The sequence below is a fragment of the Leptodactylus fuscus genome, chromosome 1, assembly GCF_031893055.1.
Source record: "Leptodactylus fuscus isolate aLepFus1 chromosome 1, aLepFus1.hap2, whole genome shotgun sequence".
NCBI lineage: Eukaryota > Metazoa > Chordata > Amphibia > Anura > Leptodactylidae > Leptodactylus > Leptodactylus fuscus.
Window position 1 is genome coordinate 358,824,981 of NC_134265.1, and position 72,089 is coordinate 358,897,069.

The following is a 72,089-nucleotide window of genomic DNA, read 5'->3' on the forward strand; positions in this document are numbered from 1 at the left end:
ATGGAAGACCACAGGGACAGTTCTTGTTAAGCCCAGAAGTGGCAGGCCAAGAAAAATATCAGAAAGGCAGAGAAGAAGAATGGTGAGAACAGTCAAGGACAATCCACAGACCACCTCCAAAGAGCTGCAGCATCATCTTGCTGCAGGTGGTGTCACTGTGTGTTATGGTCAGCAGGGTTTATTAAAAAAATAAACAAATAAAACCCTACGGAGCCCTCTGGGCCATTACTGCAACCAACCTGGTGTGAATACAGACTAACAGTTCCTGTCACTGCCAGCTAAATTAAATGACCAGGTGTGCTCTGTTGCAATTCACAGAGCCCTGTGCAGTCAGAGCAGCCGCACAAATAAACAAACTGGCTAGCCTGAACTCCAGGACTAGCCAGAGACCAAGTAACCCTGTGTGCAGTTCCACCCAACCACCCAGGCAACTATTGCCAAGCCCACTCCCAGTCACCCTGTCTGAGAAGGAACGCTAGCTGACCCTACTGAGTTACACCACACACATACAAGGCAGCATGCTGCCTGACTAACAGTGGCATTGCTATCTAGGGCAATGTTTACAGGCTGAAACACGCACGCACGCACGCACGCACGCACGCACGCACGCACGCACGCACGCACGCACGCACGCACGCACGCACGCACGCACGCCATTTCAGGTTTCAAATGTGATCATAGAGTGCCAGGTGTCCAGACCAGCCCCCTTATATAGGCAAGGGGCGGTCACCAGCAAATAGCCCAGCTGCCCAATCCGAGCGTCTATTGGTTGACTCCTATGTCAATCAACCAGTCGACTACGCCCGGCTGTTGCAAGGCAGGTTAACCCTTGCAACCCTGGATTGTGCAGAGGAACAGACAGCGACGCCCAGATCATGGCCGCAGTCTCTGCACAATCCTAACACTGTGCATCGGTCAACAATACAGCGCACTTTGCACAAGGAGAAGCTGTATGGGAGAGTGATGAGAAAATCCATGTCCATGCTCGGCGACCATGAAACTGAACTTGAATTGTTTTGTAAAGAGGAATGGTCCAAAATCCCTTCATCCAGGATCCAGGAACTGATTAAAAGCTACAGCATACCTCCCAACCGTCCCGATTTCCGCGGGACAGTCACGATTTGGGTGACATGTCCCGCGGTCCCGGTTGGAGGGAGGTATGTCCCGATTTCAACTCAGACCTGCGTCCAGAGGACGCAGATCTGAGTTGAACACATATGCGGCTGAAGGAAGGAGCTGACACAGGTCAGCTCCTCGCTTCGCCGCTGCCCGCGTCTCTCCCTGACACATGCGGCTGAAGCTGCTCGCGTGCTCGCTTCGCCGCTGCGTCAGCATCTCGCTTCGCTGCTGCCGCCGGCTCCTGGCTTCAGCCGCATGTGTCAGCGAGAGAGACACGCAGCGGCGAAGCGAGCACGCGAGCAGCTTCAGCCGCATGTGTCAGGGAGAGAAATCTGGGGGCAGAGATGGAGGAACATGAATCTGGGGGCAGAGATGGAGGGACATGAATCTGGGTGCAGAGATGTGGGGATATGAATCTGGGGGCAGAGATGTGGGGATATGAATCTGGGGGCAGAGATGGAGGGACATGAATCTGGGGGCAGAGATGGAGGGACATGAATCTGGGGGCAGAGATGGAGAGGACATGAATCTGGGGGCAGATGAAGGGTGTATATGAAACTGGGGGAGAGATAGAGGGGGGACATATAATTTACGGGTGACTGTAGGAGGATTATACTGTGTGCGGGCACATGAAAAATTAACGAGTGGGTGGAGTCAACACAAAAGTGGGCAGGGCTAAATTTGCCGCGGCGCGCGTAGCGCGCCGCACATTTTGTCCCTCTTTCGGTTCTTCAAAAGTTGGGAGGTATGCGACTAGAGGCAAAAGGAGGAGCTACTAAATATTACTGGCACTTTTCTGTTGAGGTGCCCAGACTTTTGCACCCGTCACATTTTGGTTTAATGCATATTGCACATTTTCTGTTAGTACAATAAACCTCATTTCAATCCTGAAATATTACTGTGTCCATCATTTATTAGATATATCAAACTGACATGGCAAACACCAAAATATTTAGAACTAAAAATTATTAAGATTAATAGGGGGGCACAAACTTTTTCATAGGACTGTAGATAGTAATGTCAGTGATGGGGAATGATATACTCACTGTATACAGTATATAGATAGTAATGTCAGTGATGGGGAATGATATACTCACTGTATACAGTATATAGATAGTAATGTCAGTGATGGGGAATGATATACTCACTGTATACAGTATATAGATAGTAATGTCAGTGATGGGGAATGATATACTCACTGTATACAGTATATAGATAGTAATGTCAGTGATGGGGAATGATATACTCACTGTATACAGTATATAGAAAGCAGTGTCAGTGATGGGGAATGATATACTCACTATTCACAGTATATTCGTAAAAACTTCCAAATGTCAAACTCATTATTTTTACCAGTGTACATATGAGCAGAAATGAGTCCAGGTATAATGACGTCTCCTTCCTTGTAATATTCATATTCATATAAGGGCTGAAGTCCTGGGATCTGGCACTGAGAATGATTCCTTGTATCAGATATTACAGGTAATAAGAATATCAGCAGATACGAGGCAGTAAGAGCAGGAGATGGAGTCATTACACAGACAAGGTCTTGTCATTCAGCACAGCAGCCCCAGCTCTGCAGCAGCTCAGCACAGGCGAGGCTCAGCCGGCAGTCTGCAGCTCCTTATATCCAGGGCCGGGGACTCATTTACACTCACACACTGCACAACAACAAGGAGGATATTAATACATAGAAGAACTAAATCTACAAAGTCTATAATTTTCTTTAAATTTATCGATGTTACATTTCAGAAAGTGTGCTGAGGATTTAACACTTTCCAGACTTTTATCTGCATTATATGAGACAATCTCATAGTCTGGCTGTGTAATTCACATACTGGACAGGGTTTACTTGGGATTAGGGGGCCAATTCATTTAGAACCAGATTAGATCAGGGAATTCCAAAAGTTACAGGTTTGACCTGAACCCAAAACTATTAGGGCTTGTTACTAGAGATGAGCGAATCGAAGGTAATTCAATCTGAATATCAGGAAATCTTCAATTCGCCAAGAAGCCAGATTTCCTCACGCTTCAATGTATTGAATCACATCTTTTCCTAAATTGGCTGCTGCACATGTTAGGATAATGGGCAAGGAACTCTGGTAACGCGGGATCACCCACAATGCCATGCATGCAGCTAATCAGCAATCAGCTGACCCTGTGATGTCACAGCCCTATAAAAACTCTCCGACATTTTGGATTCAGTCATTTCACATCGTACTTAGTGCAGGGAGAGATGTGGCAGCGCTAGGGAACGTGGTAGAAAACACCAATAGAAGTTCACGGAATGAGCATTAGAAATGTAGGGAAGGGATAGGGAGGAATTTACACAAGAGTACTGAAGCAGAACTGGGTTCATTTGGGGCGGTTGCAGCATCGGTAATAGCAACAATTGCAACACAATGCAGCAATGTCCTGTCCCTCCGAGTCACTTGTGCAAATGGCCCAATGCATGCTCATTTGCTTGCACAGTGACAGATGAATTGTTACCTTTCGGAAGACTACTGGCTCTCCACCATTTTAAAACCTCGCTACTGCTCAAAAATTGGAGCATTTTTTTTTTACACCCGCTGAAACGGAGGGAGCACAAGCAGAACTACTTTAGAGACATCCTATGCCTCTCTGTGCCATTGTACATCCTCTCGCAGACACTTTGCACTGTCATAGCAGCTGTGGTGAGGGATGTGGTCAGGAGCAGCTCTATCAGCAGCAGCCTTAGCCTAGAGTCACTGATGAGTAGCTTTTATCACCCACATAGTGAAGAAAACAGACACAGAGCAGAACCTGAACCAGCAGGTGGTGTCATACTTTGATTGCACCTTGCCACCCATCATCAAAGATTCACAGGACTATTTAGCAGTCAAAGTGGATTTGTAGCTGCAACTGGCCGAGTTTGCCCTGGAAAAGCTGTCCTGCCCAGCCAATAGTGTGGCATCAGACCAGGTGTTTAGTGCAGCAGGGGCAATAGTTACCCCAAGTGAAACCCGCCTGTCCACCCAAAATGTGGAGAGATTGACCACTGTCAAGATAAAGCAGGTGTGGATCAACCAGGATTTCCACCCACCAATGTCTGTTTCATGAGATTAAATCATCCATGCTGGTTTACCCAAACCTTGACAAAAGGGACCTTTTTTTTTTTCTTCTGGCTACCTGCCTACTATTCTGATGCTGCCACCCACCTAATGCCACACATTTGATACCAAGTGCTCCTTCATTCACCCAACATCATCAGAGGGTACTGTTTGTACCCCACTCTGTTACTAGGTCATTCTATGGTCTTCTAAGGCTCCTGCCACCTCCACATTATGTCACCTTGCCACTCTGTGGCCTCCTCATGCTGTTGTCACCGCCACACTCTGTCACCGGGCCACTCTATGGCATCCTCATGCTGCTGTCACCTCCACACTCTGTCACCGGGTTACTTTATGGCTTCCAAAGACTGCTGTCACCTCCACACTCTGTCACTGGGTCACTCTATGGCCTCCAAAGACTGGTGCCACCTTCACATTATGTCACCTTGCCACTCTATGGCCTCCTAGGACTGCTGCTACCTCCATATTATGTCATCGGGCACTGTATGGGTTCCTAAAGCTGCTGCTACCTCCACATTATGTCACCAGGCACTATATGGCCTCCTAAAGCTGCTACTACCAGGCTCGGACTGGCCCACCGGTGTACCGGGGAATCCTCCGGTGGGCCCCCGGGCCCTGACTTAAAGTTTTGATTTTTACCAATGCAGATGCATTGGTCGGGGCCCGATCGGGATGGCCAGGGGCCCCAACTGGGCACCTGGCCAATGCATCTGCCTCCACACACAGGGGCCCCCATTAGCTGATGCTGAAGAAGTACACATCGGAGGACAACGTGTCTTTCTTCAGCATCAGCTAATGGCCTCTCCCTTCACTTACCTGCAGCTGCTATGCTTCTCTCCTGTGAGGTTTCCCCTGCTGCCCGCACGCACTTCCTCTCTTCCCCTTCCCCCACCTCCTCACACGGAGTCCTCTTACATCGCAGCGTGTGGGGAGGACAGGAAAAAGGGATTATGTAATTGCATCACACATGCGGTGGACAGGGTTAGCTGTGTATTACAATCAGACGCATACGTAATTGAAACTTGTGCCATAGTTCCAGTCATTTTTGTTATTGGCAAAATACAGGTTTAATATAGATTCATGCAGATTATTTCGTGCAGTCTCTTGAACTTATTTACAGTGCACTTCTGTTTCATAGGTGGGATCTTACATTATACGGATCCACCTTGGATCCGAGGTGCTTTTTGAATACGAACTCGTTCGAATACGAATCATGCTGATCATATACATGTCAAGAGCAATTTTCATTGTTTATATTGGTCTTGTTCAACAATATATGCAGTTTCAATATGCGGTATTGATTTTTTGATTTGAGTTTTTATTTATAATTTTTTTATTTTGAGTAAACCATGCGGTTAAATGCGTTTTCCATCATGCGATTACCCGGAGAATATACCATTCGTGTTGCTTGGCCACGTTCTGTTAACGGCTGCAGTATTCGTGCTTCTCGTTCCTCTATATTTTAACTTGATTATGTGTTTTATGTGTTTGTTTGTTCACTCAATTATTGTTTATTTGTTACATCTGTGATTTTGTGATTTAAAGGGGGTTGGGTGTAACATACGATCAGGCTATGACTAAGGCACGCATGTGTCGAAACGCGTCAGACGACGTCACTTCTCTGTGGTGCGCTCAGGGGTAGGGAGTGATGTTCACTGATTGTATGGACATAAAAAACTTTTTTAACGTTTTCTAAATAAAGCATTTGAATTTTAAGCACGTGGATGCCGGATTCTTCATTTCTTCACTATGTCACTATGACACCATCTCCACTCTGTCAGGGTGGCTCTACTACACTTGAGTTAGTTGGTCAGTTTTGGCCCCATAACTGGCTAAATAAGTAAAGCGTGCAGTGGTTCTGAGAGCGAAGCCTGTCATGCGCATGTCATAATGACCCAGTGTATTGTTTCACTACCACAGCAGATTCCCTATGTGTGTTACTGCAAAGCAAAGTGCTCTACACCACTATACAGGCTCTCTGCAGCCAGGAATTAGCTGTTTTTTAATAGTATTCACTGCAAATTAATTATGATAAAATTAAATCTGTTTTGGTAATCCATCGAAGTGGCCGAATATTAAGAGAGGTGAGTAAAAATACTTATATAATACTCATACTCACCTCTCCTGGGCATCTGGTGGTGGGCATCTTGTGGTCTCCCAATTGAGCCAATCTTGAGATTTCAGGATCGTTTTTAAAATCCAATTTTTGTTCATTTTCCATTCGAACCTGATCCCAATTCCGATCCCAATGCAAGTCAATGGAATTTTTTTAATAATCGAAGATCGGTGTTAGGGAATAGCCAGATGATAATTCCCCAGAAGCTGCTGGTGAACCCTGGAGGAAGGGGCACAAGGGACAGTGAGGCCTAAGCTGAAGCCCCCCACTTTCCCTTCCTATTGCCAGACCCTATCCCAGGTAATAGGCAACAACCACGAAGACAATCCCTCCCTGAATACGTGAAACACAAAATGCAGACAAGACGAACAACAACAAAGGGAGGTCAGCTAGCCAGGGTTCGGTAACAGTAGAGCGATGCAGTGCCAAATCAGAGTCCAAAAGAATAATCAGTAGGGAAGCAGAGCTCAAGGATAAGAATACAAGTAATATAACAGCAAGAAAAACCAGAAAGCTAGAGGCAATAACCGGCACCAGTGTGACTGTGAGCCAAGACTAAATAGGGGAGGAAGAACCCGCCCTGAACCTGATAGGAAGGAAAGCTGTCAATCACAGGCAAGACAAAATCAAACACTTAATGGACAGAGGCAACGTAGGCAGAAGACGGGTGTGGTGCAAATACAATCACAGAACTAGAGCTGAGTTCACACAGTGCGACTAAAAACTTTAAGCAGATTATCAAACTGCACCCGCCTCCTGCGCCGCAGCACACGAGCAGAGGGTGGCACAGAGGCCTGAACAGGCAGAGATGTTACAATTGGATTTTAAAAATGATCCTATTTACTACACAGCATGGAGTCTAAAAATTGAACACTTTAATTGTTAGACTCCACGCTATGCCCGCACTACAAGAAAATGGCCGCTTACAGTCAAAGCCATTTTCTTGTAGCACGGGCATGCGCAGTCGGCTCTGCCCAGGCCCAATGCCTGGCAGAGTGAATTCAGAGCCGGAAGACGCCGCGGGGAAGCTGCGCAGAGAAGACTCCTAAAGGTAGGAGAAGAACCAGCGTTGATTGGCCGACTGTATAGCATTCGGCCAATCAATGCTGGTTCTACATCGGATTTTTCCATTCGAATAGCGAGTGGTACTCAATTGAGTACAAGTATTTCAAATACCGTAGTATTCTATCGAATACCTACTCGCTCATCTCTAGTTGTTAGTGTTTCCATTTATTTTTACAAATTGTTAATGTTAAATGATGGTCAATAAAGCTGTGGCCAACCCCACGTTTTGCCCACACCACGGTCTAATAGGTCTATTGATGGTATTTGAGATATAGAAATAAATGTGTATATATAACTATAACCTTATGGTTTTGGTGGAAGTCCACTAAATTAAATGTCACCTGCTTAACCCAGGAAGAACTGTGGTGCCTCCTGCAAAACACTAAAATAGAGAAATCGCCCGGTCCAGATGGAATACACCCCGAGTTCTGAGGGAATTAAGCATGGTCATAGATAGACCCTTGTATCTAATATTTAAGAATTCAGTAATGACTGGGTCTGTTCCACAGGATTGGCGAATAGCAAATGTGGTGCCAATTTTCAAAAAGGGGTGTAAAAGGGAACCTGGAAACTATAGGCCAGTAAGTCTGACTTCTGTGGTGGGAAAGATATTTGAGGGCTTTCTAAGATATGCTATCCTGGAGTATCTCAATGTAAATAATCTTATAACACCAAATCAGCATGGGTTTATGAGGAATCGGTCCTGTCAGACTAATCTGATCAGCTTCTATGAGGAGGTAAGTTCAAGACTGGACATGGGTAATGCAGTAGACGTGGTGTATCTGGACATGGGTAATGCAGTAGATGTGGTGTATCTGGACATGGGTAATGCAGTAGATGTGGTGTATCTGGACATGGGTAATGCAGTAGATGTGGTGTATCTGGACATGGGTGATGCAGTAGATGTGGTGTATCTGGACATGGGTAATGCAGTAGATGTGGTGTACCTGGCTATGGGTAATGCAGTAGATGTGGTGTATCTGGATATGGGTAATGCAGTAGATGTGGTGTATCTGGATATGGGTAATGCAGTAGACGTGGTGTATCTGGACATGGGTAATGCAGTAGACGTGGTGTATCTGGACATGGGTAATGCAGTAGACGTGGTGTATCTGGACATGGGTAATGCAGTAGACGTGGTGTATCTGGACATGGGTAATGCAGTAGACGTGGTGTATCTGGACATGGGTAATGCAGTAGACGTGGTGTATCTGGACATGGGTAATGCAGTAGACGTGGTGTATCTGGACATGGGTAATGCAGTAGACGTGGTGTATCTGGACATGGGTAATGCAGTAGACGTGGTGTATCTGGACATGGGTAATGCAGTAGACGTGGTGTATCTGGACATGGGTAATGCAGTAGACGTGGTGTATCTGGATATGGGTAATGCAGTAGATGTGGTGTACCTGGACTTTTCAAAGGCTTTTGATACAGTTCCACATAAACAGTTGGTATGCAAAATGAGAATGTTGGGACTAGGGGAAAACATCTGCATTTGGGTTAGCAACTGGCTCACTGATAGGAAACAGAGGGGACTTGTTAATCGTAAATATTCAGACTGGGTCACAGTCACCAGTGGGGGGCCACAGGGTTCAGTATTGGGTCCTCACTTGTTTAATATCTTTATTAATGACCTGGTAGAGGGTTTACAAAGCAGGGTGTCCATATTTACAGATGATACTAAACTTTGTAGGGTAATTAATAATGAGGAGGATAGTAGAATATTACAGGGGGATCTAAGGAAACTGGAACCATGGGCGGAGACTTGGCAAATGAAGTTTAATGTTGACAAATGTAAGGTAATGCACTTTGGTTGGCATAATAACATGTATGACTATGTACTTAATAGTAAATTACTGGGTAAGACTGCCAATGAGAAAGACTTAGGGATTTTGGTGGACAGCAAGCTTACCTTTAGTGACCAGTGTCAGGCAGCTGCTGCCAAGGCAAATACAATTATGGGATGCATCAAAAGAGGTCTAGATTGTCAGGACAAAAAGTGCAAAGACGGGGAACCAAAATGATTAGGGGAATGGGTGGACTGGAGGACAACGATAGATTAACAGACTTGGGGTTATTCAGTTTAGAGAAAAGACGTCTACGGGGAGATCTAATAGCAATGTACAAATACATGAAGGGACAATAAAAAGAACTTTCTAAGGATATTTTTACTCCTAGGTCAGTGACAGTGACAAGAGGACATCCTCTACGTCTGGAGGAGAGAAGGTTTCACCAGAAACATAGAAGGGGATTCTTCACAGTAAGAACAGCGAGGCTCTGGAAGTCTCTGCCCCAGGAAGTGGTGATGGCGGATTCACTGAACAAGTTCAAAGTGGGCCTGGATGTCTTTCTTAAAGAGAAAAATATAACCGGTTATGGACTGTATATTTTAAGGACACGTTGATCCAGAGTTTTTATACTGACTGCCAGATTTGGAGTCGGGAAGGAATTTTTTTCCCCTGAAATAGGGCGATTGTCATGAGCCTAAGGGTTTTTTTTTTAACCCCTTAACGCTAAATCACGTACATGTACGTCAGGGAATGCGGTTAGTTCCCGCATTCCCACGTACCTGTACGTGATAGAGATCTCACGGGCTCAGAAGCAGAGCCCGTGCGATCTCCATGGGAGGCCGGCTGTATCTGACAATCAACACTGTTTAACCCTTAAGGTGCCATGATCCATAGTGATCATGGCACCCTAGGGGTTTGGCCGGCTATAAAGCATGCTGCGGCTGTATAAGGAGTCTGTGTTAGCTGTAATTTAAAGCTACACGCTGCTCCTTAATGCCTCCCCCCCATCGGAGTGAGCTCCGATGGGGGGAGGGTTAACCCCTTGGATGCCGGGACGAGAGGAAGCTAATCTATGCATCTGCATAGCTAGCTTCCTCTATAGACTTGCAATACACGTGTATTGCAAGTCTATAGTTAGTATAGAACCAGCGATCCTCTCTGATCGCTGGTTCTAGTGTGCTTGCAGCACAAATAAAAAAATGTAAAAAAGGTTTTTTTAAAAAAAAATAAAGTGTGTAAAACAAACAAAAAAACAAACATAGTTACATTTCTTGTAAATCTGTAAAATTGCTGTAATCGCTGTAAGCCTTGTAATGTCCAAAATAAATTAAAATACAATCAAAAGATGATGCCGATATAAAGCAGAGATATGGGAGATAATATTTATTACTGTATTTGGGTGGTATAACTATCTGCCTGAAAAGCAGAGAATTTCACATTTTGAAAATTGCTATTTTTTTCCAAATTTCCATCAAATTTCCTATTTTTTTTAATAAGTAAATACAAAAATATTGATTAGTGTTTACCACTAACATGAAGCATATTGTGTTACGAGAAAACAGTCTCAAAATCACTTGTGTAAGTTAAAGCGTCTCAAAGTTATTGCCATTTAAAGTGACACATGTCAATTTTGAAAAAAATAGGCCTGGTCCTTAACATACTTTTGGGCTGTGTCCTTAAGGGGGTTATTTCCCCTGGATCAACACTGTAGGGATTGTAGGGTTATAGGTTGGACTTGATGGACTCATGTCTTTATCCAACCTCATCTACTATGTAACTATGTAAGTCCTACCTACCTGTGTAAGAAGTTAGTACCTGGTTTGGACAGTAAGATGAGACTGAGCCAGAACCATAGTTAGGATGGGCTAAACCAGCTGAAGACCTGAACCTCCAGAATCAGAAAGATGTTGTGGTAGAATTTGGTTATGAATAGAGATAAGCTAATCAATTCTAAAGAAGTGGAATTCGATACACATTTCAGGAAATATTTGATTTGCCATGAATCCGTATTTCCATACGCTTTGATGCATTGAATTGCATTTTTTTCATAAAATTGCTGCTGCAAATGTTAGAGAAAGTGGCAAGGAACTCTGGGAACTGGGGGTTCACCAATAATGTCATGCATGCAGCTAATTAGCAGCCAGCCCTGTGATGTAACAGCCCTATAAACAATATTGGCCATTTTAGTTAGTCCATGTTGTTCTTATTGCAGAGAAAGACATCAGCAGGTGTTTAGGGAAAGTGATAGAAAAACGGATAGAAGATCAGGAAAGGAGGATTACAAATGTAGGAAAAGTATAGGGAGGAAATAAAGAAGAATTTTGGGTGGTTGCAACATCAATAACCAAAAGAATCTTAATACACATTGCAGATCTCACTGCCGCTAAACTGCTGCTCATTACTGATACCTGTGTGTTAAAGGTGGAACACAACAAGCCTTTTACAGTGCAGTACAGCAAAAAAAACAGTGAATTATCATCCACTAATATCTGCACTAATCTGTTCTCATCCCTTTTTCAAGGCATTTATTGCATGGGGCTTATTCACTGTTCTTTCAAAACATATCATTACAGGTCTTTATTACTACTGTGCCAAAGAAAATGGAATTCTTATCCAGTTATCTCTGCAGTCATCTGTTCTAGCACTTACATAAAGGTGTTTATTAGTTGTGAAACAAATTAGGGACTTTTTTTTAAAATGTAGATTGTGAGCCCCACATACAGCTAACAATGTACATTTTTCCCCTATCAGTATGTCTTTTTGGAATATGGGTTGGAAATCCATGCAAACATGGGGAGAACATACAAACTCCTTGCAGATGGTTTTTTACCCTTGGCGGGATAAGAATACCAGGACTCCAGCGCTGCAAGGCTACAGTGCTAACCACTGAGCCACCGTGTGGCCCCCAAATTAGGGACATTTTCGCTATTTTGTTCCCAGTATAAAATTGCAGGCCATTTCTCAATAAAGTTTTGGCAAAAAATCAATAATTCTTAGCCACTAATCTCCACAGTTACATGTTATTCTCTCGCTTATATAAAGGTGTTTATTAGAGAAGAGCGAACAGTAAAATATTTGATGTTTGTTATTCGTTTCGAATAGCCGCTCAATTTTCGACTATTTGATCGAATATCGAACCCCATTATAGTATATGGGAGAAAATGCTTCGCTACAGGGGATCTCACCATTTGAATCAGGAGGGTCACCAAGTCCACTATCACACCCCAGGAAATGATGCCAACACCCTGGAAAGCAACTGGGACAGCAGGGGAAGAATGTCTGGAGGCATCAAGTACCTTTATTATTATTATTTTTATTTATTTTTTTTTATGTAGATTGTGAGCCCCACATAGAGCTCACAATGTACATTTTTCCCTATCAGTATGTCTTTGGAATATGGGATGGAAATCCATGCAAACACCGGGAGAACATACAAACTCCTTGCAGATGGTTTTATGCCCTTGGTGGGATTTGAACACCAGGACTCCAGCGCTGCAAGGCTGCAGCGCTAACCACTGAGCCACCGTGTGGCCCCCAAGTACCTTTATTATGTCGGGATCCCTGTCAGCTTGCGATATGCTGGAGCTGACTTTTTCGCATAGGAATGCATTGACCAGCGTTGATTGGCCAGTGTACGGGATTTGGCCAATCAACGCTGGTTCTGCCTGAGGAGGCGGAGCCTAAATAGGTCCACAGCAGTTTCCATTCTGGTCCAATTTTAGACTCCGCCTCCTCAGGCAGAACCAGCGTTGATTGGCCAAATCCTGTACACTGGCCAATCAACGCTGGTCAATGCATTTCTATAGCTAGATATAGCAGAGCTGGCCGTGCGGTTAGCCTGGCTACTCCGGACAGATGAAAGAGCTCTGCACTACACCCAACCATCCCTCCAGCTACTCCTCCTGTACTAACACAACTAGCTCAGCTTTGTAGTACTTACACGCTGATCTGGGCTATTCCTTAGTAATACTAACACGCTCAGCTGGCCTATTACACTAAGGAATAGGCAAGCTGAGCTAGTCGTGTTAGTACAGGAGGAGTAGCTGGAGGGATGGTTGGGTGTAGTGCAGAGCTCTTTCATCTCCGGTGTCTGGAGCAGTCGGGCTAACTGCACGGACTCTGCTATGTCTCACTAAGGAAATGCATTGACCAGCGTTGATTGGCCAGTGTACGGGCATTCGGCCAATCAACGCTGGCCAATGCATTCCTATGGGAAAAAGTCAGCTTGCGCATATCACAAGCTGACAGGGATCCCGACAAGATAGAGCCCCAAAGAGCTGAGTGAGTGACATTCCCCCAAAAATGAAAGGTTATCCCTAGCTAACCCTGCCTGTAGATCTGTCCCTGTCTCACAGTCATATAGTTCACAGTCTCAAATTAGTCGAATGGTAAATCCACCATTCGTCTAAATTGGAGGTTATCTTTTTCCAGCCGCCAATTCCTTTTTCCGATTTTTTTTTCACTGCCTACGTTGTCGTATTTCCTGTCCCACTTCCCCTGCGCTATTATTGGTGCAAAAAACGCGCCAGGGAAAGTGGGAGGGGAATCAAATTTTTAGTGAGTTTGCCACCTGGTGTTCGCTCATCTCTAGAGTTTATTAGTGGGGAAACAAAAAAGGGGCATATTAGCCCATTGTTTGTAGGGTTTACAATTACCGGCCATTTCTCAATTCAGTAGTGCTAAAAATCAATAACTCTTAGTCACTAATCTCTGCAGTTATTGGTTATTCTAACGCTTAATTAAAGATGTTTATTAGTTTATTAGATTGACCATCAATCCAACATTTATAGACTGATTGTCTCAGTCATCCACTTCATCCCAGGTCATATCAGACACCCCCAGTCAAGAGTCGGAGGGTTCATCAGACAGAACCCTTAGTTGGAATGGCCCAGGAGCAAGCCCTGTGCCCTCATGTGTCCTGAACCTGCGTTAGTCCTTTTCTACTCCCTCAGCCAGAAAAATATTCTGTGCTGTGGGCTCAGAGCCATTATACAATGAGGACACAGATACAGGACAGTCAGCAGCTAGTGCCCAGCCAAGATCTGGAGGAGACATCCACTGCTTCCTCAAGTAGTGATAAGAAGAGTGGCATGGGAGCTGGTGTTGTGATCAGTCAGGCTACTTGCTGAGAGACCATTGAGGAAGACATCAGTGACCTGCTGACAGTAGTGGATGACCATATAGCTGATCATAATTGGAAGCCATGTGATGAAATGGCTTCATTATCATCTGGAGAAGAAAGTGGCAGCTTGCCCATGAGCCAATGGTGGAGTCAGCAGGGTGGTAGCAGTGGGAGGTGTGAGCCAAATGTACTCGGGGTAGACTGCCTGCTTCGCTGGAGCCTACCTACCCGCAAGTCATCGAATCAGCAAATCGATCAGGGAAACTATATCAAATCTATATCATCTATATCACGCTGCTGCCACCTTCCCACTCTGTCACTGGACACTGTATGGCCTCCTAAGGCTGTTGCTACCTCTACGTTATTTCTTATTTCACTTTGCTATTCTGTGGCCCACTCATGCTGCTGCAATCTTCACATTCTGCCACTGAATCACTCTATGACCTCTTCACACTGCTGCAATCTCTGTCACTGGGCAGTGTGTGGCCTTCCCATTGCTGCTGCCACCTCCTCTCTCTGCCTCTGGGTCACTGTATGGCCTCCTCATTTTGCTGCCACCTCCCTACTCTTCAACTTGGTCACTGTATGGCCTCCTAAGACTGCTGCAACCAGGGCTGGCTCCAGTTTTTTGTGGGCCATCAGATGTCTTTCCTTTTTAACTGAAATCTTCATTCGAAAAGTCAGGCTTACAAGGCTTACAGGCATTTTTTGTCTGGTGATTTTAGACAGAAACTGGGTAAATGTGAACCCAGTCTAAGATAGAATTCTAGAACATCTAGTTTAGCAAATCTGCCTCGTTCCTTTGTTCTTAATTATAACAATTATACAACACAAAAGGGAAAGTGTAAAATAAATCAATGCAATGGACACTTACATACATGGTTTAATATACTATATCTTGTTTCTCTGCAAAATATTTTTTTTGGAATTCAAATTTGACTTTAAAAACAGTACATATATTTTTGGAAGAAATATACAACCAAGAATGCCAGAACATGAGGTCAATATTGCGAATATCTCCACGGCCACCATGTATTTCCCTCTGGTGCTCAGATAAGCCGGGATCATGGCCATCCAGAAACTACAGAACAGCAGCATGCTGAAGGTGATGTACTTGGCCTCATTAAAACTGTCCGGTAATGTCCTCACCATGAAAGCCAGAAGAAAGCTGACAGCGGCCAGGAGCCCCATATAACCCAACATGGAGTAGAACCAGAGATCTGAGCCCTCATTACACTGAATGATGATCTTCCCAGGATAAGAGTGATGGTCAAATTCTACATAAGGAGGAGACACCGACAACCAAATAACACAAATGAGGACTTGTACAGAAGAACACACCAAGATCACAGAATATGACATATTGATGGAGGTCCATTTTACCCAGATATTTCCAGGTTTGGAGGCTTTGAAGGCAATACAGACTGTGATAGTCTTAGACAGTAGAGAAGAGACACCAATGGAAAAAAAGATCCCAAATGATGTTTGTCTCAGTAAGCAGGTTATGGCCACCGGACGACCAAGGAAGAAGAAGACACAAAGGAAGCTGAGTAAGATGGAGACCAGGAGGATGAAGCTCACAGTCTGGTTATTGGCTTTAACAATTGGAGTGTCCCAGTTATAAATGAAAGTTATTAATATAAACAATGTTATAATAGAAAGGAATACAACTATTCCTAAGAATATTGAAGATATAATATCTTTTTCATAACATAGAAACTCGTAGGTCTTGGGGATACATTTCACTTTCTTCTCATCAGGCCACTCTACTTGAGGACATCTATGACAGATTTCACTATCTAATAAAGTGAAGTCAAATCAAAATATTTTCAAACAATTAATTAATAATATTATTTACATAAAAAGTTATTAAGCTGAAATGTTCATTAAAGTAACAACACATGCTACACATACTACTCTCTGATAACAGCTGATCAGTTTGGGGTCCTGGGTGTTAGACCCTTGATAATCTAATGGTAGGTCATCAAGTTGAATAACTCTGAGACCATGTTTGGCTGGACAACCAATTCTCCTACTGACCTCACTTCATTTGCCTTGCGTTTCTGAATGACCAGGTGCAACCAGGTGTATATTTGTCTTAAATGTGTGATGTAACATAGGTGATTTAAGATTAGGGAATTTAGAAGGTAGCTATTGGGGTAAATACATGATTATATCTTCACTAGGGTTGAGCTGATCTTGACTTTTCAGGATCGATTTTGAAATCCGATTTCCCATCATTTTTCATTCGAACCCGATCTCGATCCCAATTCCGATCCCAATGCAAGTCAATGGGATTTTTTTACTAATCGGAGATCGGATTTTAAAAACAATCCTATTCACTATACAGCATGGAATCTAATAATTGAACGCTTTAATTGTTAGAATCCACGCTGTGTAGTGATTTTTTTAAATCACTAAGAAGCCAAAGGAATTTTTTGTAATCCTCTGGCTACTTAGTCCCCCCTGGTGTGCACTTACCTGCAGAGATGGCTGGTCCGGTGCCCAGTGTTCTTGTTCTTCTTCGCCTCGCTGCCCCCTGCCTTCCAGGTTAGGAGAGTGTGGGCGGGTACTGGGAGGGGAGACGTCAAGTCTCCCCGCTCTGTACCCGCCCACACTCTCCTAAGCCACAAGCCCCGCCTTCTTCCTAGCTCTTTAACACTAATCTGGGAGGCGTGGGCAGCGAGGCAGAGAAGAACGAGAACACCGGGCACCGGACCAGCCATCTCTGCAGCTAAATAGCTACTAGAGATGTTAGCTAGTCTCCCATTAGAATGAATGAACGCAATCGGCGCGCAAGGGGTTAAGGCTGTGTGTCGACTGCTTCCATTTATTCCTATGGAACCGCAGTGGAGCCTTTACACTGAGTATACACACCGCTCAGAATGAGCGGAGCGTATACTCAGTATGAAGGCTAACATTGTTAGCGTTTCCCACAATGCTTGGCCAGTAGCAAAGCATTGTGGGAAATAATCACTGATCTCGATCCCACCTAAAAAGATCGTGTTCGGAATTCTGATCGCGATCATGAAATTTTCTCAATCGCTGATCGGAATCTGATCTTTTCCAAACACGATCACTCAACCCTAATCTTCACTGGTTTTCAGATGGTTATGGTCACAGTGTTTTCTCTTGTAAACCAGTACATCTACTTCCAAGTTGTTGTGTATGTCAACATACAAATGAGGTCTTTGGTGCAATGAGGGTGTTGCCACAATCCTATTTGGAATAATGGCAACACCTTTGTTACTCCAAAGAGACTATTTGCATATGACAAAAAGAACAATGTCTCAGCAATGGAGGCAACAAGGTGAAATACTCTTTCACTCAGGTGATTCTACCTTATCTATGTGTAGGACTGGGTTGCCAATATGGGCTATGGCGATAACACTCCCTTTAAGGGTAAATAATGCACTGCACAAGGACAGCAATAAGCTTAAAAAAGACTGTACAGAAACAACTACTTGCACGAGATGCTTATGCTACTGATGTAAAGAATATCTGATGCAAAGAATATATTTACCTGTTATATTGGACACTTCCCCCTCAGAACACGGGACACAGTTATAGCAACAGATGGGATTTCCTCCATTAAAAGCTTTTCTGTATCCCGGAGAACACGGCTCATTACAGCGAGACTGCGGCCTCTAATATATTAGGTGAAATATAGTTAGTGTAACGAACCTTAGAAAATTGTGATAAGTTAATAATAAGTGACATTTTGTATATGCTATAGAATGTGACTTAGTGTTCTGGGTAAGATTTTCATGACTTTTGTTTTGCTTTATTGGTTATATAGATTTGCCCTCCATCACCTTTCCTCTTGGCTGGACTTATCCAGATATATGTGGAAGCATCACGGTCTCCTGTGTCACCGCCCTATGGCAGGAGGTGGGAATTGCAGCCTTACAAGGCCTTCGTTAGCTGATTGTGATTTTCTGTTGAAATGGTTGAATAGGAACTCGTATAGATTAACCAAACTGGAGCGCAGGCTGAAGTCTATGGGAACTCTCTAGAGCAAAAAGCACACTCGATAACATTAAATGGATTTCCACACTTAGCTTAGTTTGAATTTCTTTTTAGTTATAAGGAACTTTTCATAAATGAATAGTGCTGGTCAATGTAAGAAACTCTGTGATCTGATTAAGGTGATCTGTTTCCTTCACCACTCATTAAGTTGTTCTCCTGCTCCTTATCTTCAATCGTATAGTTGTTTACATAAAATTCTGTCTCTGTATCCAGTCTCACACATAGACCTCTATGGAGAAGGGATGGGGTGGAATGGAGGGCTGCTGACAGCTGGTTACATTGATTTATGGCTTCACTCTGTGCACCTCTAGCCTCCTTTCTACAGCCTAGCTGCATTAAAAGGTCACAAAATACCCGAGTTCAGCAACAGCACTTATTTGTGTGTGTTCAATCTTATCGACCTCTTCATAGACTAATACATAGAAAGTAACTTAGTCTGAAAATCTTTTTAGACCCCCGAGCATAATGATCGGGGGCCCAGGAGAGGTAAGGGAACATAACAAACACTGTTAATTACCTCTCCACGATCCATGCAGGCCTCAGGCCTACGGTAGTTGTCTGACGTCACATGATCCCGGGCTGCGTCCCGGGTCATGTGATGTCCAACGTCATTAAAGAAGGAAGAGAGCGGCGGCCGACAGCATAGGAGTCGGGGGACAGGTAAGCCACAGTGTTTTTTTATGTTTTTATTCCCCGGGTCTCCGATTATTATTCTCTGGGGTCTGTAAAGACCCCAAAGTATAATAATTGTTTATGGGTGTCCACAGTGGGACATAATACTGTGTGCAGGGGCCACTATGGGACAATACTGTGTGCAGGGGCCATTATGGGGGATAATACTGTGTACAGGGGCCACTATGGGGGATAATACTGTGTGCAGGGGCCACTATGGGGGATAATACTGTGTGCAGGGGCCACTATGGGATATAATACTGTGTGGAGGGGCCACTATGGGGGATAATACTGTGTGCAGGGGCCACTATGGGACATAATACTGTGTGCAGGGGCCACTATGGGGATAATATTGTGTGCAGGGGCCACTATGGGGGATAATACTGTGTGCAGGGGCCACTATGGGACATAATACTGTGTGCAGGGGCCACTATGGGGGATAATAGTGTGTGCAGGGGACACTATGGGGGATAATACTGTGTGAAGGGGCCACTAAGAGACATAATAGAGCGCACAGGAATGGGGAGGAGGTAGTAGTGGTAGCAGTAACAGCCTGTTTCCGTACAGGCCCAAAGCAGTAACAGGCTATTACTACTAGCACAGGCTTCGGGCCTATATAGTACTGCTAAAACAGGCTTTGGATATACATGCTATATGGTAACGTGACATCTGGACATTACCATACAGGCCAGAAGTCAGCTAGGATTAACATCGGATCCTGGAGAGGTGAGTAACACTGTTTATTATGTTCCCTCACCTCCCCTGGGGCTCCTATTATTATACTCGGGGCTCTGAAAAGCCCCCTGAGTATAATAATAGTGGTAGTAGAATTGCGGCCCGGGCCTGGGCCTATTCACTACCGCCCTCCGTGGCCTATAGTACAAGGGGAAGCGGGGGCGGCAGTGAACAGGCCCAGGGAGGTTGGTACATAGGCCACAACCTGCTGGGGATACTCCAGCAGGTAGCAGCCTATCATAAAACAAAAAAAAAAAGTTAATTTACTTACCGACCTCGCACTGCTCCCGCTGCCGCCTCCACCCGGTAGTAAGATGTCTGCGTCTCAGCGTAGGCGGTGTGACAATGTCACGTGCGCTGAGATACAGAGGTCTAAACCAGCTCAGGAGAGCAGCAGCTCTCCTACATTAGTGTAGGGGAAAAAAGTAAAAAAACAAAACAAAAACTCACAACAAAAACCATTGGAAACAATGGACAAAAAGTTGAGTTATAAGCAAAGGTTTATATGACATGTTAAAAGTCATGTTACACTTGGCTTCATCTGTACGTCTGTCATTACAAAGTTAGATTGGCAACTGGGTGGAGTCAGACAGTACAAGTAGACCAGCTCCTTCAGCCATGGCCAGATATACACATGACTGCAGAGAGTGGGCTATATGTATTTATCTGATTGTCATCGGGAACATTACCTACACTCATTTTTGGAAGTGGAAAACTATATAAAACATACTGTATATAAAAAGATAGAGACAGAAAACTTCTTGTTCCTTTTATTTATATAAATATGGGGGTTGGGAGCGTGGAGAAGTGAGGAGACAAAGATGTCTGTGGTGCAAACTTTACAGAGTCGAGTCACAGCTACAAAAAGTGGTCATGGCGGTCCAAAGGGAAGAGACTGGAAATGTGGGAAGACGTCTCCTGTGAGTATTACTGCACAAAATATTACTGCAATGTATTTATTGTAATGTTACCGCTAGCACCCCCCCACACACACACTGCCTGAGGCGGACGACCAAAAGATGAACAACACCCCGGTTGTAGACCGGATCACCATTATCCCTAATTATTCATCTTTTGCCTTCTTAGTACAGTTAATAGTCTTAGTATTTAGGACTATAATTGTGTTTTTTTAAATAAAACCTTTTACTTACAACCATTGTTCACTGGATTTACTTTTTCTCTGCAAGCAGTAAGAACATGTAACGGGGGCTAGAGATAGGAACACAATTCCCCATTATACAAACAATTGTATTGCGAACCTCATCAGTTTCCTAAATATAGACACATATGGGATAGACATCGGTAGACGGAATATCACAATCTATCAGTTTTATAGATAACTGAGAGGTTTTGGTAAGGACCCGGCCGTCGGTGCTCATTGACACCAATAATAATTAGAGATGAGTGAGTAGTACTCGATCGAGTAGGTATTTGATCGAATACTACGGTATTTCAAGTACTCGTACTTGATCAAGTACCACTCTCTGTTCGAATGGAAAAGTTCGATGCAGAACCAGCATTGATTGGCCGAATGCTATACAGTCGGCCAATCAACACTGGTTCTTCTCCTACCTTTAGAAGTCTTCTCCGTGCAGCTTCCCCACGGCATCTTCCGGCTCTGAATTCACTCTGCCTAGGCATCGGACCTGGGCAGAGCCGACTGCGCATGTCAGCTTGTAGTGCGGGCATGCGCAGTCGGCTCTGTCCAGGCCCGATGCCTGGCAGAGTGAATTCAGAGCCGGAAGATGCCGCGGGGACGCTGCACGGAGAAGACTTCTCGGAGGATCCAGCCTGACGCTCACTCGTGAACTTGGTAAGTATAATTTGATCGAACGTTGCCTACCCCTGAAACAAGCATTTTCCCCCCACAGACTATAATGGGATTCGATATTCAATTCGAGTAGTCGAATATTGAGCGGCTACTCGAAACGAATATCGAATATCGAACATTTTACTGTTCGCTCATCTCTAATAATAATGTTAGAGGTAAGTGAAATGTCCTAAAAGAATCTAAAAATGAAGGCAAGGACCTCACATGTAGCATTTTGTGAAATACACATGCCATACCAGAGAGGCAGCGGAAGGGAAATAAGTGGATCAAAAATTGGTGTAGGAAGGAGGGTTTTGAGTTGTTGAAGGCAGGACTGATAATGGTAGGGTTGGATTGCACCTCAATGGGGAGGATAGAACTTTATTGGGAAAGAAGTGGACTCGAAAGTTGGAGGAGTATTGGAAATAGGGACAAGGGGAGGACCATTATACAAGGGGGAGAAGACACTGGAAAAATAATTGGGGTCACAGTGGTGACTGGGCCTAGAAGTTATGGGGTCCCATTGGTTACCCACATCACACTAGGGCTGGATAAATGTCTTTGATCTCTTGTCTGATTTCCTTTGATGGCTGGCAGTGCAATGTACAAGTATTATGGAGCAAGGAGAATGCTGAGGTCCAATCACGAACTTCAGTAATGAACTTGGGTTGCGTGATGTCAGCCAGAGGCTAGACAAGAGTCCCCATGTGGACTCCCCTGAACGGAAGAGATTGTGATATTTTGTGTGGTGAAAAGTCATTTATAGATTTACGATAATGATTAAATAAAAAGCAGTTCATAAACAGAGATGAGCGAACGGCGATCTATCGAATAGCTACTCGATCGGATATCAGGCTGTTCGAGATATTCGATTCCAATCGAATACCATGCGGAAAACGCAGTAAAAATTTGTTTACCCTGGCAATTTTTTTACAGCAATAACTGTGCATGGGAGGTGGGACAGGAACTACGACAACGGAGGCATGGAAGAAAAATCGGAAAAAGTAATTGGCTGGCTAAATCAGGTGACCTCCACTTTATACGAATAGTGGATTTCAGATACGGTTCATATGAGACTGTGAACTAGACAGGGATAGACGTACTGGCAGGGTTAGCTAGGAATTAGATTTATTTAGGTAGAAATCTTACTCAAACAGCTATTTGGGGCTCCACAGTCATGGCCAAAAGTTTTGAGAATGATACAAATATTAATTTTTACAAAGTCTACTGCTCCAGTTTTTCTAATGGCAATTTGCATATACTCCAGAATGTTATAAAGAGTGATCAGCTTAACAGCAATTACTTGCAAAGTCAATATTTGCCTAGAAAATGAACTTTATCCCCCAAAACACATTTCAACATCATTGCAGCCCTGCCTTAAAAGGAGCTAACATCATTTCAGTGATTGCTCCATTAACACAGGTGTGGGTGTTGCTGAGGACAGGGCTGGAGATCAATCTGTCATGATTTAGTAAGAATGACACCACTGGACACTTTAAAAGGAGGCTGGTGCTTGGCATCATTGTTTCTCTTCTGTTAAAGATGGTTATCGCTAAAGAAACGCGTGCAGTCATCATTGCACTGCACAAAAATGGCCTAACAGGGAAGAGTATCGCAGCTAGAAAGATTGCACCTCAGTCAACAATCTATCGCATCATCAAGAACTTCAAGGAGGTTCCATTGTTGGCAAAAAGGCTCCAGGACGCCCAAGAAAGACCAGCAAGCGCCAGGACCATCTCTTAAAAGTGTTTCAGTTGGGGGATTGGGCTACCAGCAGTGCAGAGCTTGCTCAGGAATGGCAGCAGGCAGGTGTGAGTGCATCTGCACGCACTGTGAGGTGGAGACTCTTGGAGCAAGGCCTGGTCTCAAGGAGGGCAGCAAAGAAGCCACTTCTCTCCAGAAAAAACATCAGGGACAGACTGATATTCTGCAAAAGGTACAGGGAGTGGACTGCTGAGGACTGGGGTAAAGTCTTTTTCTCTGATGAATCCCCTTTTCGATTGTTTGGGACATCTGGAAAACAGCTTATTCGGAGAAGACGAGGTGAGCGCTACCACCAGTCTTGTCTCATGCCAACTGTAAAGCATCCTGAAACCATTCATGTGTGGGGTTGCTTCTCAGCCAAGGGAATCGGCTCTCTCACAGTCTTGCCTAAAAACACAGCCATGAATAAAGAATGGTACCAGAATGTCCTCCAAGATCAACTTCTCCCAACCGTCCAAGAGCAGTTTGGCCATCAACAATGCCTTTTCCAGCATGATGGAGCACCTTGCCATAAAGCAAAGGTGATAACTAAATGGCTCAGGGAACAAAACATAGAGATTTTGGGTCCATGGCCTGGAAACTCCCCAGATCTTAATCACATTGAGAACTTGTGGTCAATCATCAAGAGACGGGTGGACAAACAAAAACCTACAAATTCTGACAAAATGCAAGCATTGATTGTGCAAGAATGGACTGCTATCAGTCAGGATTTGGTCCAGAAGTTGATTGAGAGCATGCCAGGGAGAATTGCAGAGGTCCTGAAGAAGAAGGGTCAACACTGCAAATATTGCAACGCTGCATTAACTCATTCTAACTGTCAATATAAGCTTTTATTACTCATAATATGATTGCAATTCTATTTCTGTATGTGATAAAAACATCTGACAAACACACATAACAACCAGAGGGAGCAGATCATGTGAAAATATAATATTTGTGTCATTCTCAAAACTTTTGGCCATGACTGTATATACCTTCCTTGCCAGTCTGAGATATATGCAAGAGTATGGTCAATGCATTCCTATGGGAAAAAGTCAGCTCCCACATATCACAAGCTGCCAGTGATCCCAACTAGCATATGGTGCAGTGCCACGATGTGTTTGCATTGAACTTACTCTCGCATTTAGCTCTAGCTGGCAAGGTCTCATCACTTTCAAACTTCACCTGCAAGGACATCTCGTGGCAGCCCATTATATGCTAGTCGGGATCCCTGGCAGCTTGCGTTTTACGGGAGCTGTCTTTTTCTCATAGGAATGCATTGACAAGCATTGATTGGCCAAATGCCATACAGTGTACAGCATTGGCCAATCAACGCTGGTTCTACCGGAGGCTCGTCTGTGAGGAGGCGGAATCTAAGATCGGTCCACAGCAGTCTCCATTGTGGTCCGATCTCAGGTGTAGCCGAGTTGAGTGCACAGCTCTACTACTTCTCAGATGTAGCAGAGTTGGGGGAATGAGGGTGGATTGAGCCTAGTAGGAGCATAATAGTGCAATGCTGATGGTGCAGGAGGTGTATGAGGAGGAGGAGGAATTGTAGAGGGTGAGCACACACATCAAACTTCATGTTGGGGTGCTTGACACAGGTGGACATGAAAATGATGGGTCTATCCAGTGGCTGTTCATTTTGATCAGCATCTGCCGGTGAGCACTGTCAGCTGACAGCCGGCTGTGCTTATCTGTAATAATGCCACCAGCAGCGCTGAAGACCCTTTCCAAAAGCACGCTGGCGGCAGGACAGGAAAGGACCTCCAATGCCTACAGCGCAAGTTCCAGCCACAAATCCAACTTGGAGACCTGATAAGTATAGGGTAAAGAGGGATCAGAGAGGACAGGGCTGGGTCGGCCAGGAACTCCCGCAACATGCGCCTATACTTGTCCCTCCTGGTGACACTAGGCCCCTCAGTGGCGGTAGTTTGGCGAGTGGGTGCCATTAACATGTCCCAGACCTTAGAGAGTGTGCCCCTGCCGGGTGTGGACTGGATGGCAGTTTGTCGCCTGTTGGAGGAACTCTTCTGTGTGCCGCCAACGAGAGTTGATGGAAACATCTCCATCATATTCTGCACCAGTTGCTTGTGGCAATGACTCATGCGACGGCCCTCCCCTCTACCGGAATAAAATTAGAAACATTCAGTCGTTGCTCTCCAGGATTTTGACAATGGGTTTGTCAGTTGAAAAGCACTCCAACATGTATTCAGCCATGTGTGCCAGAGTGTTACTTGGCATGACTTGGCTGCCCCCACCGGAATGGTCACTCTCCATTTCCTCCTCCTCCATTTCGCCCCAACCGCGCTGCAGCAATGGGATGCACTGATCTTTCCCGCTAGCCTCCTGTGTGACAATGAGATCTGCCACTTCATCATCCTCCTCCTCCTCCTCCCTAAATATATGCTGTGAAGCGGACAGGAGTGTGCCCTGACTATCCTGCTGGGATGGTTCTGCTCCTATGCCCGACTCCTCAGCGTCCAATGCGTTATCCCTGATGGCGATGAGGGATTCTCACATCACACACAGGAGCGGGATTGTGACATTAACGAGTGAATCATCACAGCTGACCCTCATGGTTGACTCCTCAAAGACACGCAAGATCTCGCATAAGTCTGCCATCCATGGCCACTCATGGTGCAGAAACTACGGGAGCTGACTCTGAGGAACCCTTAGGTTTTAGAGATGGTACTCCATCAAGGGTCTCTGCTGCTCACACACTATACTAAACATGTGGCATGTCAAGTCCCAGCCTGTGGGGACGTCACACATTGCTGGAGGCTAGCAGCAGAGCCAAGTGTGCAGCAGGGTTTACATCTCCAGTGTAACAGTGTTGGCTGTGCGCTCAGCTCGGCTGCATCTCCAGTGTAGTCGAGCTGAGCGCATGGCCAGCACTGCTACATCTTGGCATAGGAATGCATTGACCAGCGTTGATTGGCCGAATGCCATATAGAGTACGGCATTCGGGCAATCAACACTGGTTCTGTCGTAGGAGGCGGAGTCTAAGATCGGTCCACAGCAGTCTCCATTCTGGTCCGATCTTAGACTCCGCCTCCTCACAGATGAGCCTCCAGCAGAACCAGCATTGATTGGCCGAATGCTGTACTCTGTATGGCATTCGGGCAATCAACGTTGGTCAATGCATTCCTATGGGAAAAAGTCAGCTCCCGCATATCGCAAGCTGACAGGGATACCGACCAGATAGAGCCCCAAAGAGCTGTGTGAGTAACATTCCCACCTAAATAAAGGTAATCCCTGCACAGTTATTGGTGCAAAAAACGCACCAGGGAAGGTGGGAGGGGAATCAAATTTTTAGTGAGTTTGCCACCTGGTGTTCAACTGGAATTGACCATCTCAAACAGCCTGATATCTGTTGGAACATGTACTCGATGGAACGCTGTTCGCTGATCTCTATGTACTACTATTACTATATGTTACTATGTGAATATTATTATTCACACACCAGTAAGTTCTTCTTACCCAGTGTAATATATAATATAATTGTTCTTACTCTGTCGTTTTTCCATAAAATTTTTTGTAGGTCAATATTGAGCACGTTTTCTTCTCGAGGAGCATCATAGAAGGTGGCTAGATCTATTGTATACATGGATAAACCATATTTCTGATTTTCCAGGAAAACCCAGTTTATTAAATTCCACTTAGATCGCACTTCTCCTCTCTTATTAAAGACAATGATGTCTCCAATATGATCAATATAAGCGACGTTTTCAATATACCGGGATAGCTGTCAAATCGCAATAAAAGGGTCACAAGACATTAAAGGGATATTACAATAATATAAATCATATTCCATATTAAAGTAAGATACAAAATATCACTGCCACCTATTAAAGATTCATTAGAAAAAGTGTATGTTAGTAGAAAAAGCCCAATGAAATCCCTTAGCCTCAGTGCACACAGGATTTTTGGTCCAGAAACTGAGGAAGAGGCCGCCTCAGTTTCTAGACCAAAAAACGGGTAGCCGCGACTGGATGCCTGTGCAGTGTACCAGCACCCAGTCACGTACTCCGCTCCGGATTAGGCCCAATGAATGAGCCTATTTGGGAGGAGGGAGTGTCTTCAGGCGAATTCGCAAGCATGTCCGGAACAAACAGCTCTCGGAAAAAAGAGCTGATTGGCTCCCATTGATTTCCGTATCCGCCTCAAAATCCTGACCAAAATACCATGTGAACTCAGCCTTATCTCTTCCCATTCCTATCTCTATTACTGTTTGAGCATTGTCATCAATGCTCCTGCATTGAACTACAAGAGAAAGAGCGGCCTCCCAAAAATGGCCGTCGGCTGGAATGCGCAGTCGGCTCTACTGGTGTCTCACTGGCTGAGCCAACTGCGCAGGCGTCGGAGGTGACGCAGGAGGAAGACGACAGAGAAGGGGAGGATCCAACCGAAGATAGAGGCGTCGCAGGATCGTGTTCTTGAGCAGCAGTGGGGACACTCCCCATCGCATTTTCAGCGCAGGGGCCCGCCCCCATCGCTGCCAGATAACTAATTTACATACCGGTAAAACCCGGTATTTGTAAGGAACGGTGTGGCAGAGATCCCATCTAAAAGGTAAGAGACGAATAGCCTTTCTAAAGGCTATTCCGATGTCTTATCCACAAAAAAAGAGGTTTTAATGGTAGAATCCCTTTAAGTCTTAAAATGACATTGTATGTTGGTAAAACCCTTTTTATTGTAAACCTTGTAGCATGCAATGTAAAAAACATCACTGTGAGCTTCAGAAGTATCCACACGTATCTAATCTCTAGCTTAAGAACTCTACATTCTCATTAGACATGCTAATGAACGTCTTGATGGGCTTCCATCATCAGCTCACTGAGGGCAAACATTGAAACATTAATAAATACTTTTTTATACTTTATTAAAAGATTTTGGCTCTTTTCTGTGAGATACTGCTCTGTAGGGGTCCTAATAAACCAGGGAGTTGGGAGGAGTGGGGGGGGGGAAGTCACTTCAGTTATACTTATATGTCTGACATTACTACTTGTGGGGTCGTATGAAAGATGAATTGACATAGGAAGCTGCTACTGCTCCCAATCCCATAGAGCATGGCTATATGTTTTATAAGGATCCAAATATCATTATTACAGAGACCCTCCACCTCTGTGAGAGAGTGTTGCTAGAGCCTGTAACCCCATATTCTAGTTGTTTTAATAGTCCAGGAGACAGGGAAATTGTAGTATATTTTGCGGAAGAACAGATACAGTATTACTACAGCATCATCTCTCTGTGGCGAGGAAAATCTTATCTTCCTGTCTCTTGTTGATAACATTATCACTGCCGTGTCACCTATCTCCGAGAGACAAACAGCCCTTGTAACTATGAATACAGTGAGTTATTCATAATAAAGTCTTATTTAGTTATCCCATGGATGTATCCTGTGTGCCAACCAAACACACAGAAGTAACGCTAAGTTTACACCTGGGTTCAGGTTTCCATTTGGGGGGTCCGTTTATGCATCCTCTTAATGGAAAACTAATCCACTTAAAAAAGCGGTTACCCGCAAAAACTCGCAGATCCCATAGACTATAATAGAGTCCTTTGGGTTTTTGCTTGATTTCCACCCAAAAGCTAAGGCCCCATGGGCCGGAAACGCCGCGCTATAACGCTGCAAGAACAACCGCGACGTGAGCGCATCGCGGTTCTTCCCACAGAGCTTTGAACAGAAAGTTCACAGAGTTTACCTCCGTGGATTTTCTGTTGCCATTATATCCACAGGAAAGTCATCGGCGTTTCCGTAGATATAATTGACATGCTGCTATTTCCAAAACCGCACCAGGTCTGGTGTGCCCCAGGTGGTGAAAGGTCCTCTGTAAGTGACTTCTAAACTTGGCTTACTTCTTGTCTTAATCCTCGTGTCCTAGTTCTTCTTAGTACAATTGTGTTTAAAGCATGAGCCAGAATATTCACTGAGGTGTATACGTAGTATAAGTTATTATTCTTGTGCCTCTCTTGCGGTAATTCATATATTTCGGTGCAGTTCACTGCAGAATCGTCTCTGTAGAGCCAGGCAAAAAAATTATTTTTCATTTCACTTTTAGTCAGGCATTTAAAATAGACGTACCATAAATCTTCTATTAGAGGGTCATCAGGGCGGGTTACGGGGTTCACATTTTGAAACATATTAAAATTGGGGATTAGTCTCCGGGGTAACATAAACATCAAACTGCAGTTGATCAAGTTAACAATCTTAAATCCAATATCTATAATATGTAACCAAGACTCGTGAAAGATCAATGTGACATTTCCCATTTCAGTTTCATACAGATCTATGGCATGATTGATGTAATACAGACCGCAGACCACCACAACCTCGGCACGGGATTTTGCTACTTTGGCCAGCCTCATTTTATTCCCATAGTAATCTGAATTTTGTAGTTTTATGATGAAGTCTATACAGATCCCATGCTGGGTCATCAGTTTAGTAAGAACTACTGACTCCACTTCTCCAGTCCCATAGTCTGGTGCTATGATCACAACCCAGTTCCAACCAAAGTATAGGAGACACTTGACAATCGCTGTATGTCGAACCCGGTCATCGGAAGCAATCTGATATAATGTGGGATAGGAGACTCTATCGCTCAGGAGAGGGTCAGCGGGTCCATAGTTGATCTAGACAAACACACAAACATCTTAAGTAGATTCATATCTTCTATTTTACTGTGTAATAAAGGTACCATTGCTTATTTGTGTCTACATGTAGGCAATAGTCACACAACGATTCTAACAAAACATGTAATAAACAGATGAGGCAGTCCATTTTTTATATCCATTTGGCACCTAGGGGGAGCTCAGTTTCACAGATTCCACATTATCTTGAATCTATGAGGTATCCTTGAAAAACGTTCCAAAGTAAGACATTTCCTTTTACAGCCAGGGTTCTTGAGCCGGAGTCCAGTTGAGTCGGAGTTTTGGTATCAGAGTTGGGGATAATTTTGGGTGGAGTAAAAAAAAAAAAAAAAAAAAATGACCAACTCTACGGCTTCAAATAAACAACAAAAGTTACTTTAAATTACACTATGCAATTACCGTATATAAAATGACTGTGAAACACATACACATTAGGTATCCCTGTGTCTGACAGTGCCCGGTCTACGGAATATAGGGGATCTTCAGTGCTCCTGGTCCGTCAGGAAGGGGTTAATAGGAGCACTGCAGATACACTATATTCAGCAAGGCTGAATTCCACATGGGGGGAAAAAAAAACAGTCCTCAAGCTCAGGGAAGGGGCAGACAGACAACCAAAACACTCCTTCCCCAGCAACTACTGCACCCAAAAACCATTTTAATTGTTGAAATTCTCCAGCAGCTGCTGCATCCCCCCCCCCCCCCCCCCCTCGGCTTATACTCGAGTCAATGAGTTTTCCCAGTTTTTTGTGGTAAAATTAGAGGCCTCGGCTTATATTCGGGTCAGCTTATACTCGAGTATATACGGTATCATTATTGTGTAATTAGTTATATCTATATTTTATTGCATATTAGCTTCTTCATTGATTAGAGAGTTGCTTTACAGCTACTGCCTGACTGTTGCTATCAGCCATTTATGGAGTCAAAGTCGGAGTCAGGTTGTGGAAAAAGAAGAGAATCAGAGTTGTTTTTTTTTTTTTCCTAGACCTGGTTAAAATGGACCATTAAAAATGGACACGTAAATAGTTCACTTGAAATCAACCTATTTATTATGTTTGTGTGTGTGGATAAAGCCAATTGTCTTTTGGAAGTTTTGGAGACACGTTAGAGACACAATGGAGAGGACACTCACCTGCGTGAATCTATACAGGCTGAGGAATTGTATCAAGGCACTATTAGGCTGGATTCCCGAGCTGGCCACAAATGCAGCCACTTCACCTCCTTTCGTACACGAGTAATTGGGAACCTCCGTGTCTTTTCCAGACAGCATTCGAATGGCAGATTTTATGGATTTCTTTGGACTTCCGCATGTATCAAATATGTGATAACCAATAGTAGTATTGGGCAGAAGGTCGGGGTTTTTGTTAATCTCATCAACAGCAAAAATGAAAGCCAGTAAGTGCTTATACTGTTCAATCTGAGGACTAAAATAGGAACAATATTATCCTTGTAATAAAATAAGGATCAGAATAAATACAAAAAGCATCATTCACATTATATTACATTTACTGTAGGGACTGAAATGAATCGTAAGCGAGTACAATGCTTGTGTGAATACGAAGGGCTGATTCACATGTTTATATGTATGTCAGGGAATACGCTTTATATACTCATTCTACAAGACTTACTGGCCCAAAGAGGCGGAAATTAACTTGGCATATAGGTTCAATCCATCTAAGCTGTGTTCAGGCAGATAATATCTACCACGTGAAACAGCCCTAAATGTGCAGCTTAACATTCTGCACATACTGACCTTACTCTGAAGACACCTTCACATGCAACAGTAACCCAAAATCAGGAATATTAGAAAAAAAAAAGCAAAAACATAGATAGATAGATAGATAGATAGATAGATAGATAGATAGATAGATAGTAGGGTTGGAAAAGAATGAATCCCAATCAGGTTCTGGTCCTGCCTAAAAAAGATCGGGAATTCCAATACCGATCGTTCAACTTACCTGCACAGAATCACTCCTGGTGCAGCTGCCCATACTTCTCGCTCCTCTTCTTTCTCATTCATGGGCCTTCAGAGTGCTGTGCACGCCTTTGCCTCCCAGGCTAGTGTTAGAGATGCTGGTAGAAGGTGGGACTTGTGGCTTTGGATAGTGTGGGCGGGTACTGGGAGGGGAGATGTGAGTGATGCACGCACATCCCCCCACCCTGTACCCACCCACACTCTCCTAAACCACAACAAGCCCTGCCTACTCCAGTGAATAGGATCGTTTTTAAAATCTGATCTTCAATCATTAAAAATCCCATTGATTTGCATTAGGATCAGAATTGGGAACGGTATCGGATTCGGATGGAAAATGATCGGAAATTGGATTTTAAAAACGATCCTTAAATCTCAAGATCGGATCAACCCTAATAGATAGATACATAGATATGAGATAGATAGATAGATAGATAGATAGATAGATAGAGTGTTGGCCAAAAGTATTGGCACCCCTGCAGTTCTGTCAGATAATACTCTGTTTCTTCCAGATAATGATTGCAATCACACATTCTTTGGTATTATCTTCATTTAATTTGTCTTCAATGGAAAACCACAAAAAGAATTGTCAAAAAGCCAAATTGGATATAATTCCACAGAAAACATAAAAAAGGGGGTGGACAAAAGTATTGGCACTGTTTGAAAATCATGTGATGCTTCTCTAATTTGTGTAATTAACAGCACCTGTTACTTACCTGAGGCACCTAACAGGTGGTGGCAATAACTAAATCACACTTGCAGCCAGTTGAAATGGATTAAACTTGACTCCACCTCTGTCTCGTGTCCTTGTGTGACCACATTGAGCATGGAGAAAAGAAAGAAGACCAAAGAACTGTCTGAGGACTTGAGAAGCAAAATTGTGAGGAAGCATGAGCAATCTCAAGGCTACAAGTCCATCTCCATAGACCTGAATGTTCCTGTGTCTACCGTGCCAGTGTCATCAAGAAGTGTAAAGCCCATGGCCCTGTGGCTAACCTCCCTAGATGTGGACGGAGAAGAAACATTGATGAGAGATTTCAACGTAAGATTGTGCGGATGGTGGATAAAGAACCACGACTAACATCCAAACAAGTTCCAGCTGCCCTGCAGTCCGAGGGTACAACAGTGTCACCCCGTACTATCCAGCGTCAGCGTCTGAATGAGAAGGGACTGTATGGTAGGAGACCCAGGAAGACCCCACTTCGCACAGTAGACACAGGAACATTCAGGTCAGCACTAGAAAATGGTGGTGAGAGAAAGCCCTGGAGACTTGTGGGAAGAAAAAGATGGGAAGAAAAAAGAAAGACAAGACAAGAACAAGACAAGACAAGAACATGCAGCTAAAAGACATACTAAACAAGGTTACTAGATGTGGTAAAGAGGACCCAAGACAGGATACTCAGAAGGAAATTGCGAAAAAGGATACAACAGAGCACAATCTGAAATGTTTTTACACAAACGCACAAAGCATGGGAAACAAACAAGGAGAACTAGAGCTGATGATACACAAGGAAAACTATGACGTCATCGGCATCACAGAAACCTGGTGGAACGACATGCATGATTGGAACATACAGATGGAAGGATACAACTTATTCAAAAAGAATAGAACTAATAAAAGAGGGGGTGGAGTTGCATTGTATGTTAAAAAAGAACACATCTCCACAGAAATGACAGTGTTACAGAATGATAATCTACTGGAAATTATTTGGGTAGTAATTCAAGGGAAAAACAATGATAAGGACATCATACTAGGCGTTTATTACAGACCACCAGGACAGACAGAAGACATAGATGAGATTTTTTCACAGCAAATGACCACACTCTCAAAGAAACATGAAATAGTGATCATGGGAGACTTCAATTACCCTGACATTCATTGGGAAACCCACACAGCCAAGAGTAAAGGCTCCATCAAATTTTTATCCTCCCTAGCAGACAACTTCATTGCCCAGCTAGTAGAAGAAAACACGAGAGGAACATCCATTTTGGACCTAGTCCTAACCAACAAAGAGCACATGGTTAAGGGACTACGGGTAGCAGGGACACTGGGATTCAGCGATCATGCTATACTTGAGTTTGGGGTTGCAAGAAGAAGAAGACCTGAGAAGGCACAGACTTCAAGGCTCGACTTTAGCAGGGCAGACTTCAAGAGCCTGAAGGCAAGGGTTAGCAGAATTCCATGGTGCAAAATTCTTAAGCACAAAAATGCACATGAAGGGTGGGAAATCTTCCGTAGGGAAATCATTAAAGCACAGGAACTAACAATACCTAGAAGGAAGAAAAATGGGAAGCACTTAAAAATATCAGGATGGATGACTAAAAAATTACATAACCTGCTAAAAAGGAAAAAGGAAACATACAAAAAGTGGAAGATGGGAACTATACCTAAGGAAGAGTATACAGCAGTCTGCAGACTCTGCAAGACAAGCATCAAAGGAGCTAAGGCTGAACACGAATTGAAGCTTTCAAAAGAGGCAAAGAGTAAGGTAAAAGGATTTTGGGGATATGTTAAAAGCAAAAGAAAAGTGAAGGAGACCATTGGAGTCCTGAAGAATGACAAAGGAGAAACAGTTAACATGGTGGAACAGCAGGTGGAGCTACTAAATTCATATTTTGTATCCGTCTTCTCCCAAGAAACTAATGGAAATATCGACATTAATGGTGATGGATATGAGGGGAAGGAGGACTCCAAGCCGACTATAAGCGAAGGTCTGGTAAGAGAGCACTTAGCCAAGTTACAGGAAACCAAGTCCCCAGGACCAGATGATTTACACCCTAGAGTCCTGAAAGAGATAGCAGAGGAAATAACAGAACCCCTTGCTATAATCTTCGGTAAGTCATGGGAAACAGGAGTGGTCCCTTTAGATTGGAAAAGGGCAAATGTTGTCCCCATCTACAAAAAGGGGAAAAGGGACGATCCAGGAAATTACAGGCCGGTAAGTCTGACCTCGATAGCAGGAAAAATCTTTGAGCAAATTGTCAAGGAACATTTACTTCGGTACCTGGATGGGAAGGCATTAATTAACCAGAGCCAGCACGGCTTTAGGACCAATAAATCTTGTCAGACTAACCTGATTTCCTTCTACAACAAAATCACTGAATGGTTGGACCAAGGGAATGCCGTGGACATAGTATATCTTGACTTCAGTAAGGCATTTGATAAAGTATCACATAACCTTCTTATTGAAAAAATGATTAAGTATGGCTTTGACAAAAAATCAGTTCGGTGGATTCACAACTGGCTTAATGATCGGGCACAACGAGTAATACTAAATGGCTACACATCCAACTGGAAGAAAGTCAAAAGCGGGGTGCCGCAGGGCTCTGTTCTGGGCCCAGTACTTTTTAATATCTTTATAAATGATCTGGACGATGGAATTATTGGGGAACTCATAAAATTTGCAGATGATACGAAGATAGGAGGAATAGCCAACACTAGAGAGGAGAGAGAGTGTATTCAAAAGGACTTAGACACACTGGAACAATGGGCTGAGGGGAACAAAATGGTATTTAACAGGGACAAATGCAAAGTTCTACATCTGGGTAACAGAAATGTAAAAAACATATATAGTATGGGAGGAATAGAACTAAGTGATAGCATAGGGGAAAAGGACTTGGGCATAATAGTAGATCACAAATTCAACATGAGCCAACAGTGCGGTGCTGCTGCAAAAAAGGCTAATAAAATTCTGGGATGTATTAAGACAAGCATTGAATCTAGATCAAGAGAGGTCATTATTCCGCTGTACTCTTCCCTGGTCAGACCACACCTGGAATACTGTGTACAGTTCTGGGCGCCTCAATTCAAGAAAGACATCGATATATTGGAGCAAGTCCAGAGAAGAGCAACCAAAATGGTGGAAGGTCTGCAAACCATGTCCTATGAGGAGCGGCTAAAAGAACTGGGATTGTTTAGTTTGCAGAAGAGAAGGCTGAGGGGAGATTTAATAGCAGTCTACAAATATCTGAAAGGTAGTCACAGTGCAGAGGGATCTCCCCTATTCTCATTAGCACAAGGAAGTACAAGAAGCAATGGGATGAAACTAAAGGGAAAGAGATACAGATTAGACATTAGGAAAAACTTTCTGACAGTGAGGGTAGTGAGAGAGTGGAATAGGCTGCCACGGGAGGTGGTGGGCGCTCCATCAATGGAAATCTTCAAGCGGAATCTGGATAAACATATAGCTGGGATGATTTAGGAAAACCTGCACTCGCAGGGGGTTGGACCCGATGGCCCTTGAGGTCCCTTCCAACTCTACCATAAGAAATAAGAAATAAGACTTGTAAAGTGGCAGCAATGAGTCCAGCCCTGAATCCCATAGAACACCTGTGGGGGAGGGGAGATCTCTTGGTGGCAGTTTGGAGAAGGCCCCCTTCACATCTCAGGGGGGACCTGGAGCAGTTTGCCAAAGAAGAAGGGTCTAAGATTCCAGCAGAGCCTTGTAAGAAACTCATTGCTGGTTAGCGGAAGCGTTGTGCGCAGTTATTGTGTCTAAAGGTTGTTCTACCAAGTATTAGGCTGAGGGCGCCAATACTTCTGTCCAACTCTGTAGATAATAGATAGATAGATAGATAGATAGATAGATAGATAGATAGATAGATAGATAGAATTGTACTTCTTTCTAGTTTTGGACCCACTATGATGGACAGAGTCTTTACAGATGTTTACTATGCACTATATCTTTCTCTGTGTGATATTCTGTGTACTGCTGCTTTCTTAGCTATAAACAATGTCATAACGTACAATGTATATAACATTCTGCAGGGAAATATTGCCAAATCTACTCACTCTTTACAGTACAGGAATAAAGTAAAAGGAAGAGAAAAATCAGGAGCATATTCAGTAGAAGAGTGAGCAGGAATAAGCCCTCCGATAATGAGGTCTCCTTCCTGATAATATTTGTACTCAAATGCCATTTTTAGTGGTGCCAGGCTACATGGTAACAATATAGGACCACACAATGTAACAGGTAGGAAGATCACAGGCATGTAATAGGTGAAGCGTGTATGAGAGCTCATCATGACGTCCTCCGGCAGTCTGCTTACTGACACAGCAGGGAGATGACAGTCAGCAGCTGCTTATAAACATTACAGACTACGGATTTGGATCCAGAGACAGCACATGAGAATTGATAGAAAGTGTAATAATATTCTGAGTAACAACTAACTCTGCGTAAATACATAACTGAACTTTATATATTTATAGGAACTGGTTTGCTTTACAGCAGCTACATGGACACATTCTAAAAAGTATGAGCTATGAAATGAGTCATTGATTTCTATAGGAGATGATGTGAGACCAATGGCAGATTATAATCCACACGGCCAAAATCTCCTACGGGGCCCATCATTTTCCAAATGGCCAACCAGCTTTGATTTAACCCCATACAATTAGCAATGATGTTACACTCCTTCAAACATGTGCTGGATCCTGACACAGACGTGTCCAAGATCTGTTCAAAGACCTTAAGGTCCTCAAACCTCTGTGGGACTGCAGGTGAATGACCAATTCAGCCCCCGCACAGTACCCACAGTGCCCACCATGGTGCAAGTAGGAACAACAAATAAACATCTGGTAGAAACTAAAGGCTTATGAATCCACAATACTGCAGCAAATTCTCAACTTGGACCAACATGAAATTTTTTCTACCTGTCAGTCACAAGCCATCTGTAGATTTTAGTAGTATTTCCCTTTGCTGGTCTATTTGAGCACAGGTTGCCATGATGTCTTGTTTGCAACATGGCTGGTGCACAAAAGCTTCCCATCATTCCCACCTCTGTCAGTGCACCGCACATGGCAATTGTACTCCCTTTGTGCCGCAGACCCCTACACAGAATTGGCTTGGCTATATTCTGATCAACTGGTATTAAAAGCGAACTATAGGAAAGGGGTTGTATAGACCGACAGCTATCAATGCAAATCACAAAAAAGATCAAAAACTTTTATCGTCCTAAGTATGTTTTAATAGCAGAGCTTAGTTTGCATCTGTGTAACAGCAGAGCTGAGTTGGAAGTCCCAGTACCAGACATAGAGCAAAGAAGGACAGTGTCACGTTCGTGTCCATGTCCAGACACAGAATACAGACTGCAGACTGCACCGCTAAGGGAACAGGGGAAGGAGACTTTCCCTGACGCTACGGCGGCTAGCTAGGCCCTGCCTGCGGGTGGTGGTCAGCTGTACCCAAGCTAGCCTTGGCCCCGACAACTCCTGGCTCTCTAACACGAGAGCCTAGCAGACAGATAGGGCAAGAGCTACAAGAGAGCTAGGAACTGGGGATGCTAAGGTGGTCACCCCTAAAGAAACCAAGGTGCAGCTGCAGACAAAACAGGATGGGATGTGCTGGACAACAGACACGCAGCACAACACAATACACAACAAGAGAATGGGGAGAGGGACAGTGGAGAGGGGAGGAAAGGGTTAACACAGGACTGGGGGAAAACAAACTGGAACCCAAACTTACTCACAAACACCAAGACTGTGACAGAAACCAGAACTGATGGACAGGGCAGAGTAGAAGTGTGGAGGGGAAAACCAGACTCACACACAAGGCAACACTCACACCGCTTACAAGTCAGCTAAAGATTCCACAAACAATCCTCCTCCCTGAGCCACGAAATCTTGTTGGTTACAATGAAAACCAGCAACTAGTGGAGCCAGCCCTCTTCCTTATACAGGCCCCAGAACCGTCCGATAGGATGATGGTAACGACCAACACCTGAGGTTCAATCCAAAGAACCTCAAGAGTATTCTGAAGGCTGACACTCTATATACAAACAGATGGCTCAATGGCAAGGAAACCACCGGAAGACCACAGAACACCGGATCAAATACCCACCAGAAACACACACAAATTTTACACAAATATTCAGGTCATGACACACAGACACGGAGACACTCCAGGCACACTCATTGTAAAGCTGCACGGCAGTACTTACACTTACACCCATGAAGTAAGGGAGGGACTAGTGGCGTAACTAGGAATGGCGGGGCCCCGTGGCGAACTTGTGACATGGCCCCCCCAACCGGCACCAATGCTGAAGACCTCGACCGACCCACTCCTCTGCGCTGTATTATGTCCCTTAGTGGCCCCTGCACACAGTATTATGCCCCATAGTGGCCCCTGCACACAGTATTATACCCCATAGTGGCCCCTGCACACAGTATTATCCCCCATAGTGACCCCCTGTACACAGTATTATGTCCCATAGTGGCCCCTGCACACAGTATTATGCCCCATAGTGGCCCCTGCACACAGTATTATCCCCCATAGTGGCCCCTGCACACAGTATTATGTCCCTTAGTGGCCCCTGCACACAGTATTATGCCCCATAGTGGCCCCTGCACACAGTATTATGCCCCATAGTGGCCCCTGCACACAGTATTATGCCCCATAGTGGCCCCTGCACACAGTATTATGCCCCATAGTGGCCCCTGCACACAGTATTATGTCCCACTGTGGACACCCATAAACAATTATTATACTCTGGGGACTTTTCAGACCCCAGAGTATAATAATCGGAGACCCAGGGGAATAAAAACATAAAAAATTACTGTTTCTTACCTGTCCCTGACTCCTACACTGTCTTCTCCACTGCCGTACTTCTTCTATACTTCTTCTATGACGTCGGACGTCACATGACCCGGGAAGCAGGCCGGGTTCATGTGATGTCAGACAAGTAGGAAGGAGGCCTGGCAGGATCGTGGAGAGGTAAATAACTTTTTACGTTCCCTTACCTCTCCCAGTCGACTGATCATTATACTCGATTATACCGAGTATAATGATAGCAGCGGTAGCGGCTGTCACCGGGCCCCTAATGTCTCGGGCCCTGTGGCAGCTGCCTCCGCTGCTATGGCGGTAGTTACGCCCCTGGGAGGGACAGTATAAGTAATTGCATCCCCTGGTAAAATAGGATTTTGTAAGTAGTCCAGTAAGGAGGCTTCAAGAAGGCCCTGAAGACTCCCCTATTCAGGAAGTCCTACAACCTCCAATAACACTATCACTGCACCGCTATCTGTACAGTCTCCCCCTCTCCTTCTGTCTCTCCCCCCTTCCCCCATAGATTGTAAGCCCTCGCGGGCAGGGCCCTCTACCCCACTGTGCCAGTCGATCACTGTCAGTATTATATCTACCTGTATATATTGTGTACTGTATGTAACCCCCAAATGTAAAGCACCATGGAATTAATGGTGCTATATAAATAAATAAATAATAATAATAATAATGTTCATGTAATTTTCACTTTGTCATAACATTGGCGATGCTTGCCTTAGAGAGCTAGATATTGAATATTTAGGTTTCTATTAGCCCTGAGAGTGCTCTACATTATGTTTTAAGCCATTTTATGATGTGGTTAATGCCAAATTCTCGAACCAAGAACAAATCTTGGATCACAGGCCACCAGAAACAAAATAAAACCTGAATGGTTCACACATCTCTGCCATCTTTACTCTGAAGGGGAGATCCTTTTTTGAGCTTTCTCAGCCTGATGTTACCCAACCATTACTATATTGTCCAGTACTAGACCATACACAGCTCTTCCTGGTAACGCAGATGGCATTGGGTGCTAGAATTTTTATCAGCTAGAACTTCTTATTAGAGATGAGCGAACACTGTTCAATCGAATACATATTTGACCGAATATCAGGCCGTTTGAGGTAATCGATTGGAATCGAACACCACAAGGCAAACGCAGTAAAAATTTGTGTCCCCTCCCACCTTCCCTGGTGGTTTTTTTTTTTTTTGTCACCAATAACTGTGCAGGGGAGGTGGGACAGGAACTACGACAACAGAGGCATAAAAAAAAAATCAGAAAAAGGTAATTTGCTGGCTAAATCAGGTGACTTCCAATTTATACGAATGGTGGATTTAACATTTGATTAATTTGAGACTGTGAACTATGTGACTGTGAGACAGGGACAGATGTACAGGCAGGGTTAGCTATGGATTACCTTTATTTGGGAATGTCACTCACACAGCTCTTTGGGGCTCTATCTGGTTGGGATTCCTGTCAGCTTGCGATATACGCGAGCTGACTTTTTCCCATACGAATGCATTGACCAGCATTGATTGGCCGAATGCCGTACAGAGTATAGCATTCAGCCAATCAATGCTGGCTCTGCCGGAGGAGGCTAAGATCGGTCCACAGCAGTTTCCATTGTGGTCCGATCTCAGATGTAGCAGTGCTGACACAGCTCTTCTACACGGAGAAGCAGCAGAGCACAGCACACACACCATATATGTTTCAGTTCTGAGTGTGCGTTGAACCCTGTTGCACACTCAGCTCTGCTGAATCTCAAATGTAGCAGTGCTGAGTGTGCGTTGAAACCTGCTGCACACTCAGCCTCTGCATCTAAGATGTAGCAGAGATGAGTGTGCGTTGAACCCTGCTGCACACTCAGCTCTGCTGCATCTCGGGTGTAGCAGAGCTCAACACACACTCAGCACTGCTACATCTACCCATGTCCAGGTACACCACGTCTACTGCATTACCCATGTCCAGATACACCACGTCCACATCATTACCCATGTCCAGATACACCACATCTACTGCATTACCCATGTCCAGATACACCACATCTACTGCATTACCCATGTCCAGATACACCACGTCTACTGCATTACCCTTGTCCAGATACACCACGTCTACTGCATTACCCATGTCCAGATACACCACGTCCACTGAATTACCCATGTCCAGGTACACCACATCTACTGCATTACCCATGTCCAAATACACCACATCTACTACATTACCCATGTCCAAATACACCACATCTACTACATTACCCATGTCCAGATACACCACATCTACTACATTACCCATGTCCAGATACACCACGTCCACTGAATTACCCATGTCCAGGTACACCACATCTACTGCATTACCCATGTCCAGATACACCACGTCCACTGAATTACCCATGTCCAGGTACACCACATCTACTACATTACCCATGTCCAGGTACACCACATCTACTGCATTACCCATGTCCAGATACACCACATCTACTACATTACCCATGTCCAGATACACCACGTCCACTGAATTACCCATGTCCAGGTACACCACATCTACTACATTACCCATGTCCAGGTACACCACATCTACTGCATTACCCATGTCCAGATACACCACATCTACTACATTACCCATGTCCAGATACACCACGTCCACTGAATTACCCATGTCCAGGTACACCACATCTACTGCATTACCCATGTCCAGATACACCACGTCTACTGCATTACCCATGTCCAGATACACCACATCTACTGCATTACCCATGTCCAGGTACACCACATCTACTGCATTACCCATGTCCAGATACACCACATCTACTGCATTACCCATGTCCAGATACACCACATCTACTGCATTACCCATGTCCAGATACATCACGTCTACTGCATTACCCATATCCAGGTACAGCATATCTACTGCATTACCCATGTCCAGATACACCACGTCTACTGCATTACCCATGTCCAGGTATACCATGTCTACTGCATTACCCATGTCAAGATACACCACGTCTACTGCATTACCCATGTCCAGATACACTACGTCTACTGCATTACCCATGTCCAGGTACACCACATCTACTGCATTACCCATGTCCAGGTACACCACATCTACTGCATTACCCATGTCCAGATACAGCACATCTACTGCATTACCCATGTCCAGATACACCACATCTACTGCATTACCCATGTCCAGATACACTACGTCTACTGCATTACCCATGTCCAGGTACACCACATCTACTGCATTACCCATGTCCAGATACACCACCTCTACTACATTACCCATGTCCACATACACCACCTCTACTACATTACCCATGTCCAGATACACCACGTCTACTGCATTACCCATGTCCAGATACACCACGTCTACTACATTACCCATGTCCAGATACACCACATCTACTGCATTACCCATGTCCAGATACACCACATCTACTGCATTACCCATTTCCAGATACACCACGTGTACTGCATCACCCATGTCCAGATACACCACGTCTACTGCATTACCCATGTCCAGATACACCACGTCTACTGCATTACCCATGTCCAGATACACTACGTCTACTGCATTACCCATGTCCAGGTACACCACCTCTACTACATTACCCATGTCCAGATACACCACGTCTACTGCATTACCCATGTCCAGATACACCACGTCTACTACATTACCCATGTCCAGATACACCACATCTACTGCATTACCCATGTCCAGATACACCACATCTACTGCATTACCCATGTCCAGATACACCACGTCTACTGCATTACCCATGTCCAGATACACCACGTCTACTGCATAACCCATGTCCAGATACACCACGTCTACTGCATTACCCATGTCCAGGTACACCACCTCTACTACATTACCCATGTCCAGATACACCACTTCTACTACATTACCCATGTCCAGATACACCACGTCTACTGCATTACCCATGTCCAGATACACCACCTCTACTACATTACCCATGTCCAGATACAGCACATCTACTGCATTACCCATGTCCAGATACACCACATCTACTGCATTACCCATGTCCAGATACACCATCTCTACTGCATTACCCATGTCCAGATACACCACCTCTACTACATTACCCATGTCCAGGTATACCATGTCTACTTCATTACCCATGTCCAGATACACCACCTCTACTTCATTACCCATGTCCAGATACACCATCTCTACTGCATTACCCATGTCCAGATACACCACCTCTACTACATTACCCATGTCCAGGTATACCATGTCTACTTCATTACCCATGTCCAGATACACCACCTCTACTATATTACCCATGTCCAGGTACACCACCTCTACTTCATTACCCATGTCAAGATACACCACGTCTACTGCATTACCCATGTCCAGATACACCACCTCTACTACATTACCCATGTCCAGATACAGCACATCTACTGCATTACCCATGTCCAGATACACCACATCTACTGCATTACCCATGTCCAGATACACCACGTCTACTGCATCACCCATGTCCAGATACACCATCTCTACTGCATTACCCATGTCCAGATACACCACCTCTACTACATTACCCATGTCCAGGTATACCATGTCTACTTCATTACCCATGTCCAGATACACCACCTCTACTATATTACCCATGTCCAGGTACACCACCTCTACTTCATTACCCATGTCAAGATACACCACGTCTACTGCATTACCCATGTCCAGATACACCACATCTACTGCATTACCCATGTCCAGATACACCACGTCTACTGCATTACCCATGTCCAGATACACCACCTCTACTACATTACCCATGTCCAGATACACCACGTCTACTGCATTACCCATGTCCAGATACACCACCTCTACTACATTACCCATGTCCAGATACACCACGTCTACTGCATAACCCATGTCCAGATACACCACCTCTACTACATTACCCATGTCCAGATACACCACCTCTACTACATTACCCATGTCCAGATACACCACGTCTACTGCATAACCCATGTCCAGATACACCACCTCTACTACATTACCCATGTCCAGATACACCACCTCTGCTACATTACCCATGTCCAGATACACCACGTCTACTGCATTACCCATGTCCAGATACACCACGTCTACTACATTACCCATGTCCAGATACACCACATCTACTGCATTACCCATGTCCAGATACACCACGTCTACTGCATAACCCATGTCCAGATACACCACCTCTACTACATTACCCATGTCCAGATACACCACGTCTACTGCATTACCCACGTCCAGATACACCACGTCTACTGCATAACCCATGTCCAGATACACCACCTCTACTACATTACCCATGTCCAGATACACCACGTCTACTGCATTACCCATGTCCAGATACACTACGTCTACTGCATTACCCATGTCCAGGTACACCACCTCTACTACATTACCCATGTCCAGATACACCACCTCTACTACATTACCCATGTCCAGGGATACCATGTCTACTTCATTACCCATGTCCAGATACACCACCTCTACTATATTACCCATGTCCAGGTACACCACGTCTACTGCATAACCCATGTCCAGATACACCACCTCTACTACATTACCCATGTCCAGATACACCACGTCTACTGCATTACCCATGTCCAGGTACACCACCTCTACTACATTACCCATGTCCAGATACACCACCTCTACTACATTACCCATGTCCAGGGATACCATGTCTACTTCATTACCCATGTCCAGATACACCACCTCTACTACATTACCCATGTCCAGATACACCACGTCTACTGCATTACCCATGTCCAGATACACCACATCTACTGCATTACCCATGTCCAGATACACTACGTCTACTGCATTACCCATGTCCAGGTACACCACCTCTACTACATTACCCATGTCCAGATACACCACGTCTACTGCATTACCCATGTCCAGATACACTACGTCTACTGCATTACCCATGTCCAGGTACACCACCTCTACTACATTACCCATGTCCAGATACACCACCTCTACTACATTACCCATGTCCAGATACACCACGTCTACTGCATTACCCATGTCCAGATACACCACGTCTACTGCATTACCCATGTCCAGATACACCACGTCTACTACATTACCCATTTCCAGATACACCACCTCTACTACATTACCCATGTCCAGGGATACCATGTCTACTTCATTACCCATGTCCAGATACACCACCTCTACTATATTACCCATGTCCAGGTATACCATGTCTACTTCATTACCCATGTCAAGATACACCACATCTACTGCATTACCCATGTCCAGATACACCACGTCTACTACATTACCCATGTCCAGATACACCACATCTACTGCATTACCCATGTCCAGATACACCACGTCTACTGCATTACCCATGTCCAGATACACCACGTCTACTGTATAACCCATGTCCAGATACGCCACCTCTACTACATTACCCATGTCCAGATACACCACCTCTACTACATTACCCATGTCCAGATACACCACGTCTACTGCATTACCCATATCCAGATACACCACGTCTACTACATTACCCATGTCCAGATACACCACATCTACTACATTACCCATGTCCAGATACACCACATCTACTGCATCACCCATGTCCAGATACACCACGTCTACTGCATAACCCATGTCCAGATACACCACCTCTACTACATTACCCATGTCCAGATACACCACGTCTACTGCATTACCCATGTCCAGATACACCACGTCTACTGCATAACCCATGTCCAGATACACCACCTCTACTACATTACCCATGTCCAGATACACTACGTCTACTGCATTACCCATGTCCAGGTACACCACCTCTACTACATTACCCATGTCCAGATACACCACCTCTACTACATTACCCATGTCCAGATACACCACGTCTACTGCATTACCCATGTCCAGATACACCATGTCTACTGCATTACCCATGTCCAGATACACCACGTCTACTACATTACCCATTTCCAGATACACCACCTCTACTACATTACCCATGTCCAGGGATACCATGTCTACTTCATTATCCATGTCCAGATACACCACCTCTACTATATTACCCATGTCCAGGTATACCATGTCTACTTCATTACCCATGTCAAGATACACCACATCTACTGCATTACCCATGTCCTGATACACCACGTCTACTGCATTACCCATGTCCAGATACACCACGTCTACTGCATTACCCATGTCCAGATACACCACGTCTACTGCATTACCCATGTCCAGATACACCACATCTACTGCATCACCCATGTCCAGATACACCACGTCTACTACATTACCCATGTCCAGATACACCACGTCTACTGCATTACCCATGTCCAGATACACCACATCTACTGCATCACCCATGTCCAGATACACCACATCTACTGCATTACCCATGTCCAGATACACCACGTCTACTGCATTACCCATGTCCAGATACACCACATCTACTGCATCACCCATGTCCAGGTACACCACCTCTACTACATTACCCATGTCCAGATACACCACGTCTACTGCATTACCCATGTCCAGATACACCACATCTACTGCATCACCCATGTCCAGGTACACCACCTCTACTACATTACCCATGTCCAGATACACCACGTCTACTATATTACCCATGTCCAGATACACCACATCTACTGCATTACCCATGTCCAGATACACCACGTCTACTGCATTACCCATGTCCAGATACACCACATCTACTGCATCACCCATGTCCAGGTACACCACCTCTACTACATTACCCATGTCCAGATACACCACGTCTACTATATTACCCATGTCCAGATACACCACATCTACTGCATTACCCATGTCCAGATACACCACGTCTACTGCATTACCCATGTCCAGATACACCACGTCTACTGCATTACCCATGTCCAGATACACCACGTCTACTGCATTACCCATGTCCAGATACACCACATCTACTACATTACCCATGTCCAGATACACCACGTCTACTGCATTACCCATGTCCAGATACACCACGTCTACTGCATTACCCATGTCCGTCACAAATGGCATCTAAGCGAAATCAAAGAACAATTTAGGAAGTGAGGCACCAACATAAATTCACTAAGTGAAATAAATATCTCTTATAACCACAAGAAAACAGTATTTAGTTTAAATAGCCTCCCAGTGCTAGCAGAAAAAGGAACCCATTGAAATCAATGGGAGACTTTCTCATTAGTGCTGAAATTCCACACCAAATTCCTCACCATTTTCCTCCGGTTGAATGCACCCTAAGGGCCCATTCATATGAGCACAGATGGGGCAGATTATGACCACGTCCTAATCTGCCCCCTCATAATGGTGGTCTATGGAGACCTCCAGGCTTCTTTTTTCCGTGAGCGGCATGCTGCCGCTGAGCCGCGGTGTCCGCCTGACGGCAGCAACCTCCGGAGTCAGCCCATTCATTTGAGCCGACTCCGGAGTGGGAAGCCGCAAACGCAATAGTCGTGGCAGGCAGGTTTTATCCTGAGAGAGACGCGGCTCCCCGCATCACTCTTGGTGCCAAAATCCGCCCCACCGCCCCTGTACTGAACTAGCCCTAAAGTTTGGACCAATTCATGGTGGAGGGAGCCTCTAAAAACCCCAGTTTGGCCAAATTCATGGTGGAGGGAGCCTCTAAACAGCCCAGTTTGGGCAAATTCATGGTGGAGGGAGCCTCTAAAAACCCCAGTTTGGACCAATTCATGGTGGAGGGAGCCTCTAAAAACCCCAGTTTGGACCAATTCATGGTGGAGGGAGCCTCTAAAAACCCCAGTTTGGACCAATTCATGGTGGAGGGAGCCTCTAAAAACCCCAGTTTGGACCAATTCATGGTGGAGGGAGCCTCTAAAAAACCCAGTTTGGACCAATTCATGGTGGAGGGAGCCTCTAACCAGCCCAGTTTGGACCAATTCATGGTGGAGGGAGCCTCTAAAAACCCCAGTTTGGACCAATTCATGGTGGAGGGAGCCTCTAAAAACCCCAGTTTGGACCAATTCATGGTGGAGGGAGCCTCTAAAAAACCCAGTTTGGACCAATTCATGGTGGAGGGAGCCTCTAAAAAACCCAGTTTGGACCAATTCATGGTGGAGGGAGCCTCTAACCAGCCCAGTTTGGACCAATTCATGGTGGAGGGAGCCTCTAAAAACCCCAGTTTGGACCAATTCATGGTGTAGGGAGCCTCTAAACAGCCCAGTTTGGACCAATTCATGGTGGAGGGAGCCTCTAAAAACCCCAATTTGGACCAATTCATGGTGGAGGGAGCCTCTAACCAGCCCAGTTTGGACCAATTCATGGTGGAGGGAGCCTCTAACCAGCCCAGTTTGGGCAAATTCATGGTGGAGGGAGCCTCTAAAAACCCCAATTTGGACCAATTCATGGTGGAGGGAGCCTCTAAACAGCCCAGTTTGGGCAAATTCATGGTGGAGGGAGCCTCTAAAAACCCCAGTTTGGACCAATTCATGGTGGAGGGAGCCTCTAAAAAACCCAGTTTGGACCAATTCATGGTGGAGGGAGCCTCTAAAAAACCCAGTTTGGACCAATTCATGGTGGAGGGAGCCTCTAAACAGCCCAGTTTGGGCAAATTCATGGTGGAGGGAGCCTCTAAAAACCCCAGTTTGGACCAATTCATGGTGGAGGGAGCCTCTAAAAACCCCAGTTTGGACCAATTCATGGTGGAGGGAGCCTCTAAAAACCCCAGTTTGGACCAATTCATGGTGGAGGGAGCCTCTAAAAACCCCAGTTTGGACCAATTCATGGTGGAGGGAGCCTCTAAAAAACCCAGTTTGGACCAATTCATGGTGGAGGGAGCCTCTAACCAGCCCAGTTTGGACCAATTCATGGTGGAGGGAGCCTCTAAAAACCCCAGTTTGGACCAATTCATGGTGGAGGGAGCCTCTAAAAACCCCAGTTTGGACCAATTCATGGTGGAGGGAGCCTCTAAAAAACCCAGTTTGGACCAATTCATGGTGGAGGGAGCCTCTAAAAACCCCAGTTTGGACCAATTCATGGTGGAGGGAGCCTCTAAACAGCCCAGTTTGGACCAATTCATGGTGGAGGGAGCCTCTAAACAGCCCAGTTTGGACCAATTCATGGTGGAGGGAGCCTCTAAACAGCCCAGTTTGGACCAATTCATGGTGGAGGGAGACTCTAAAAACCCCAGTTTGGACCAATTCATGCTGGAGGGAGCCTCTAAACAGCCCAGTTTGGGCAAATTCATGGTGGAGGGAGCCTCTAAAAACCCCAGTTTGGACCAATTCATGGTGGAGGGAGCCTCTAAAAACCCCAATTTGGACCAATTCATGGTGGAGGGAGCCTCTAAACAGCCCAGTTTGGGCAAATTCATGGTGGAGGGAGCCTCTAAAAACCCCAGTTTGGACCAATTCATGGTGGAGGGAGCCTCTAAAAACCCCAGTTTGGACCAATTCATGGTGGAGGGAGCCTCTAAAAAACCCAGTTTGGACCAATTCATGGTGGAGGGAGCCTCTAAACAGCCCAGTTTGGGCAAATTCATGGTGGAGGGAGCCTCTAAAAACCCCAGTTTGGACCAATTCATGGTGGGGGGAGCCTCTAAAAACCCCAGTTTGGACCAATTCATGGTGGAGGGAGCCTCTAAAAAACCCAGTTTGGACCAATTCATGGTGGAGGGAGCCTCTAAAAAACCCAGTTTGGACCAATTCATGGTGGAGGGAGCCTCTAACCAGCCCAGTTTGGACCAATTCATGGTGGAGGGAGCCTCTAAAAACCCCAGTTTGGACCAATTCATGGTGGAGGGAGCCTCTAAACAGCCCAGTTTGGACCAATTCATGGTGGAGGGAGCCTCTAAAAACCCCAATTTGGACCAATTCATGGTGGAGGGAGCCTCTAACCAGCCCAGTTTGGACCAATTCATGGTGGAGGGAGCCTCTAACCAGCCCAGTTTGGGCAAATTCATGGTGGAGGGAGCCTCTAAAAACCCCAATTTGGACCAATTCATGGTGGAGGGAGCCTCTAAACAGCCCAGTTTTGGCAAATTCATGGTGGAGGGAGCCTCTAAAAACCCCAGTTTGGACCAATTCATGGTGGAGGGAGCCTCTAACCAGCCCAGTTTGGGCAAATTCATGGTGGAGGGAGCCTCTAACCAGCAGAGTTGTGGGAAAGCAGGGTGGAGGGAGCCTCTAACCAGCAGAGTTGGTGGAAATCAGGGTGGAGGGAGCCTCTAACCAGCAGAGTTGGGGGAAATCATGTTGGAGGGAGCCTAGTATTAGCAGAATTGTGCAACGCTTATGGTGGATGAGTATGAGGATGCGGAGGAATTGGAGAGGTTGAGTACAGACATGGAGTTTCATGTTGGGGTGCTTTACACAGGTGGGCACAAAAATGAAGGCTCTATCCAGTGGTGGTTCATTTTTATCAAAGTGAGCCGGTCGGCACTCTCAGCTGACAGACGGGTGCGCTTGTCAGTGATGATGCCACCGGCTGCACTGAACACCCTCTCAGATAGGACGCTGGCGGCAGGACAGGACAGCACCTCCAAGGCATATAGGGCAAGTTCAAGCCACAGGTCCAACTTCGACACCCAATACGTGTAGGGCGCAGAGGGGTCGGAGAGGACAGGGCTGTGGTCGGAAAGGTATTCCCGCAACATGCGCCTATACTTCTCACGCCTGGTGACACTAGGACCCTCCGTGGCGGCACTTTGGCGAGGGGGTGCCATCAAGGTGTCCCAGACCTTAGACAGTGTGCCCCTCGTTTGTGTGGACCGGTGAGAACTTGGTCGCCTACTGGAGGAACTGTCCTCCCTGCCGCCAACGTCACATGCTGGAAACATCTCCATCATATTCTGCACCAATTGCCTGTGGCAAGCATTGATGCGATTGGCCCTCCCCTCTACCGGAATAAAAGACGAGATGTTGTTTTTATACCGGGGGTCAAGGATAGCAAAGATCCAGTACTGGTTGTCCTCCATGATTTTGACAATACGCTTGTCGGTTGTAAAGCACCCCAACATGAACTCAGCCATGTCTGCCACAGTGTTAGTTGGCATGACTCCTCTGGCCCCACCGGAAAGTTCAATCTCCATTTCCTCCTCATCCTCCATGTCTACCCATCCGCGCTGCAACAATGGGACGATTCGAAGTTGCCCGGAAGCCTCCTGTATCACCATCACATCATCGGACAACTCTTCTTCCTCCTCCTCCTCCTCCTCCTCCTCCTCCTCCATTAAACGCGATGAAGCGGACAGATGTGTGGACCTACTCTCCAGCTGTGACGGATTGGATGCTATCCCTGACTCCTCTGTGTGATCTGAGTTATCCCTGATGTCAATCAGGGATTCTCTCAGAACACACAAGAGCGGGATTGTAAGGCTCACCATCGCATCCTCAGAGCTCACCCTCCTTGTGGACTCCTCAAACACCCGTAGGATGTCACAAAGGTCTCTCATCCATGGCCACTCATGGATGAGAAACTGAGGCAGCTGACTTTGTGGCACCCTAGGGTTTTGTAGCTGGTATTCCATCAAAGGTCTCTGCTGCTCAACCACTCTATTCAACATCTGAAACGTTGAGTTCCAGCGTGTGGGGACGTCGCACAAAAGCCGGTGTTGTGGCACATGCAGGCGTTGCTGGAGAGATTTTAAGCTAGCAGCGGCTACTGTCGACTTGCGAAAGTGGGCGCACATGCGCCGCACTTTCACCAGTAGCTCTGGAACATTGGGGTAGCTCTTTAGGAAACGTTGCACCACTAGGTTGAAGACGTGGGCCAGGCATGGAACATGTTGGAGTCCGGCAAGCTCCAGAGCTGCTACCAGGTTCCGGCCGTTATCACAAACGACCATGCCTGGGCCCAGGTGCAGCGGCTCAAACCATATTGCCGTCTCATCGAGGAGGGCATCCCTCACCTCGGAGGCAGTGTGCTGTCTGTCCCCCAAGCTGATCAGCTTCAGCACAGCCTGCTGACGTCTACCAACGCCAGTGCTGCAACGTTTCCAACTCGTAGCTGGGGTCAATCTAACAGCGGAGGAGGAGGCGGTGGCGGAGAAGGAGGCGGTGGCGGAGGAGGCGGTAGAGGAGGAGGAGGAGGGGGGTGTTCTTCTCGTGTCCCTGCCAGGAATGTTAGGCGGGGAGACGAGGTACACCGGGCCAGTTTGGGAAGCAGTCCCAGCCTCAACTACATTCACCCAGTGTGCCGTCAGTGAAATGTAGCGTCCCTGTCCGCATGCACTTGTCCACGCGTCGGTGGTCAAGTGGACCTTTGTGCAAAGCGCGGAACTAAGGGCCTGCCTGATGTTGAGTGACACGTGCTGGTGCAAGGCGGGGACGGCACACCGGGAGAAGTAGTGACGGCTAGGGACGGCATAGCGAGGTGCCGCAGTTGCCATCAGGTCCAGGAAGGCGGGAGTTTCAACAAGCCGGAACGCCAACATCTCCTGGGCCAGCAGTTTAGCGATGTTGGCGTTCAAGGCTTGCGCGTGTGGGTGGTTAGCAGTGTATTTCTGCCGCCGCTCCAATGTCTGAGAGATGGTGGGTTGTTGTAAAGAAGCGCCTGATGGTGCCTTTGATGGTGCAGGAGAAGGAGATAAGACAGGAACAGGGGAGGATGAGGGAGAAGTCAACAAAGTGGCGGAGGCAGATGAAGTGGTGTCCTGGCTCGTCCTCTGGAGTGCATCGCCAGCACAGTCAGCAGTGGCAGTGGCAGAGGCAGAGGCAGTGGCAGAGGCAGTGGCAGTGGCGTGAACGGCAGGGTGCCTTTGTCCTGCCGTTGCTGCCTGCCACTGATTCCAGTGCTTGGATTCCAAATGACGGCGCATTGAAGTGGTGGACAGGTTGCTCTTCTCAGAGCCCCTAATCAATTTCGAGAGGCAAATTGTGCAGACAACACTATATCTGTCCTCGGCGCATTCCTTGAAAAAACTCCATACCTTCGAGAAACGTGCCCTCGAGGTGGGAGTTTTTCGGGGCTGGGTACGAACTGGAACATCTTGGGAGATTCCGGGTGTGGCCTGGCTTCGCCTAAGCTGCTGACCTCTGCCTCTGCCTCTAGCTACCCTTTTTGGTGCTGCACCTGCCTCAACATCTACACTACTTTCCCCGCTTGACATCCCCCCTGTCCAGGTCGGGTCAGTGTCCTCATCATCCACCACTTCCTCTTCCAACTCCTGTCTCATCTCCTCCTCCCGCACAATGTTCATGTCAACTGGATGCCCTGACGGCAACTGCGTCTCATCGTCGTCGATGAGGGTGGGTTGCTGGTCATCCACCACCAAATCGAATGGAGATGGAGGAGACTCCAGTGTTTGAGCATCTGGACACAGATGCTCGTCTGTTAGGTCCGTGGAATCGCGAAATGGAGGGGCAGGTTGAGGGACAATGAAAGGAGCGGAGAACAGCTCTGGGGAGCAGGGACAGTTGGGGTTATTGTTCTGGGAAGATTGGGAATTTTGGGAGGAAGGAGGACAAGACTGTTGGGTCATAGGAGGAGAGGAGGCAGAGGCTGACTGGCTGGTGGATAATGTGCTGTAAGCGTTATCCGACAGCCATTGCAAGACCTGTTCCTGGTTCTCGGGCCTACTAAGGTTTGTACCCTGCAGTTTAGTTAATGTGGCAAGCAACCTTGGCACTGTGGAGCGGCGCAATGCTTGCTGCCCCACAGGAGTAGGCACGGGATGCCCTGTGGCTTCACCACTACCTTTCTCCCCAGAACCATTCCCCTGACCTCGCCCACGGCCTCGTCCACGTCCCTTTCCGGGAGCCTTGCGCATTTTGAATTCCCAGTCAGAAACTGGCACTATATGGCAGTAGCAAGAAATGAGGGTATTTGTAACCCCAATATATTCTTTGAATTCCCAGTTAGAAACTGGCACTATATGGCAGTAGCAAGAAATGAGGGTATTTGTAACCCCAATATATTCTTTGAATTCCCAGTCAGAAACTGGCACTATATGGCAGTGGCAGGACTTGAAGGTACTTGTAACCCCAATATATTCTTTGAATTCCCAGTCAGACAATGGCACTATATGGCAGTAGGAAAAATAGTGGGTGTATATAGCCCCAATTCTATTGCTAGGGGACTTCCAGTGTATTTCTGGGGTGAAGGTGGGAGGGCACACCGTTGGAACGGGGATCGGGGGTGTATATATAGGGTATACGGGAATACACTATCAGTGTATTCCATTCAGGATCCTGGGAAAGCTGGGTTGTGGCGATTGAGCCCGTCAGTGCCACGTTACACTGACAAGCTTCTCCCTGGAATTTAGCTCTTACAAGAGTTGTTGGTTGTCTTCTCCTTCCTATCCTAGCCTGTCCCTGCCTACCCAGAATCTAAGCCCTAGCTAACTGGATGGAAACCTCCGTCCCCGGTGAATTGCAAGCTCAGAATGACGCAAACCTGGGCGGCGCTGTTCTATAAATCAGAGGTCACATGTTTTCGGCAGCCAATGGGTTTTTCCTACTTTTTTCAACGTCACCGATGTCGTAGTTCCTGTCCCACATCTTTCCTGGGCCTCAGATTGTTATAGTGTGAGGTCTACTTAAAAAAAAAACAATGGCAGTTCTCATCCAACTCATGATAAAGAGAAGGAAGAAAAAGAAGAAGTCTATGAGGCTATGAGGAATATCTCTCTCAGCAGATGGGACAGGTAGGGGGTCATGCAAGGTGAGGAACTCCATTTTCTCCATGTCAAGTAGTACTTGATCGAGTAGGTATTCGATCGAATACTATGGTATTCAAAATACTCGTACTCGATCGAGTACCACTCGCTGTTCGAATGTAAAAGTTCGATGCAGAGCCAGCATTGATTGGCCGAATGCTATACAGTCGGCCAATCAACGCTGGTTCTTCTCCTACCTTTAGAAGTCTTCTCCGTGCAGCTTCCCCGTGGCGTCTTCCGGCTCTGAATTCACTCTGCCAGGCATCGGGCCTGGGCAGAGCCAACTGCGCATGTCCGCTTATAGTGCGGGCATGCGCAGTCGGCTCTGCCCAGGCCCGATGCCTGGCAGAGTGAATGAAGAGAAGGAAGACGCCGCGGGGACGCTGCAAGGAGAAGACTGCACGGAGGATCCAGCCCGACCCTCACTCGTGGACTTGGTAAGTATAATTTGATCGAACGTTGCCTACCCCTGAAACGAGCATTTTCCCCCCATAGACTATAATAGGGTTCGATATTCGATTCGAGTAGTCAAATACTGAAGGCTACTCGAAACGAATATCGAACTTCGAACATTTTACTGTTCGCTCATCTCTAATTATAGCTACTTCACACTCCAGTAATGTCTGGTCCAGAGAGATAGATTTGAGTATCATCAGCATAGCAATGGTGTTGAGAACTGTGGGATCCTATGAGAGGGCCAAAGTCTAGGGTGGAGATGGAGAACAGGAGGGATCTCAAGAGAGAACCCCAGGGAGACACCTACAGAAAGAGGGCATGGTGAGGTGGTAGGTGAGTAAGAAATGCTGAATGTGCAGTTGGTGAAGAATAAAAAAGACCTTGGAGGTCAAGTTGGAGATGTCAAGGAAGGAGAGAGCTTGTAACAAGAGGGAATTGTCGACTGTTGATGGCCAAGGAAAGTTCAAGGAGGAGGAAACACAATAGTGCCACTTGGCTTTAGCAATTACTCGGCCATTTGCCTGCCTATTTTCTTAAACAATTCTTTCTTAATTAGCTCTCCAGCTCTTAATTAGCTCTCATCCATCTAGGGTATAATGATTGTGACAAAGAATAGAACATTAAAAAAACTGCACCTCAAATACACCGCTGGTCAGACTTACCTTTGTGTGGCCGTATATCTGCAGTATTTGTTCCATTATAAATAAATATCCCACAAACCCAGCGACTTCACCATGTTTCATACATGTCTTTGGAGCCTCAAGCTCTGTATCAAGCCGGGGTCCCTTGGGCTGGATTGGCGCGATTTGCCCGCGACGGAAATGGTGTGGGAAAAATCGCTATGTTTTACATTAACAGCAAAGTGGAAGGGATTCATGCGAATCCCATGCACACTTTGCGTTCCAAAATCGGCGTGGTTTTGCAAATCGCAGCATTTTAATTATATCTAAGGAAACGCTGGCAGCGTTCTAGTAGATATAATGGTAACAGAAAGTCTGCGGAGGAAAACTCAGTTAACTTTCTGTTCAAAGTGCTGCGGGAAGAACCGCGATGTGTTCCCGCCGCAGTTGTTGCCGCAGCGTTTCCCGCCCGTGGGGCCTTAGCCTCAGACAGAATCTGCAAAAAACACTTTGCAGGGATTTAATCTATCTCCATAGGCATATATTACAGAGTTGGAGGGGAAGGGGGACATGGGGGACTTAGCCAGGAATTATCAATTTATCCCGGACAACCCTTATAACTAGAAATAGCACTGGCCTGGATTTGGCTTTGGAGATACAGACTGAGTGTTATGGTAGGTTCACACCAGTGTTTGGTCTCCGTACTCAGGTTTCCGTCTTCTGCCGGCAGAAGTCGGAAACCTGTCAGACCGGGTCCGGCCATGAGCGCTGGTGAACATTTTATGCTCTCTGTGGCGAAACCGTTTTTTTTTTTAAACCGGACACAAAGTCCTGCATGTCCGACTTTGTGTCCGGTTAAAAATAAAATGGTTTGCCGCGGAGAGCATAAAACGCTCACCGGTGCTCAAAGCCATTCATATGAATGGGTTTGGAAACTGACTGCAGGTTTCCGTTTCCTGTCCAGTTTCGGAGACCGGGCGCAGATGTGAATGAGCCCTTAGATGTATTTCCTGGACTGAACCCTGAGTGGGACCCAGATATATATATATATATATATATATATATATATATATATATATATATATATATATATAGTGATGTATGATGATTGTAGGCGCTGCTTTCCGGTGGCTTTATTGTCCCGTACCTACAACACAATTGCAGTAATAATGTTGCCCCTGTTGGGATGGCTTAGGTCACACCATGATGTCAGAACAATAGTGTTGGCTTTGGTTTTAATGTGATGATTTTTAAGTGGTGCTGGTCACGGTTATACGGCAGTGATGTCATCATGGTGCTCTACTGTCAGGATGTCTTCAAGTCGTTGGCTTAGATTTCATTATGATGATGTCACAAATCTGAAGGCTTTGGTTATTCCGTGATGATTTGATAGTGTTGGCCTTTGTAGGACGTTGTCCCAATGGATCCAGTGTGTGTTCTACAGTGATGACATCATAAAGGTGCTGATGATGTGAGAATGATGTCGGCCTACGTTCTACTGTGATGATGTCACCAAGGTGCTAGTTTAGGTTCTACTGTGGTGGTGACTTGAGTTCTGTTGTGAATTTGTGCCAATGACTTCTTTAGTATTTACTGTAATGACGTTGCAGTAAATGTCCAGATTCTTCTGTAGTAATGGCACCATGATGGCGTCCTGACTTCCACCATACTGGTTCATGCTTTGTGATGTGATGTGGAAATGAGATTGTTCTAGGTCCTGCCATGAGGTCGCAGTGATGCCTAGGATCTTCTGTCAGCATGTTACAATTGTTCTGACCTAATTTGTATCATTATATAATTTCATTTTTATATTAAAACACTACTGGCCTGGCTTTAATAGTGAAGAGGTCGCACTAGGGCAAACCTGGGTTTTATTGTGTTGATGTCACAATAGTGTTATCCAGGATACTTTTGTGATAAAGTCACCTACAATGTATAATCCAGACTGAAAAGTATATTGTGTTATTGCCTATGTCACAGCCTGTTGTGTCCAAATCTATGAGGTTATTATATAGGTGTATGTTATTATTCACTGCATTATTTGTTTTATTACCCTATAGTTCAGACCTAGGAGTTTATTGTGTTATATTCTATATAGTGCAGACATTTCCCTTTACTGGATTTATTGTATTTTTTTAATGTATTATTTATTGTATTATTCATTGTATTAGACATTCTATGATTTTATCGTATTATTCCCAGTATTAGATATGACACTGTATAACCAGATGACAGGTCAGAGCTGCAGTCACAGCTGTCACACTCCGCTCCCCCTCCCTCACTACATGGATAAATCTGTAATACATCGCCTGGATACATAATTATACAGGAGACACAAAGAATCACAGTCTATAGTAATAATGGCTGAGGTGAGAGGAGCGGCCCCCTCCTCACATGTCAGTGTCACACAGTATACAATTCCCCCGACATATGCCGCCATTCACTATCATAATTACAGGGCAGGAACCGTATTGTCTCTGGGGTCAGGACTGGAGAGAACAAGGAGAAACTTTTACTTATTTACAGCTCAGAAACTTTCTGTTCTGTCTAATGGGAAATAGATATTGAGTTTTATCTTAACCCGTCTGTGACATGGAAGAAATTGCTGAATGAAGCTTCTGTATCAGTATAAAGCAATGTAATCCGTATACAGAATATCTATATAGTCACATATACAGGTTACACACATATACAATAAAGGAGTGTTACAGTGATACAAATAAATACTAAGTCCCTGTATTAATAAGAAATTGTAGAACTTTCTCATATACATTGTGTCTCTGTTCCTTGTCCTGTATAAGATCAGTGTTTGCTGTCAGTGACTGATAACAGTCCTTGGTACAGTCAGAGACAGATACTGCCCCTTGTCATACTGCCGCCTGGAGGTGGATACAGGTAGTGCAGCCCGGTCACCTCTACAATAGGCCTATAGAGAACTGAGCTCTGTGCTGCAACTGCGAATATATTTATTTAATACACAGATCATATTTGCTCATGTTCAAACATTTTGTGTATATACTGTATCCAGCCTGCCCATCACTAGTACATCGCAATGTCACAATATACAGGAATATGGAATACTCTCAGAGATGAGCAGGGTTTAGCTTTAGATTAACCTATTCTGGCCACAAAATTTGCTTTTCCCTGAATTGTTCCAAAATAATAAAAAAAGTTGATGTTTGACACTGTCAGGACTCCTAGGACTGTATATCTATAATACATAGTGTATGACACTGTCAGGGCTCCTAGGACTATATATCTATAATACATAGTGTATGACACTGTCAGGGCTCCTAGGGCTATATATATCTATAATACATAGTGTATGACACTGTCAGGACTCCTAGGACTATATATATCTATAGTACATAGTGTATGGCATTGTCAGGACTCCTTGGACTAAATATATATTTAATACATAGTGTATGACACTGTCAGGACTCCTAGGACTATATATCTATAATACATAGTGTATGACACTGTCAGGGCTCCTCGGACTATATATCTATAATACATAGTGTATGACACTGTCAGGACTCCTAGGGCTATATATCTATAATACATAGTGTATGAAACTGTCAGGGCTCCTAGGGCTATATATATCTATAATACATAGTGTATGACAATGTCAGGGCTCCTAGGACTATACATCTATAATACATAGTGTATGACACTGTCAGGGCTCCTAGGACTATACATATATAATAAATAGTGTATGACACTGTCAGGGCTCCTAGGACTATATATCTATAATACATAGTGTATGACACTGTCAGGGCTCCTCGGACTATATATCTATAATACATAGTGTATGACACTGTCAGGGCTCCTCGGACTATATATCTATAATACATAGTGTATGACACTGTCAGGACTCCTAGGGCTATATATCTATAATACATAGTGTATGAAACTGTCAGGACTCCTAGGACTATATATATATATATATATATATATATATATATATATATATATATATATATATTACATAGTGTATGACACTGTCAGGGCTCCTAGGACTATATATCTATAATACATAGTGTATGACACTATCAGGGCTCCTAAGACTATATATATATTTATAATACATAGTGTATGACACTATCAGGACTCCTAGGACTATATATCTATAATACATAGTGTATGAAACTGTCAGGGCTCCTAGGGCTATATATCTATAATACATAGTGTATGACACTGTCAGAACTCCTAGGACTACATATATATATATATATATATATATATATATATATATATATATATATATATATCACATAGTGTATGACACTGTCAGGGCTCCTAGGACTATATATCTATAATACATAGTGTATGACACTATCAGGGCTCCTAGGACTATATATATATATTTATAATACATAGTGTATGACACTATCAGGACTCCTAGGACTATATATCTATAATACATAGTGTATGACACTGTCAGGGCTCCTAGGACTATATATCTATAATACATAGTGTATGAAACTGTCAGGGCTCCTAGGACAATATATATATATATATATATATATATATATATAATACATAGTGTATGAAACTGTCAGGGCTCCTAGGGCTATATATCTATAATACATAGTGTATGACACTGTCAGGAGTCCTAGGACTATATCTCTATAATACATAGTGTGGGGGGCTAACAATATATTATGATAAATTACATAAAGTGAGGGCCGAAATTACTTGTCCTTTCAGTAATCTTGTCTCTATCAAAGACAGGTAGTTTTGTCTCACAAAGTGAACTGGCTAAGCTAATTAAAATGGAGACAGCTTGGCTGGGACCAGGGGCATGGTTAGGAGAAGATCAAAGACGAAAGACCCCTTTTAAGATAAAGGGATAAGAGAAGGGTAATTAATAGAGATGAGCGAACAGTGTTCTATCGAACTCATGTTCGATCGGATATTAGGCTGTTCGGCATGTTCGAATCGAATCGAACAGCGCGTGGTAAAGTGCGCCATTACTCGATTCCCCTCCCACCTTCCCTGGCGCCTTTTTTGCTCCAATAACAGCGCAGGGTAGGTGGGACAGGAACTACGACACCGGTGACGTTGAAAAAAGTAGGCAAAACCCATTGGCTGCCGAAAACATGTGACCTCTAATTTAAAAGAACAGCGACGCCCAGGTTCGCGTCATTCTGAGCTTGCAATTCACCGGGGACGGAGGTTTCCGTCCAGTTAGCTAGGGCTTAGATTCTGGGTAGGCAGGGACAGGCTAGGATAGGAAGGAGAAGACAACCAACAGCTCTTATAAGAGCTAAATTCCAGGGAGAAGTTTGTCAGTGTAACGTGGCACTGACGGGCTCAATCGCCGCAACCCAGCTTTCCGCGGATCCTGAATGGAATACACTGTCAGTGTATTTCGTATACCCTATATATACCCCCGATACCCGTTCCAACGGTGTGCCCCCCCACCTTCACCCCAGAAATACCCTGCAAGTCCCCTAGCAATAGAATTGGGGCTATATACACCCACAATTTTTACTACTGGTATACAGTGCCATTGTCTGACTGGGAATTCAAAGAATATATTGGGAATACAAATACCCTCATTTCTTGCTACTGCCATATAGTGCCAGTTTCTGACTGGTAATTCAAAGAATATATTGGGGTTACATATCACTTCAATTCCAGGGAGAAGCTTGTCAGTGTAACGTGGCACTGACGGGCTCAATCGCCGCAACCCAGCTTTCCAAGGATCCTGAATGGAACACACTGACAGTGTATTCCCGTATACCCCATATATACACCCCAAATCCCCGTTCCAACGGTGTGCCCCCCCACCTTCACCTCAGAAATACACTGCAAGTCCCCTAGCAATAGAATTGGGGCTATATACACCCACTATTTTTGCTACTGGTATATAGTGCCATTGTCTGACTGGGAATTCAAAGAATATATGGGGGTTACGTGCACGCACAATTTTTGCTACTGCTATACAGTGCCATTGTCTCACTGGGAATTCAAAGATTATATTGGGGTTATGTGCACCCACAATTTTTGCTACTGCTATATAGTGCCAGTTTCTGACTGGTAATTCAAAGAATATATTGGGGTTATGTGCACCCACAATTTTTACTACTGGTATATAGTGCCATTGTCTGACTGGGAATTCAAAGAATATATGGGGGTTACGTGCACCCACAATTTTTGCTACTGCTATACAGTGCCATTGTCTCACTGGGAATTCCACAAATAATTTGGGGATTCATTCACCCTACATCTCAGGCTCTTGCCATATTCACCCAGGTTGTCAGTGCTGCACCAGCTCATTCCCAGACAGCTCGGCCCGAAAAACACGTTACCTATATAGAGGATTTGGACAATGAAGACAACATGTTCTAAATCAAATGTCTGCACCTTCTCCAGAATTAAAATAAAGGCAGCGTTTAACTTTCAAATAGCACTGCACAAAGGAAGAACTTATCAGCTTGTCTCATGACATGCTACTGAAAAGTGTCATTTGTGTATCAATGTAAATATAGTTGTATAAGCTTTTTGGGTTTTAGGCACTGCCAAGTTATTTATTACCACCCGTAATAAAGCTCCCTTATAATGATGATGACGCCAAAGTCACTGTGGGTGTTCAGAGCTCACAGCTTTGGTTGACATTTTTCTTGCTCTCTGTCGGTCCCAGCTGTCTTTTTGGATACCGTAAAGTTATGTTGACTTTATTAACAGCTATAGAAGCTTTAGCCAGGTTGTGACGGTGTGTAACCCTAACAACACTAAGTGGGATACACATTAATAGTCAGTCTATGTACGCTAAACGTATCACTGAAGTAATTTTTTTTCCCTCTCCCCTAATATAAGAAAGGAACAGACATTAGACCCAGACCGGGGTTCGAGGCTTGTAAAAATCCAGTATTATTTGTTCTTCATGATGTGAAATATGTGTTCAAAAGCAACCCAAGATGAAGTCAGCCATGTGTGCCAGTGTGTTACTTGGCATGCCTTTGCTGGCCCCAACTGTAAGGGTCACTCTCCATTTCCTCCATTTTCCACTCCCCTTCACACCATTTGTGGTGAAGCAATGGGATGCACTGAAGTGCACCCTCTAGCCTCGTGTGGGACAGGGACATCAGATGCCACTCCAACCCCCTCGTCTTCCTCCGCCAGCCAACGGTGCAAAGATGAGAGGAGTGTGCTCTGAATGTTTTCTGCCTAGCAGAGGCTAGTTCTCACTTACGAAAATGGCCCCACTTTGACCTGTATATCAGGCACAATGGTGTAGGTTTCAAAGAAACATGGCACCAACAAGTTGTAAAACGTGGGCCATGCGTGGACCGTGTTTGAGTCTGGCAAGCTCCAGATCTGCTACCAGGTTCCAGCCATTATCACAGGCGCAAAAATGCCAGGCCCCAGGTGTAGCAGGGAAAACAAAATGCCATCTCAGCCAGGATGGCATCCCTGACCTCGCAGGCACTGTGCTGTCTGTCCCCCAAGCTGATCAGTTTCAGCACGGCCTGCTGACATCTCCCCATGCCAGTGTTACAGTGTTTTCCGCTAGTAGCTGGGGTGGAGGTTGCAGCATCGTAGGGTTTCAGTCTACTCCTGCCATGAATTTTGGCCTGGGAGAGGAGATAGGCCACCCCAGTTTGCACCCGGGGAACAGACTCCACCACATTCACCCTGCCTGTCATTAAAGATAAGCACTGCAGCATCCCTGACCACAGGCGCTTGTCCATGTGTCGGTGGTCAAGTGGACCTTGCAGCAAAGCGCAGAGCTCTGGGCCCGACTGATGTTATGGGACACATGCAGGCGCAAGGCAGAGACAGCACACCAAGAGAAGTAGTAACGGCTAGGCCCAGCATAGGGAGGTGCCCCAGCTGCCATCTGCTGACGGAAGGCCTGGGTCTCCAGAAGCATAAACAAACACCAACATCTCCAGGGCCAGCAGTTTATCGATGAGGCTGTTACAGGCTTGGGCATGGGGGTGGGTTGTATTGTACTTCTGCCTGCAATGAAAAGCTTGGGAAATGTGGAGTGGCTGGGAAGAGGCGCATGATGGTGCAGGCCAAAAGGGCGCATGAGGGTGAACTCCCCAATGTGTCAGAGATAGGTGTGTAGGTGTCCTTGCATCATATACTTGCACCATATTTGGCTTTGGAAGTTAATTTTGTGCCAAAAAGTGGTTAAGACAGCGATCCCTCAGCTACTCCCGTTACACTGTCTAGTGAAATTACCATCTTTGGAAGTGGACCACCATTTCTAAGATCCCAAAGGAAGCAGGCAAGAGATGTGCAGTTCAGAAAAAAAGATGAGAAAATAAGTGTAGGCTGTAGAGCACAGAGGGATCGGAGAGGACAGAGCTGGTGTCGGCCAGGTATTCCCACAACATGCGCCTATACTTGTCCCTCCTGGTGACACTAGGCCCCTGAGTGGCAGTAATATGTCCAGGGGGGCCATTAACGTGTTCCAGACCTAGGAATAAGTCTTCCAACAGGGTAGAGTTTTGCATGCCTTTGCTTCTACCCACTGTTTTTACTGCTTAGCTTCCCTCCACATCTACACTGCTTTCACCCCTAAACATCACCCCAGTTTATGCCTTTGTTTCTACCCTGTTTTTTTTGTTGAATTAGCTTCCCTCCACATCTACACTGCTTTAGCCCCTAAACATCACCCCAGTTTATGCCTTTGCTTCTACCCAGGTTTTTTGTTGATTTAGCTTCCCTCTACATCTACACTGCTTTAGCCCCTAGACATCACCCCTGTCCATGTGGGGTCGGTGGCCTCGTCATCCACCAACTCCTCTTCCAATTGCGCACTGGCCCCTTACTGCAAACCGCACATGACCACAGCTTGCCCTGATGGCAACTGTGTCTCATGATCCCCACTTAGGTCCAGACAAGTCGGTGGCGGGTCCAAAACCCCAAAATTGGAAGGAAATGGCGGATGCTGCAGTATTTCTAACACCTGTTCCTGGTGCTCGGGCCTTGTCTGTGTTGTACCCTGCACCCTGCTTAACGCAGCTGCCATATCCGAAGTTGTGCTGAGCGCATGCTAATGTTTCGTGTCCAGTGCAATGGATGGGATGGGATTTCACATAAGTCTGCCACCCATGGCCACTCATGGTTGAGCAACTGAGGGAGTTGCCTTTGACGAACCCGAGGGTTTTGGAGTTGGAACTACATCAAAGGTCTGTGCTGCTCACACACTCTGCTCAACACATGATATGTTTAGTGCCAGCAGTGTGGAGACGTCGCACAACAGCCGTTGTTCCAGCAGGTACAGGCGTTGTAGGAGTGCATAGAGGCTAGCAGCGGCAACTATAGACTTTAAAAACTATCCGCACAAGCGCCACACTTTCACCAGTAGCTCAGGAACATTGGGGTACCTTTTTCAAAAGATTAGCAGCAATGAGTTAAAAACGTGGCCCAGGCATGGAATATGTTGCAGGCTGCCAAGCTACAGAGCCGATCCCAGGTTACGGCCATTATCACACATGACAACATGCCTGGGCCAAGGCGCAGTGGCAAAAACCACATTGCCGTCTCATCGAGGATGGCATGACTCACTTTGTAGGCAGTGTGCTGTCTGGCCCCCAAGCTGATGAGCTTCAGCACGGCCCGCTGACGTCTCCCCACACCAGTATTGCAGCGTTTCCAGCTCGTAGCTGGGGTCAATCTAACAGCGGAGGAGGAGGAGGGTGGTGTTTCAGCCCTCCTCCCAGGAATGTTGTGTGGGGAGACAAGTCAGGCCACCACATTTTGCGACCCGGTCCACGCCTCAACTACATTCAACCTCAAAACTGTGCCCAAATTGAAAGGTAGCGTCCCTGTCCGCATGCACTTGTCCATTCGTAACTGGTCACATGGAACTTTAGGGCTAAACGCTGAATTTAGGGACCGCCTCATGTTTGGGGGAAAGTGCTGGTGTGGACGGCACAGTGCGGTGGCGCAGTAGACACTCTGCCCAAAAAGGGCAGAGTGTCCCCCAGCCGGGATTCCAACATCTCCTGGGCCAGATTTCTTGAGATGAGGTCGTTGAAGCCTTGGGCATGTGGGTGGGTTGCGCTGTACTTTAGCATGAAATGAAAGGCTTGGGAGATGGGGAGTTGCTGGGAAGAGGCGCATGATGGCGCAGGCAAAAGGAGAAATGGCAGGAAAAGGTGAGGATAAGGGTGAACTCCCCAAAGTGTCAGAGGCAGATGTGGAGGTGTCCTGGCTGCTGGTCTGGACTGCAGCGCCAGCCCTGTCAACAGTGGGAGAGGCAGTGGCCGCCAGGCCAAACGACAATTATCCTGCGCTTGCTCTCACCCACTGAGCCCAGGGCTTGCCTTCCAAATGATGTCACCCGCAAGAGGTGGTGAGATTCCTCTCCGCAGATCTCCAAACCATCTTGGACTTGCAAATTGCACTAAATTTGTCATGTAACTGACATGTATATGATGAGTCTATCCATTGTCTGTTCATTTTGGTGAAAGTCAGCCTGTCAGCTGACAGACAGCTGTGCTTGTCAGTGATGATGCCACCGGCTGCTTGTACCCCCAGTTTTTGCTGCTTAGCTTGCCTCCACATCCACACTGCTTTTGCCCCTACACATCACCCCTATCCATGCCTGTTCCTCTAGCCATAAGTCTGCCACCCATGGAAACTCATGGTGCAGAAAGTGAGGGAGCTGACTCTGAGGAACCCTTGGGTTTTGTAGCTGGTACTCCATCAAAGGTCTCTGCTGCTCACACACCCTGCTGAACATACGGTATCTAGGGTTAGAGCGTGTGGTGACCTCGCACAACAGTAGGTGCTTCAGGCAGATGTAGGCCTTGCTGGAGTGTATTGCGGCTAGCTCCAGGTACTGTAGACTTGGGAAAGTGGGTGTCCAAGTGCCGCACTTTCACCCTTAGCTCAGCTAATTTGGGGTATGTTTTTAAAAATCATTGCACCACTACATTGAACACGTGGGCCAGGCATGGAACGTGTTGGAGGCTGGCAAGCTCCAGAGCCCTCCAACAAGACAAAAAAGCCTGGCCCCAGGGGCAGCGGGGATAAACAAATTGCCATCTCATCCAGGATGGCATCCCTGACCTCAGAGGCAGTGTGCTGTCCGTCTCCCAAGCTGATGAGCTTCAGCCCAGCCTGCTGACGTCTCCCCACACCAGTGTTGCAGCGTTTTCAGCTCGTAGCTGGGGTCAATCTAACAGCGGAGGAGGAGGAGGGTGGTGTTTCAGCCCTCCTCCTAGGAATGTTTTGTGGGGAGACAAGTCTGGAAAATTCTTGAAACGGGAGAGTTTTGCATCTTTGCTCTTGCTGCCTATGGACATCCCTTTGCCTCTAGCCACCATTTTCCCTGCTTTGCTTGCCTCCACATCCACACTGCTTTTGCCCCTAGACATCACCCCAGTCCATGCCTTAGCTTGTACCCCCAGTTTTTCCTGCTTAGCTTGCCTCCACATCCACACTGCTTTTGCCCCTAGACATCACCCCAGTCCATGCCTTAGCTTGTACCCCCAGTTTTTCCTGCTTAGCTTGCCTCCACATCCACACTGCTTTTGCCCCTAGACATCACCCCAGTCCATGCCTTAGCTTGTACCCCCAGTTTTTCCTGCTTAGCTTGCCTCCACATCCACATTGCTTTTGCCCCTAGACATCATCCCTATCCATGCCTCTGCCCCTAGCCATAACTCTGCCACCCCTGGAAACTCATGGTGCAGAAAATTTGGGAGCTGACTTTGAGGAACCCTTGCGTTTTGTAGATGGAACTCCATCAAAGGTCTGTGCAGCTCACACACCCTGCTCAAGATATGGTATTGTAGGGTTTCAGCGTGTGTGAATGACGGACAACAGCCTGTGTTTGGACAGATGTAGGCCTTGCTAGAGTGTTTTTAGGCTAGCAGCGACTCCTGTGCACTTGCAAAAGTGGGCGCATAAGCACCGCATTTTCTACAGTAGCTTCGGTACATTTGGGTATGTTTTTAAAAAACTTTGCACCACTAGGTTAGACGTGGGCCAAACATGGAACGTGTTGGAGGCTGGCAAGCTCCGGAGCCGCTACCAGGTTCCAGCCATTATCACAGGCGTAAAAATGCCAGGCCCCAGGTGTAGCAGGGAAAAAAAAATGCCATCTCAGCCAGGATGGCATCCCTGACCTCGGAGGCACTGTGCTGTCTGTCCCCCAAGCTGATGAGCTTCAGCACCGCCTGCTGACGTCTCCCCACACCAGTGTTTTAGCGTTTGCCGCTAGTAGCTGTGGTGGAGGTTGCAGCGTCGTAGGGTTTCAGTCTACTCCTGCCATGAATTTTGGCCTGGGAGAGGAGATAGGCCACCCCAGTTTGCACCCGGGGAACAGACTCCACCACATTCACCCTGCCTGTCATTAAAGATAAGCACTGCAGCATCCCTGACCACAGGCGCTTGTCCAAGTGTCGGTGGTCAAGTGGACCTTGCAGCAAAGCGCGGAACTAAGGGCCCACCTGATGTTGAGTGACACGTGCTGGTGCAAGGCGGGGACGCCACACCGGGAGAAGTTGAGACGGCTAGGGACGGCATAGTGAGGTGCCACAGTTGCCATCAGGTCCGGGAAGGCGGGAGTTTCAACAAGCCGGAACGCCAACCTCTCCTGGGCCAGCAGTTTAGCGATGTTGGCGTTCTAGGCTTGCGTGGGTGGGTGGTTAGCGGTGTATTTCTGCCGGCGCTCCAATGTCTGAGAGATGGTGGGTTGTTGTAAAGAAGCGCCTGATGGTGCCTTTGATGGTGCAGGAGAAGGAGATAAGACAGAAACAGGGGAGGATGAGGGAGAAGTCAACAAAGTGGCGGAGGCAGATGAAGTGATGTCCTGGCTCGTCCTCTGGAGTGCATCGCCAGCACTGTGAGCAGAGGCAGTGGCATGAACGGCGGGCGACGTTTGTCCTGCCGTTGCTGCCTGCCACTGATTCCATTGCTTGGATTCCAAATGACGGTGCATTGAAGTGGTAGACAGGTTGCTCTTCTCAGGGCCCCTACTCGATTTCGAGAGGCAAATTGTGTAGACGACACTATATCTGTCCTCGGCGCATTCCTTGAAAAAACTCTACACCTTCAAGAAACGTGCCCTCGATGGGGGAGTTTTTCTGGGCTGGGTACAAAAGGGAACATCTTCGGACATTCCGGGTCTGGCCTGGCTTCGGCAAAGCAGCTGACCTCTGCCTCTGGACATGTCTCTGCCTCTAGCTACCCTTTTTGGTGCTGCACCTGCCTCAACATCCACACTACTTTCCCAGCTTGACATCCGCCTTGTCCAGGTGGGGTCAGTGTCCTCGTCGTCCACCACCTCCTCTTCCAACTCCTGTCTCGCCTCCTCCTCCTGCACAATGCGCATGTCAACTGGCTGCCCTGACAGCAACTGCGTCTCATCGTCGTCGATGAGGGTGGGTTGCTGGTCATCCGCCACCAAATCGACCGGAGATGGAATGGAGGAGACTCTAGTGTTTGAGCATCTGGACACAGATACTCGTCTGTTAGGTCCGTGGAATCGCGAAATGGAGGGGCAGGTTGCGGTACAGTCAAAGGAAGGGAGAACAGCTCTGGGGAGCAGGGACAGTTGGGGTTATTGTTCTGGGAAGATTGGGAATTTTGGGTGGAAGGAGGACAAGACTGTTGGGTAAGAGGAGGTAGAGGCTGCCTGGCTGGTGGACAATGTGCTTTAAGCGTTATCCGACAGCCATTGCAAGACCTGTTCCTGGTTCTCGGGCCTACTAATCTTTGTACCATTCAGCCTAGTTAATGTGGAACTTATGTGCAAAGCGCAGAACTTAGGGCCCGCCTGATGTTAAGGGACACACGCTGGTACAAGGCTCAACTCACCCTAAGTGCCAAAAACACTGCTGGTGCAAGGCTCTACTCATGCCAAGGGCCTCAATCTCTGCTGGTAGCTCAGCTTAAGGTCCTGTAACTTTGTTTGGAAGGGCTCATGTTAAGGGCTAGAAAAGTGAATTTTGGAAGGTCTTACCACATCACACACACACACACACACACACACACACACTCAAAATGACAGTTAAGGGTGAGGGCTTTTGGAATTCCCATTGCCTATTCCATTTGTGGTTGTCATGAGGAACGTGATTTAAAGGGGTGGTTGTTACTGTTTGTTGAGCTTAAATTGGGGTTTGTGTCCATCCATTTGGGGAGTAAAGAAGGTTTCCAGGTATTTTCCCACTTTGATAGAGGTTTTTTTGAATGTGTAAAGTGTGTAGTTGTTAGGCTGTGATGTTGGGGTAATAGAGGGTCTTTGGTGTGTTAGATGCCCCCAGACATGCTTCCCCTGCTGTCCCAGTGTCATTCCAGAGGTGTTGGCATCATTTCCTGGGGTGTCATAGTGGACTTGGTGACCCTCCAGACACGGATTTGGGTTTCCCCCTTAACGAGTATCTGTTCCCCATAGACTATAATGGGGTTCGAAACCCGTACGAACACACGAACATTGAGCGGCTGTTCGAATCGAATTTCGAACCTCGAACATTTTAGTGTTCGCTCATCTTTAGTAATTAAGCTAATTGTCTCCAACAAGGATCTATTGTCTTTAGAATACCATGAGATAGACATCTAGGGTGTGTATTGGAGACATGTGCTGATGGCTGCCATTTTGTGAGACCATGCGCCACCATGCGGTCACAATACCATGAGCTCACAGACTCCATTTTAGACTTGAGCTAGTCCTTCGGGGGGTGTGACCTCTCTCCAGTTTCTTATCCAATAGATATGCATCAGGGCTATTGTTAAAAACTTCTCCACCAATGGATGTTATGCTAATTATACTAGCCAATCCTGTTCTGTCTATGCCATGTGATATATACTGTTGTTTTAGCCACCATTAAACAGAATCCATTTTGATACACCACCATCTGTGTCTTCGTGATTCTCCAGGTCAAAGATGGCTGTAGCCGATCTTGGCCTGTTATTTAATTTGAAACTACAACAACATAAGCTCTGGGGGTCTTGTGACCCCAACAGAAATTGGTGCCCAAACGTGTGGCTTGAGAGATAAGGAGATGGTTTGCTGATCCCCCGGACGACCAGATTACAGGAGTGCCTGGAACCACAGATCCAACAAAGTCAGCGCTGCAAGGTAAGAACTTTTATCTTACCAGTTTGATCTGTGTTTCTACGTACTTTTGTATTCCTGTCCGAGTGTGAGGTGAACACATATGTTCCTTATATAGATAACTCAAGCTTTTGCAAAGAACCTAAAAGATTATGTTCTTGCAGCGGGGTGGGAAATGTTATATCTCATTCTTTGCATACTGTCCATGCTGTCATTTGATTGATACATCTGTTATAAAGTGTATAAGGCGGTACAGGAGGGAGAGTCAGTCCATAGAAAAGTACTGAGTGATTGAAAAGTCCTTGTTTAAGAACACTAGCCTCCAGCCGTGCCTGGACGGTCAGGGTCGAATGAGACCCGAGTAGTAGAACTAAGGACTGAGTAGAATCCGCGCAAGTACGTGCAAAGACTCAGGGGTGTTCAGGACACAGACAGAAAGTTGAGTCTGTGGAAACCGAATGAGGTTTTATCCTGAGCACTATGCCAGAATTTTGCACATTAGAGATTAGTGCAATGAAAACAGAGTGACTGCTTGGGAGTTCCCACTAAGAGAAGTCAAAGAGACCCTCTATTGTCTTAATTGCCCTAGAGGAGTGGGAAGCTCACAGCTGACTGGCCATCAGCTAGTATGGGGAAGCGACCCTCTGAGATATGGTACACCCCATATGACCTAATAGAGAGATGAGAGAAGGGAAAGAAGTTGCCGCCGAAGTAAAAACAATTTTTAAAAGAGCAGGTGTCCCCAAGATAGTAAATTTTGGGAACCAATGGAGATTAGAGCATGCAGGACAGATACAGGAGCATAAGTTACAAAGGGAAATATGCTCTAATTGAAGAACAGAATGGGAGGAGTGCAGAGTCAGTCAGTATGGAAATCAGCC

General features: G+C 45.7%; 2 protein-coding genes across 2 annotated transcripts in view; both read right to left on the reverse strand.

Annotated features, from left to right (window-relative positions):
- Nucleotides 1-6,357, reverse strand: part of LOC142185508 (vomeronasal type-2 receptor 26-like) — a 17,917-nt gene extending 11,560 nt beyond the window's left edge. Inside the window, exon 1 of the mRNA XM_075260971.1 lies at nt 6,331-6,357. Within this exon, the coding sequence (XP_075117072.1) occupies nt 6,331-6,357 (27 nt within the window). The remainder of the gene's footprint in view (nt 1-6,330) is intronic.
- An 8,841-nt stretch (nt 6,358-15,198) lies between these two features.
- LOC142185612 (vomeronasal type-2 receptor 26-like) lies at nt 15,199-31,967 on the reverse strand. The gene is made up of 7 exons (XM_075261077.1): nt 31,906-31,967; nt 31,080-31,371; nt 29,633-29,932; nt 26,811-27,044; nt 18,218-18,319; nt 17,831-17,954; nt 15,199-16,106 (listed from the first exon to the last, which is right to left on the reverse strand). The coding sequence occupies exons 1-7, from the start codon at nt 31,965-31,967 to the stop codon at nt 15,199-15,201; spliced, it is 2,022 nt and encodes a 673-aa protein (XP_075117178.1).
- Between the last annotated feature and the right edge of the window lie 40,122 nt (nt 31,968-72,089).

Coding starts and splice junctions, on each gene's coding strand:
- LOC142185612 (XM_075261077.1), bottom strand. CDS start 31,967: ATGAATGAGAAAGAAGAGGAGCGAGAAGTATGGGCAGCTGCACCAGGA. Junction 18,320..26,810: donor TTTTATGGAAAAACGACAGA/GTAAGAACAATT, acceptor TTTTTGCTCTAG/AGAGTTCCCATAGACTTCAG. Junction 17,955..18,217: donor AATCAGCTAACGAAGGCCTT/GTAAGGCTGCAA, acceptor CTAATATATTAG/AGGCCGCAGTCTCGCTGTAA.